We start from the raw sequence: 70680 nt of genomic DNA on the forward strand, positions 1-70680 counted from the left end.
AAGTTGCTTAAGGAGATTAACTACACTGATTTGGTTATGCTGCCTAAAAGTAATCGACATAGCTTTGTACTGACTTTAGACCAATTGCATGTTGCAATGTGGTTTATAAAGTTATCACAAAGTTGCTTTTTTAAAGCTTAATTAAGAAGATCTTGCCCAGCATCATTTTTGACAATCTGTCAGGTTTTGTTCAATGGAGGAAGATATGTCATTTTATCTGTGTTGTGTGCTGGATCTAATTGGAAGGTATAAAAGGAAAAGTGTGTGCCTTCTGGTTGTATGTTCAAGGTGGATATTAAAAAGGCTTATGATTATGTGAACTTGAACTTTTTGAGTAACATGTTAAAAGCTCTGCACTTCTCTGATCATTTTGTGCATTTGATCATGGAATGTGTGACAACTCATAGCTTATCTCTTGTGATTAATAATGAGGTGCAAGGTTTTTTACCTAGCAAAAAAGGGTTGAGACAAGGAGATCCTTTGTCTCCTCTCTTGTTTGTCATTTGTATGGAGTACCTTACAAGAATTCTTCATAGAATTAGGGAACATAGAGACTTCAAGTTTCATCCAATATGTAAGGGAGTGAAGCTGAATCTCTTAGTTTTTGCAAATGATTTGATTAACAAGAATAGTGGGGATAAAAAAGTTAATTGCCTGAGAGGTTTAGCTACATTTGCTACTACTTCTGGCTTAGTGTCTAATGGATGAAAGTCAAATGTGTATATATTTTTGAAATACAAGAGATAGAGGAGGTAAAGATGTCTATCATCAAAAACTCTAGATTTCAAAAAGGTGATGAGCTTCCTTTTAGACACTTGGGAATGAATGTGAATGCTATGAAGTTTTCATATGATGATTGACAAGTGCTGATTGATAAAATTGGGGCAAGAATCAGAATTTGGGGAGGTAGAACCATGTCTTATACAACATAGAATAATTTTTGCTAACTCTGTTCTTATGTCCTTGCACACATATTGGGCTACTTTTTCTTTTTACCTAATACTGGAAGGGGTGATGGCTATATGCAGGAACTTTATCTGGGATGGTAAATCTATTTACAGTAGATATTCCCTATTGCTTGGGACATAGTATGTAGACTTAAGAAGCAGGAAGGTTTAGCTATTCAAGATTGTATTACTTGGAATATTGCAGCTATGGGGAAGTATGTTTGGGATATAACTAACAAGAATAATAACCTTTGGTTAAGGTGGGTTAATCATCATCATATTAAAGGTAGGTACTGGAAAAGGTTGGGTTGCCGTTCTCAAGCAAGCTGGCAATAAAACGTATTGGAAGTTGAAGGAAAAAGTCAAACATGGTTTCACTATAAATAGTTGGAATCATCATCATGTTGGGTCTACAATTGCTAGTGCTTATAGGTGGCTTCGGATTAGTCACTCTAATGTTTCTTGGTACAATTGGATCTAGAACAAATATAATATTCCTAAGCTTCGCTTTATATTGCTGCTTGGGGAAGGCTCATAACAAACGAAAAGTTGAAGCTATTTGGTTGGTGACTGATGATAAATGTCCTTTATGCTCTGAAGTTATTAAGGGTCTATTCTCTTCAGCTTAATTTCAGTCAGCTCAGTTTAGTTCCAATCAGTACAGTTTAGCTCAACTCTAATCAGTTCAGTTCCTAATTACCTTCGCTCATAAACAATTCATTTCAGCTCTTCAGTTAAGCTTCTAATCAATTCAGTTTAGTTCATTTTAGTAAATTAGAACAGGCCCTAAAATTAATCAGCACTTGCTGTTTGAGTGTGATTACAGTCCGAGATTAATCAATTTGTTGCAAATTAAGCTGGGTTGTGTGATGGATTTTATGAACATGCAGTCTTGTAATGCCTGGTCGTGGGATGCTTGGAACATGTTTCAGAAGATGGCTTATCAAAGCTTGTGCTTTGCTCGCTCTAGCTTATACTACATGGCAACAATTAAAGGAATTCTGCAATTTGGGATATAAATGCAAAAATCCATAGATCGACATGAAATAGTTGTAAATAGGATTTGGTTGGATGTATATGATAGAATTACTAGTATAGCTTGTAAGAAGTTAAGGCTAGAGAGCTTAGTTGGTTAAAAGGCATTTGCCTAGAGCTTTAATAGCCTTTGTGATTAGTAATTTTTTTGCCTTTTCGTGCTAATTTGTGTATTAAATTTCACAATTTCATTTTTCTTATGTGGAAATTGATTTTTTTAATTCTAAAATAAAATATGAATATCTTCTTTCATTGGTTAAACTAATGTCTGTGCTTATGTAGCGCTCCATATGCTCTCGAAAAAAGTCTCATTTATTTATATATTAGATTGTGCAAGTGGAGTAATTAAATGATTAGTTTATGTCGATAATAAAAAATCTATGTGAACCATAAAAGAGATATTATGTAATACTCCTCATGATTGCTTTAAATGGATTTAACATACTACTCCTCATATCAATAAGATGCATCTTCCTTTTAGGGAGCTCATATGCTAAGATACTCCATAGTTAAGCGTGCTTGGATGGGAGTAGTCTAAGGATGTGTGACCTCCTGGGTAGTTTTCCGCGGTGCGCATGAGTGAGGACAAAATACGTCGAAAGGACTTGTGTTGGTATGTGAGGACAGTTGTTGGCCCTTGATGCTCATTTTGTGACAATAGGCCCGTCCCTAATTTGTTTGGGGTCAGGGTGTTACAAATAGTATCAGAGCAACCTTGCGACCGCGCGCGTGCTGATCATGGATAATTAATCCTATGTCAGTCGCCTAGCGGGGGAGAATTCTGGGGTTATTTGGCCATAACCAGACTGGATGTAACACTTTGGCTACCCGGTTGTCATTAGGCGTAATGCTGGAGTCCCTAGCTTTCCATGCGCAATGAGAGTGTTGTCGTTCTCAAGTGGGGATGTATGTAATACCCCTCGTGATTGCTTTAGATAGATTTGATATACTATTCATATAAACAAGATGCATCTTTCTTTTAGGGATCTCATATGCTAAGATCTCGATTAAGTGTAGTGCTTGGCTGGGAGTAGTCTTGAGATGGATGACCTCTTGAGAAGTTTTCCCAGCTGGGTGCGCAAGAGTGAGAAAAATTACGTTGGGAGGACTTGAGTTGGTCTGTGGGGACCGTTGTTGGCCCTTGATGCGCATTTTGTGACAATAGGCCCCTCCCTAATTTGTTTGGAATCGAGGTATTACATATTATGTGAGACAAAGTAATTTTAATTTTTTAAAATCATTTTAGGGAGGAACATGAAAGAAAGAAAGAAAAATGATAAAAATTTTTGAGTGGGATTTCAGAGAAGCGAGAGAAATAATAAAATATTTTATAAATTTACCAAATATAGAAGTGATGCATATCAAAAATAAAATAACCAAATAAGATAACTAGACAAGTGATGCATTTGAAATAACGGAGGTAATACCGTAATAATATGACTTGAATAAACATGGGTGTTGTTAAACGTCGCTCCCCTTTTACTAGGCATCGCTCGCATTTTTTTTAGGATTTTCCATTTTTACCCCTATCAAATAAATACCCACGACTCACTCCACGACATTCACAACTCTCATACTAATATACAAAGATTACAATAATAATATGCAAAGATTACTAATATACAAAGATTACAATAATAATATACAGAGATTCTAATAATATACAAAGATTACAATAATAATATACAAAGATTCTAATAATATACAAAGATTACAATAATAATATACAAAGATTAATAATATACAAAGATTACTAATAGACATAGATTACAATAATAATAATATTAAAAAAAAAAAAAAAACCAAGACATCCGCCCAAAATTTTAGGATCCACCTAGGTGGATCCTAATTTTTTAAGTGGATCCACCTTGGTAGATCCACTTAAAGGTGGATCCACTTAAAATTCCCGGATCCACCAAGGAAGATCCGGAAATTTTAGGCGGATCTCCCACATCCGCCTAAAATTTCCGGATCATCCTTGGTGGATCCAGAAATTTTAAGTGGATCCACCTTGGTGGATCTTAATTTTTTAGGCGGATGTTTTATTTCAAATTTTTTTGAAAAAAAAGTACGACTTATAGAATCCTCCGACAAAGCTTCCGGTATCTGAACGTTGTTGTCATCCATCGTCGTATACCCGTCGCTAATGCTTAATAATTTTTTTTTTGTAAAAAAAAAACTCCGATTTTTAGTGGTAGATCGAATGTGGTGGAGTCGGATGTGGTGGGCCGGGGTCGGATGTGGTAGTGTCGGGATTTTTTTTACCACGTAGTAGTAAGTAGAGGGGTCGGGAATGATATTATACCATTATACACTACAACTTACACAAAGGGCAATATCGTCCTTCCATGTCAAAAAGGGAGCGTTAATATGTAAAATGGGAGCGACGTTTAGCAGTTCACATGATGTTACAAAGGAGGATGCCCTCATTTATCACCAATTTATTTATCAAGTGACAAGATGGTAAGTATCAACAAATTAAAGTGTAATATAATCATCACATCAATTTCGTAATTATATTCAATAATTGTGAGACCCATTATTAATTAAAAAAAAAAAAAGTAATTGATTTATTTATACTTTTGTCATTTTATTATGTGTTTATCAAGGTGATAAACCCTTTTTTTTTTTTTTTTTTTTTTTTTTGCACAAAGGACCGAACATGTGACCTTTTGAAGTGAAAAATAGGAGGTTAATCATTAAATTAATATGCATCATTGTTTAACACTCCGCTCTCCAATTTTTTTAATTGTCAATTTGGAATCTTAAGAGAGTACAATGTAAATGGAATATGATATCTTATGGATAGACAAATTTATACTTTCTAAACACTATTCTTTATATACAAGTAAAAGTGTTTTAATTTTTAAAAGGTATCATATTCTTTATTATTCAAATATGTTGATTACAAAGGAAGTCTAAGCTTGACAACAACATACATTAGGAAAACTACATTGTGAATTTTTAGTGTCTGGCCCACAATATGCCTGACAATCTTGATCTGTACATCCGTCTTTATTAAAGCAAGTCGGCCCTCTTTCGATTCCAATATTTTGAGGAGACCTTGAGCTTGTAGCATTAATCCCTGTAATTATAAATAAAAGAGATAAAAATTGTATTAAACCTGATTTATTTTTTTCTTTTTTGCAATACTCTATCTAACAAATTGATATGGTATATGATTAAAATTTTCACTACATGATTTTTTTTTTTACAAGAATAAGGATTTCATTAATGAAAGATAGCCAAACGGTACTTACAAACAATTCCGAGGATTTCATTAATTTGCTTGTTATTATTGAATTGAGATACTAAACAAAAAATAATAATTGGATTTTTTTATTAGAGCTCCATTTGGTTTTACATAATATGTTTTCATAATAAAGGATTTTAGAAATTTTTCCAATTTCTCTTTGTTTGTTTGGTGAAGGGCCGAAGGGGTAGGTAGAAAACAATTTTACCCCGTGTTGAAAAATTGCATTCTTACTGATGGAAAGTGTTTTTTTTTTTTTAAAATAAAGGAAGCCACATTTTCCTCCAACAACCAAATATAAAAGATCTAATTTGCAATTAAGGTTCTCATTGAAAACATGTTTTCCATGAAATCTAATTTTTCAATAACAATGATATTTTATTTAGGATAACAAATAAATTTGCCACTTACCACAAGACAAGATAACTAGCAACACTACAATGAGAGACATAAATGATGTGTTTCCCGCCATGATTAACTTATATAGTTTTTTTTTTATAAAAAATTAATTAAGAATACAGAGGATGTATATATCAAGAATTATAGAGATGTGAGCAAACTATTTAAACTTTTGGCTCTTTATATACTAGTAAATTATTGTTTATTATTTGTGAATCTCACAAGATCTATAATATCTTAATAGATTTGTTTTATATCATATCATATCATATCTCATGTGATCTATTTAGATATCAATTCATTCCTAATTACCTATTATATCTCATGTGATTTATTTAGATATGAATTCATGCCTATATCTCATGTGATCTACTTAGATATGATAGATCATAAGAGATTCACAAATAATAAACAACAATTAGCAAGTATATAAAGAGTAAAAAACTTAAACAATTTGCTCACATCTCTATAATATATACTTGCATTGATATATAAATCCTCCATATTCTTAAATTTTTATAAAAAGAAACTACATTAGTTATCCATGGCTGGAAACACATCATTTATGTCTCTCATTCTAGTGTTGCTAGTTATCTTGTCTTGTGGTAAGTGGAACATTTATTCCATATCCTAGATTATATATCATTTTTTAAACTTGAAAATTTCTATTTAGGCTATATTGTTTTTGATATAAACCATTTTTATTGAAAATTAGTTTTCATGGAAAACATGTTTTCAAGGAAAGGAGAATCTTAATTGCAATTTTTTTTTTTTTTTTGAAAGAACCTTATTGCAAATTAGTTTTCTTTTGTTTGGTTGAAGGAGGAAAATGTGGCTTCTTTTACTTTGAAAAAAAAACGTTTACCATCAGTAAGGATGTAATCTTTCATCACTGGTTTTCAACCCTTCACAAATTAAACAAAGAAAGTGGGAAAAATCACTTTCTATGAAAGTATATTACAACAAACCAAATGAAGTGCTAATAAAAAATTCCAATTATTATTTTTGTTTAGTATCTCAATTGAATAATAACAAGCAATTTATATTTTTAAGTGTTACTAATAATTTACATAACACAAATGCACACCATTACATATGTAGTGGAAATTTTTTATCATTTATACTAGATCAATTGATTTAATAGAGTATTGCAATAAAAAAAAAATTAATTAATTATAGTACTTTTTTTTTTCTCTCTATTAATTTAATTCATCTATAATTACAGGAATTAATGCTACAAGCTCAAGGTCTCCTCAAATATTGGAATCGAAAGAGGGCCGACTTGCTTTAATAAAGACGGATGTACATATCAAGATTGTCAGGCTTATTGTGGACCAAACGCTAAAAATTCACAGTTTTCCTAATGTATGTTGTTGTCAAGCATAGACTTCCTTTGTAATCAACATATTTACATATAAAGAATAATACTCCGTGTGATGCACGGTTATTATACTCCCTTCGTTTAAAAATTATTTAATTTGTCTACTTAACATTGAAATCAACATATTTTAAAAACTAAAACATTATTACTTGCATATTATTGCATTAGATAAAACCCCCGTGTGATGCACGATTTTAATACTCCCATCGTTTTTTATTTTCCATTTGCATTGAAATCTTAGACGGCTCTAATGCAAATCGAATTTTAAGCTTGGATGCCTTTTCTATTTTTTTTTGTTCCATTTGGGGTATACAATTTTTAATTTTATTATTTATTTTTACGAGAATGTATACAATTATATTTTACGTACTTCCTATAGAATAATACGAAATACTAAGAATTAGTTTTTCGGTAGATTACATTGTTTGGAATATAATTTGTCTATTAGTTGCTTGGTATTTTTCACAATGAGGTAATCATGCTATTATTATAATCAAATACCTCCAATCAAGTTCATGAATCTAAAGATTAACGTCGTACTTAAACTGCCATATTAGACTAATTAGTCCACTAATCACCTCTCATCTAAGTTTGACAAACATATATTAATCTTCTTTCTTATCTAAATTGGTTGTTCTTGGGTGCAACAAAAGCCACCAACTAATTGAATATAAACATTCTTTCTTTTGTTCAACCACTTCTAGTACTAGTATATACTTTATATAGTTATATAAATGTTTCATTAATTAAGCTCTTAGTTCTGTTATATGACCATATCTTATAATGATATGATCATGCAAAGTCCGGGAAATCGAGAGATTATAGAGTTGAATTTGCTCGAAAACTATGAATTCTTCGAAGAAACCGATGTATGGCAGATCGTAATTCATCCTATGAATGAGAAGTATGGAAATCGATCGTGCAAAGATCCCGAGTTTTGGCATGCACGGCAAGCATTTCTTAGCAGCTATCATTTCTCTGAAGGAGAAGATGATGATACTACAAGGTATAAGCTTAGAAGATCCGTAACAAAGATAAATGGGGTTGTTAAAGAGGTTATCTTGGGAATTTATCGTCGAAAAATAATGCAATTGAAGAAATTGAGGGCTAAGACTTATCGAGCTAGTTTGGTTCGTCCATCTATATTGTTTATAAGATGTTTTATACCATGGAGGAGTAACAAGGAATGAATAGATGTTATTGTATAATATATCATGCATCCTACTTAATTATGATGCCTTGTTTACTCTAAGTGGTTCACCACTTTTAATTTTTTTTTTCTTTATTATACTTTCCCAAACCGTACCCCTGCCCTCTATTTTCCTCAGGGGTTGTGAGAGGGTGCAATTGTTATACATAACATAAAATATTCGACTTGTATACCTTTTCTTTGATCACCATTTCCATTTCGAATGTGATCGTTGCAAAGAAGGTATTCAAATTTGTGACCTATATATGTATTTACTCCACTTTTCAGCTCTTGCTTTCTCATCCTTTTCTTTGTATGATGTATTTTTCTTTCCATTGATCATCTTTTTTTTTTTTGGTTCATTTTATTGATTATTTCTTGTGTGTCATTACTAACGTCCTTTTGTGATCAAACAAAAATCAATCACTTGTTATCTTTTAATCACACAAGAACCATTGTTTTATTACTGATGATCAAAACTTCAATCACTAACTAATTAATCCTGAAAAAGTTCTCTGTGCATTAAGATCATAAATTTAGATTTGATTTTCTAGTATATGAAAGTTAATTATTAATCTACAAAAATGGATTAAGAAAAAAAAAAAAAAAAAACAAAAAGGCGGCGAAGATTGAGTGACCCAACTAAACTATTGAAACCCAAATTCAAATACTTAAACCTTGACATGCTTCGAGTTGAGCTCAAGCCTCAACATATATTGGATGGTACTGGACTACTGGTACACTATAAATTATTAAATTGTAGTAAGCTCAAATTCTATATATATAGGCTGTTTTTACTAAGCAATTACTCTCGAATATATTACAAGTTTTCTAATCATTCCCACCTTATTCAATCCTTAAATAAGACATGACAAAAATCTCCTTTAACTTCCAAACAACCATACAGTTGTTCTATGTTATCATTTGACCACATACATGCTAATTTCTATTATTAGTCATATCTGCTCATATCATTGTATGATTGATTATTCATATATTTCCCATTCTAAAGGAAATGATTTCTAAGTCAATATCTTTGGTGACTTGAAAGAAATTGGCATCAAGTCAATAACATGTATAGAAAATATTATCAATCAAATTACACACAAAATATTGCACCCCAAAAAATTTTTTAAAAAAATAAAAAATTAAAAACTCTTACACGACAAAAGAAAAGGAACACTACTACACTAGAAGTTTAACAAAGAATTAAGTATATTAAGTTAAATAATAAGTAAATTTTTTAGGCATATGGACTAGTAACCGAGGAAGAGCTCACTTGAACCTCACCATCTTCCTAATTTCATTTTGATTATCTACAAGGGAAGAACCAGAATATTACTTTTGGGGGACCAAGATCATCCTTTGACTTTATAAGGAAATGTTGAAGTATATCCCACCAAGTAACACATGTAAGAGTCCCACATTGGTTGAAGAAGAAAGAGTTAAACACTTTATAAGGCTAAGGGGCTACTCCTCCTATTGTCATATGGTTTTGGGATGGAACCTCCTTTGATCTTGTGAAGTGAATTCTCTTTCTTAGTTTGCGGGTGCGGCCCAGACCCGCGTTTATCAGGGAAAGTGAAAATTTTGACCTATTTTCAATTAAATTTAAACATTTTAACCTTAATTTTATTTAAAAATTCAAAAATAGGGGGTGTCAAAGCTTCCACCGGTCCCCCTATTCCATTTGATTATATGAGTATGTGTCTATGCCTTTCATCCAACATAGGGATGTCAGTGGGGCGGGTCAAGTAGGAGACCCGCCCCATCCCCGCCCCAGTGGGGCGGGGATGGGTCTCGGTTTGGCGGGTGGTGGGGCGGGGATGGGGATGAAAACGATACCCGCCATGGGTGATGAGGCGGGGGTGGATTTTAAGTTGTACCCGCCCTATCCCCGCCCATCCCCACCTCATACCCACATCTATATACTTTTATATTATTTTATAAAATAATTACGTGAAATAAATATTAATTATAATATTTTGTACTACACTTATCTTATAAACAAAAATGTGTGTAATATTAAGAATTTTTTTAATATTATAATCCGTATTAATTATGTAGGATTGTGTATTTGAGACACAGAAATTTCGTGGGTCTTAGGTGGGGATTAGGCGGGTAATTGGTGGGGATTAGGCGAGGATGGATATCCAAGTGGGGGGTGGGGCGGGGATGGTTTTGGAGTTGTACCCGCCGGGGCGGGGATGGGGATGAATATTAGACCCGCCGCGGGGATGGGGATGGGGATGGGGATGAAAATGATAGGTGGGGATGGGGAGGGAAGGCCAACATCAGCCCCGCCCCGCCCCATTGACATCCCTAATCCAACATGATGATTCAAGTTATGTCTAGCTGGTTTACTTTCCTTATCAAAATAATAAACTAATAACGTGTTACTTTAAAATGTATTTAGGGCGTGTTTGGCAAAATATAGCTATAGAGGTAGCTGTTAGCTGTGATTGTGGATGTTAGCTGTATGTGTAGCTATTAGCTGTCAACTAGCTGATAGCTGTAAAAATTAATAACTCAGTATGAGTGTTTGGTAAACTAGCTGTTAGCTGTAAAATTCTAAAGAAAATAGAAGAAAATTCAATAGCTACCTAGCTTTTTACAAAAGTTAATAATGTTAACTTTTCATAAAAGCTACTTCAACCACTAAACTCTACCCCCACCACTACATTTCCAAACACTCATAATTTTTTCTATGTAGTGATTTGAATAAGTCAAACCACTAAAAGCTACTCAAAAGCTAGTGCCGAACACGCCCTTAGTATACGCGTTATTTTATTTCAAAAGAAAAAATTGAAATAGAACATTAATTGAAAGCCTATCCATAACCATTAACCATCCTTTCGAAGTGGAACCCTAGCTCTAAAAAGAAATTCATGAGGGAGAGGAAGGACAAAGATTGCTAAAGGCAAGGTCCAAGTGAAATTAGCTGCTTCAAGATGGATTATATTTCTCTACCAAAACACCTCAAATGCCATCTAACCAAAGAACGAACCCTAGTCTCTTAATTATGGTTTTGTGATTTGCCAAAGTGGTTATCAAACTAAGTTGGAGCTGCAGAAAACCTAATGTTCTTGAGGAACACCCCAAGGCTGCTGATGATGGAGGCCGGCCACCAGGCGTGTCCAAACCACATGTTCAATCTGAGGTCAATCACGACGAAAAAGGGTTATGAATGCAGCATCAACTTTGAAACATGCCAATTGCATGAACTAATTGTTGGTTAGCATGTTGTCTCTCAAGGTCATTAGCGATTCATGATGCATGTATGGCTATTTAAGTTAATTAACGACTTTCTCCGTTTCACTAAAATTGTAGCACAATAATCTTGCAAACAAATTCAACGAATCATAATCATAATTTAATGTACTTAATGTGAAGCTTTTAAAGGGTATCCCTAGCTAAAATTGTGCAATGAGAAATGCTTATAATAAATCGTGATTATGTTTCCATCTGGCTATAACTAATTGACTTGTTTTGTTCTTCTTAATTATGTTGATTGCGATATTGAAGGCCATGTATCCAATCCATGGGTCGTAGTAGCTTATGTATATTACTATCTTCAACATCTACACAAGGTGATGATGATGCCATAATAACTACGATTAAATGTTTGAGCAACTTTCACTTGGTCCGTAACCACATAGAAAGTAAAGATGATACGTTTTGCGGTATACACTTATAGAGAATCATTAAATACTAATCGCTTTAGCGTATATTAGGAGGAAAATAGTTTCCCTCAAAAAAAAAAAAAAAAAAAGAGTATAGTTATTACAAGTTTACAATTACCACTAAGGGCCTGTTCTCATACATTTATTTTTAGTTCAGTCCAGTTCAGCTCTAATAAGTTAAGCTCCTAATTTCCTTCTCTTATAAAATATTCAGTTCAGTTTAGTTCAGTTCAACTCAGCTCTAATAAGTTAAGTTAAGTTCAGTTCAGTTTAATTCAGTTGAGTTCAGTCAATGAGAACAAGCCCTAAATTAAACATGATGTTTATAGTTCTATACAACTTCATAATTCTCAAACTATTTGACTTCAATAGAAACAAGTTTGACACAACTAATTGTACCACATACTAATTAATGATTATAAATCACAATCTCAATCCATTTAATTTGATCATAATTAACTACGCTCTTATAAATAAAAGTCGTAACCACCCAAATCACTCAACTCCTCACATGCATGTACCGTACCCTAAAACTTATATATTAACTCTCAATCCATCAAGAACACAGGATCAATTTCTTAAATAAGTAACAATTTACTTACATTGCATGACATGACAAGATTTTCAAAGTCCTTAATCTATGAACTATTTCTATCCGTACAAGCAATGTTGTTTCCAAATACCAAAAGATCTTTTCTATAGCTAAGCAATGAGGTCATACTTACACTCAATTAGTCAATTATAGATAACAAAATAAAGGAAAAAGAAAATAAATATCACAACTTGATCTTTGACAAATGACAATTGAAAACCACGCAAACACATATATTCACAAACAAGTGTGTATGGCATTTTGGTAGTTTGCAATCACATAAAAACATTATTAGTTGCACTTGTCCAAACTTTATAATTTCTTGCAAATTAGATGGCATCACATTCACATAAAAACTTTAAAATAAAAGTTTTTCAACAATAACATCTAACCAACTCATCAACATATAATTTAATTCCCTAAAAATTTTATGACCACAAAATTTGCACACTTTTGTTAATGTCCACATATAAGTGTACCCTACTAAGATGTGTTGGACTAATTTGTGCCCTTAATTTGATCGTGTAAAAATCTTGAATCCTTATCTTTTAATTCAGACAATCCAACATCAATTTCTCCACCATTCAAGTTTGTTTCTCTCTCCTATAATTATTTGTATGATTTATACTCCAATTTCATTCACATTTATATTTCCTCTTCTTTTCTTTCTTATCTCTAAGAAAGAATATACATAGAGTTAAGCTTAAATTATAATTATTTTTTCATCTTTTTGATTAAAATAAATTCTGGGTTTTGTTAAATTGCTGGAATTTTCATCTGGGTGTATCTTAATTTTTGAAAATATTGCAATTTGAGTGAGAAATTTGGGTTTTTGTAGAGAAAAAAAACAGAGTAGAAACAGGGGAATTGAAAAACAGAGTAAAAAAAAAGTTGATAAAAATGAAAATTCAGTGTGATGTTTGTGAGAGAAATCCAGCAACAGTAATTTGTTGTGCAGATGAAGCTGCGCTTTGTGCAAAATGTGATACAGAAGTTCATGCAGCAAATAAGCTTGCCAGTAAGCATCAAAGACTTCAGCTTAATTGTCTTTCTAGCAAACTTCCTACTTGTGATATTTGTCAGGTAATTTCTCTTGAAACCATTTTTTATTTGATAAATATAGATCTTGAAGGTTAGTTCTCGTACGATACACGGTTTTTTTTTTTGATAAAATTTAGGGATTAAGATGACTTTGGTTCATAAATACTTTAAACATGTTGATTAAAATTTTTTGACTAAAACTAAATAGACAAGTTAACTATTTTTGTATGATTAAGGGTCTATAAGGAATAAGGTGTTGCCCTATATTATTATTTGAAGTGAATATTTATATGTAAGTGATGTAATTACATCACCAAAAAGGTCCACTTTGTTAACTATATCTTAGGGGCCTAAACTTCATACTATATGAAAAGATCTAATGATTTGTCCAAGATTATCTACTTAATTTTAGGAATTTTTTGGGATGTGAAAAAGTAATAAGTTGGGGATTGACAATTTTTTCAAATCTACTTGGGAATTGGATTATTGGAACAATATTAGTTAGCTGTTTAACAAGTGTTCCCTCCATGGGTCATTCACTCATCCACTATAGAAGCTATCTGTGCTATGTTACCTGGATTTGGGTATTCGTATCTGCCCGAGGACTTGAGGCTAAATTAAGAATCCGAGTAACATGGCCTTGGTACTGCTAGAAAGGTTCAATTTTATGGATGAGATGAATAGGTAACGCTATTAATTTCAAAACTCGATATGAGTTCATTGAGATTTATACTTGGACCTCTTTATGTGAAACTGCCTACTTAAAGGCAGGGTTCCTAAATAAACAAATCTGTATTATGTCTGTATGATAATTTATGTCCTATATAGGAGAATTATATTATCAGCTACTCTACTAGTTGCAAAGAAGAATTATTGCTGATCTTTGCAATTTTTTTTGTTACAGGAAAAAACTGCATTTATCTTCTGTGTAGAAGACAGAGCCCTTTTCTGTCAGGATTGCGATGAATCGATTCATGCAGCTGCAACTCGCGCTGCAAACCACCAGAGATACTTAGCCACTGGTATACGGGTTGCCCTGGGATGTCTCTCCAAGTGCAGAAATGAAACTGAAAAGAATTGCACAGAACCATCTAACCAAAATGCACCACAAGTCGCCGTAAAACAACCAGTGCAACAGCCTCCCAACTTTTCTCCTCCCTCGTCTTGGGCTGTTGATGATCTCTTGGAGTTCACTGATTTCAATACTGATAATAAGGTGAGGAACATTTTCTGCATCTAAGTGATTTATCTCAGTAGTCAGTAGTATGCCTTGTCTCGATTACTTGAATATATAGCAGATTAGCAGTAGAAATCTTATTGATGAATTGTTCATTATGTAATGTGCAGAAAGGACAGCTTGAGCTTGGAGAGTTCGATTGGTGGTCAGAAATGAGTCTATTCGGCGAGCAAATTCCTCATGAAGCCTTAGCAGCAGCAGAAGTTCCACAGCTTCCGATGTCAATACCAAGCAACCATACAATGCAGTACAGACCTACCAAGACGAGCATGCCCAACAAAAAGCCTCGGATTGAGATTGCTCATGATGACGATGATGAGTACTCAATCGTTCCTGATCTTGGTTGATGTAGCAGTCTGTTATATGGCCTCTTGCCAACAACAAAGTTTTCAGTAACATGATTGCAATGGTGCATAATGATATTAGTACGCATGTGTAAATGTTGCAAATGTGAGAGCTGTAAATTGAATGATATGCTACTATGAGGTTTGTAAATTGTTCATAAATCTCTGGTTTGAGGGTATGAACATCTTCAGATAGACTTATTGGACAGTAATATCAGGATCATGCATGAAAGACTTATTGTTCAATCGTTCTTACTGCTGGTACAATCTTCCCTCAAGTACGCGCTTATCAGTATGTTTTCATTAGAATTTCGAGCATGGTGGGGTGTTTTAAAACCCGCGATCTCATACAAATCAAGACATAATAGCCCTATACTGCCCCAAAAGAGGCATTCCGTGTTTCACTCCAAGTTTCTTGTATGTGGTCATGTCTCTGTCTCTCCAATTAAAGCTCTAAGCCTCTAATAAGCTTAGTCTGTTCTAACTACTGAAACAATGTACGTAGTACAATATTAAAAATTCCTAACAACACAATGCAATCAAATTCGTTCCGTGACACTATATATGATTAACACATTATATAACACTTACATGGTGATAGTTTGAACCTTGATATTGGTTAATAATTCTAAAATATAATGTACTAGTATTGCGGAGTAGTAGTTTATTTTAAAAACAACTTTTCAGTACGAATCTAATGATACGAAGTAACAATTAAAACACAAAGTCTTATATGTGGCTGGCCACACCGTGTGGCAGGGGTTACTTTATTAGTGTAATACGGGTTACTTGATCAGTGTTAAAGGGGTTACTGCGTCAGTGCTATAGAGTTACTCAGTTAGTGTTATAGGGGTTACTGATCAATTAGTATTACAGGGGTTACTTGGTCATTTTTATATGGGTTACTTTGTTATTTTATAAGTGGTCACACAGTGTGGCTAGCCACACACAAGACGGGTTGCAATTAAAAATTTAAGATGTAAGTATATCAAGTGCTAGTAATTTGATAAAAACCAAATTCTATTACTATCTTTAATTCTTTACCATCTTATTAATAATTTATATTTTTTTGATTGATTATTAATAATTTATATACTTACATGCTTCCATGATAATTTAGATAATATGAAGTAAAATTTTTAAAACACGCCAGAAATCATAAGTTCATGATAATTCGATTAATTTGTGTTCAAGATTTATGTTTTGGTTCATATGCACTCTGTATCAAACTTCATTTTAAGTTCAAGTTCAAACTTTGTATTTTCTATCAATTCTTTACATTCATCCCTTTGAAAAATAAAATTACCGAGTAGGAATATTTCAAAAGAAAATTTTAATCAATATCAATATCAATCAATCAATCAATATATATATTAAAACTCATGGCAAGACATGATGTTTTGCCATGTGTCAACAATTTTGCCATTTGGCATATGATGTGTTGTCGCCAAATCATATCATAGCATTAATTATTGAAAAACTCTATGCATTAACTTTCATGTATTAATGTTAAGTTTAATTGATAAACTCTTCATATGCATGACAATTTCCCTTGGACTGTAACTCCTTAATAATTACATAATAATAAAGTTAGTAAGAAATTAAACATTACTCCAGTTTTATTTTGTGCATTAACTCATAAAATTGTAATCATAGAGTAAAAGATTTTTGTGCATTATGGAGTAGTATATATTTTGACATCAAATTTATAAAGATTTGATTTATCATATTTTTATGATTTTAATGTAAAAAAATTATTCTTATAATCAAACCAACTCATACAAGCAACAAGCTACCCTAAGCTATTATATTAAATAAATAAAAACCACCACTTAAGTTCTCAATGACAAACAAGCCAAAATATATATATTTGATTAAAGTAATAAATTTATATTGACCCGGGGCATCGCCCGGGCTAATAACTAGTTATAAATTATTCATTGATAAATAGAACAGAACATAATAACACCATCTTTCTGCTGATTATATTCATTAAGTAGAAGTTTCCAGAAATTTAAAGCACATTTACCGACCAACTATGGACCTATGATACACCTAGACATGATGATTAAAGAAACCAATAACAATTTCATTCAAAGAAAGAAAGAATAAAACATATAATTTAACAAAGAAGTTTAGGTTGATCTGACCTCTTCCATTGATGCCTTAATTTATTCCAAACTGCCAAAACAAATGATTCACCATCTTCTTAAGCTTATAAATTATTTATTATCACACTTGATAATATTAACAGGATCTTGATATGAAGTATTACATGTTACTTTCTTTTTCTCCCTCTTTAACTTCGACTTTTCGATATATAAACAGCATCTCACTGTCACAAACTTCATCAATTCAAGCACATTTATTATAACACAAAACATTTGTATACCAATGGAAACCAAAGAGCATCAGAAAATGTCCTTTTACTTCATCACAATGGTCATTCTTGCCATTTTCAGATCGATGTCAGTCCACTCGACTACCTTAAGCTCAGAGATTGATGTCCTTCGAGCCTTAAAGGAAGGCATTGATCCCAACTCGATTCCAAGCAATTCATTTATCAGCACCTGGGATTTTGCACTTGACCCTTGTGAGAGCACAGGGGCTCACTTCCTTGGGATCCTCTGCTCGATTCCTGAGGACAACTCTAGCAGTCGTATCACGATACTTGACCTGGATGGTGTTGGGTATGATGGATTCCTCACTAGTGACATTGGGAACCTGACTGAGCTCACCATCCTTAACTTGAGCAGAAACAAGTTTCGAGGACCAATTCCCGATAGTGTTACCAAGCTCAGCAAGTTAACTGCACTTGTTATGTCTGACAATTTCTTTACTGGCAGCTTACCACTAGGACTAAGAAGGCTGAAAAGGATTCAAGAGCTAGATGTCTCGCGTAACAAACTTACCGGCTTGATACCTACTTGGCTCACCAACTTTAGGAGCCTCGAGTCCTTAAAAATGGCAAGCAATGGATTTTCTGGGCGTATCCCTAACTTGGCAGGATTATGGCAACTCCACTCATTAGACCTCAGCAGCAACCAACTATTTGGGATCCTCCCTCAGCTTCCTACAAGTTTAAGAACATTGTCTCTGAGCCACAATGTACTTTCAGGTAGTATTCACTCGATATACGAGCTCCAAAACCTCAGATTGTTGGACCTGAGTGACAACAGATTCAGTGGCAGAATCAGAGGAATTGTCAGCTTACCCGAGGTTGTTAGTCTGAATTTGTCAGTCAACTGGTTCACAGAGCTGCAGGTTCCCAAATTTGCGGGTGAATCTACGCATCTTGAAGTGCTAGATGTGCAAGAAAACCGGCTAACAGGCCACCTGCCAGCAAATTTAGCCACAATGGAGAGGTTGACAGCAATTTACCTGAGTCACAACCAGCTTTCTGGACCAATCCCAAGGAGCTTTGGGGTGAGGCTTGGTGCTCCTTGGAGACATGTGTTCCTCAATCACAACTTTTTGGTGGGAGGTGTACCCCCAGAATTCGGCGTCCAAAAGGCAAAAGTGACAGGGAGCCTAGCTCACAATTGTCTCAAGTGTCCGAAAAATGTAACCATGTGTGAAGGAGGACAACGCCCAGCTCCAGAATGTGCAGGGCAAAGTGTTGAATTTTTACAATAGGAGGAAGCAGCAGCTAGCAAGCAGAAGTAATTATAATGTCTTTCGTTTAGTCATAACCGTTTGTAATGAGATAAAAGCAGACGAGAATAACTGTGTATTGATACCAAATTATTTTAAGTAAATAAAGCTGATTACTTCATAAACTGATAATGTCATGTATGTTACTTGCTTGCACTATGCCATCAAATACTTCATAATCACCACGTCACATCATAGCAAGTGAGGAAGTCTTAATAAAGAATGAAATTACAACCCTAACCAAATTAGCTATATCAGAGCCAGGCCGTCTCCCTACCCTCGAGTTGTTTCTCATCTCTTGATATCTCAAACCAATTACAGTGTGAAAATCTAGAAAATTTTAGTACATTTTCTCTCCATCCATTTTTTTCAAGTGCTACAATAACAGGTAGAGAAAAATTAGGTTAAACACTAACAGCTTGTTTCCTAATTTCCACAAGAACCTGGGTAAAGGCAGCCAAGAAGACATACGTAACAAATACCACTAATGGGATATGCAAATCTAGTTCATTGATGTCATACATTGGAGGAGGTCTATAGGAAACATTGAAGAGCCATCCAAGACATTAAGGGCCTGTTCTCATGCGTTGAAATTCAGTTCAGCTCAGTCAGTCAGTCAGTCAATGAGAACAGGCCCTAAGAGCGCTAAATTTAACCAACATTGTACTTACATTGATTTGTACATACTCGGAACAGGAACCCAGAAAAATATCCCCATTTTCACCCAAACCACCTCAGATATATCCAGAACCGGCTGCAGAGAACGCAGCTCCAAATGCAATGAGCTAGGAATTAGCAGGTGATCTTGGCATACCAGGCTGAGATCCCACAGTATGACAGTGCTATACATCTCTGCAACAAATGTTACAAAAACAAGCCAGGTTCAGAACTAGTAATTCAGAAAGAAAATGAGTTTAATGATTTTGATTATATTCTCATTAACTCACATAGTAATGTTACAGAAATATACCCGCTACTCCGTATTATTTAGCCCCCTTGCACAATTAATAAAAAATTCTGAAGACACCCTGATTTGTAGAGTTTAACATCCTAAATCTCAGATTTCAGAATTAGGTACCTAGATGTCATCCATACGCTACCATGGTCATACAAAGATGGCATTGTGCATCTCATAGAAATATAACACTAAGCCGAAATGGGTTTAAACTAAATTAAGTACGAATATATCTTAAATGGGATCACAAAATTGGTTTGTAACTTTGATCCAATTGCTCAAAGAGTCAAGACATACTTTCTACCAATAAAAAAGGCTAAGCTTTAGTGAGGTAAAAAACATGCAGATTGTAGGCAACTTCATACTCCCAACTCTTTCATGCTTAATTATGTAGTCATAGATACCCTAGTTTGCTTAGCAAAATTGGTCAAGACGTGCAAATCCAGGTCCTTTTATTGCATTCTATTGATCTAGACTTTGGATGTCCTAACTTCTTAAATGAGATTATTATGGTACAATCTTATGCACAACTAAATTTAAAGAATCAAAAGAGATAATCTACATTTCTACTATCCTTGCTCAACCTCAAACTAACTCAAAACCCGGAAATAGGTGATTAGATTTTATCATATTCATCCCAATTCTAAAAATGACACCATTCTAATATACAAATTGTAAAATAAGACCGTCTTATCATTATAAGACCTAGGAAGCACGGAAACTTTTGAGACCGAGGTTTTCCTGGGACGAAACACCGAATCTTTCCAAAACCCCACCATTTACATGCAACATAGCCCAAGACAAACAAATAACCTCACACACCACCACATCATCCCCATCCCCCAACCGCACAATTTTTTTATTTTTATTTTTATTTTATTTTTTTCAGATAATTACATTGTGAAATATCCACAAGAAAGAATTATAACAATGGTCATGATTTCTTACAAATCCTTGCTTAACATGCATTGCAAGATGAAATTTAACCAAATTTCTATACCTCCGTTACATATTATTTGCAATGATTTGACATAAAGTAAAGAGAAAAAATGTTTAATCGTTGTAAATAATATGAAACGGAGGCGGTATAAAGGACATTACAATGTACAAGAATTTAAAACAGAAATTACACGATGAAATACCTGATTTCTTGGAAATCTGATGATATGAATTAGAGCTACTGATCTACTGAAGTAACTGAACGAAGTAATATGATAGATTAGTGATATATTAGTGCCTATTCCGTATGTGAATTGTGAAACAATTAAACAAATGAGGAGTTCAGAGTTAGCGAATGATTGTATAAAAATAGCAATTAGGGGATGGGACGTTAATCCTAATTAAATTTTAGCAAGGATAATTGAAGCAATACAAAATTAATATTCCTTAAAAAAAAAAAAAAAAAAGAAAAAAACACGTTACTTAATATGATCATCGATCATACGGAGTAGACAAAGTATAGGTGATAGCGGCAAAAATGACATCTTTAAGGCAAAAATGGGATCCCTTTACATCTTTTTCATAATAATTGTAACACTTCTTTAGTTGACAAAGATCCATTATTATTTTATTAACCTACTAAGGTGTCGTTTGGTTGCTATGGGAATTTACTTCTCATAGGAATTTGTATTTCATGGAAATTAAATTCCTACTCACTCCGTGTTTTTTTTAAGTGATACATATTGACCGGCACATAGTTTTAGGCAATTTAATTGACTTAAATAAAATAAGAAGTAAGTGAGGTAGTGGAGTATTAAAAAATTGTTAAAGAAAGATAGTGGGGTTAATAGTTTATTGAAAAGTAGTGAATGTGAGAGGAAAAATATAATAAAAAAGTAGTAGTGGGTTTCGGTGGGGACCATGAGAGGAGAGAGATATAATATTTTAATGTATTGTTTTGCTAAAAAAGGAAATGTATCACTTAAAAAAACACGGCCGGAAATGGAAAATGTATCACTTAAAAAAACACGGAGGGAGTACATCAAAATCATGGGAATTGTATAAAGTTGTTTGGTTGGCATGAGGGAAGTTGCAAATCATGGGAAATTTGACTTACCTAGGGAGGTTAGGTAATTAACTTCCCATGTTTTGTGAGAAGTTACAATTCCCATTAATTTGCAATTCCTTCATATACACTTTTTATTGTCAACCAAACAACTTATGTATTTTCAAATTCTCATGATTTTCCACTTCCCCCGTTTCATTTGTGTAACCACTAACCAAACAACCCTTAAGTGTTGGGGTTATGAATCTGTGGAGTATAAACAAGTCATGTTGACTTGTTGAGTAGCTTGGATTTTCTCCACTTCTATCTTGACAAAAAAAAAAAATATATATCATCGTAAGTCCAATTGAATCCTTATTAAGGTAGTCGGAGCAATTGTAGCCTGATCAATCGATCATGGACCGCGCGCAAATGGAAGAAACATTGAGGGTCTTAAATAAGGGTCTTTCTCAAATCAAATGGCGCCTTAAATCTTCATCAAAGCTTCGTCTTGAGATTGGTTTGTTCCCCATACTTCAATTTCATTTCTGGGTTTCTGGGATATTTACATTATCCTATCAATTTGATGTTTACTTTGCATATTTTGTTCAATTTAAAGCATACCCACTTCTGGGTTAAATCCCATTTCAGTTTCAGTTATTTTATATGTGAATTATTCATGATAATTTCAGGCTTTTATGAAATAGAATTTTGCTGTATGCTCTAAAATTCTGTCTTTTTAGGGAAAATTTTGATTTTTTTATGTGCATTGATTGTGTTTTTGTTAATTTGCATAATAAAATGATTGTATTAGAGAAAAAGAAACAAAATTGATGTAAAATCAGTGACTTGTTACATTTGGTGTTGTAGATGTTTTGGCATTATGCTCAGGGATGAGGCCTCTTGTGATGGTTGACTATGGTGGAAAGATGCCTGAGCTGCAAGAGCATTTGTGTTCCCTTATTGACCTTATTCACAAGGTTTTTGCTTCAAAACTTCTACTTTTGTTTGGATCTTTAATTTTCTGAACTCACACTCTAACATGGGTATGGACACTAGACACTTAATTTAGAAAATTTTCATATTATGGCTGAATTTGACATTTGAACTCGTAATTGTGTTTGACTCTAGTGTAATTAACCTACGTAGTAGGTAACAATGTAGCATTAGATATGAGAAACTATACAAATTGTAACGCCAAATTGGAATTGGAGTTATCAGTTGATCTACTTTACCTATTAGAGAGAATAGAGATTATGTGACTAATAGGGGAGTGGTGGTGACGGAAATGCTAGAAAGCAAGAAAACATTTTTGTGACTATTGAGTCATTAATCTCTACATAGTAAGGGCTATCTCTAATTTCAATTATTTTTGCACTTTCTTTTGCAATATTTATGTTTGCTATCTCAAAGTTTGTACTATAATGCAATGATGGTAGAAAGTAATAGCCAAACTTCATGAGTTGCATCATTGTTTTGTAGAAGAGGAAGTGATTTCAAAAACTGTTTCAATCAATTTCTAACATTAACGAGAAATTTCATGTATTGTATGGTATAATTTTGTGTTAGCAACATCCTTCTTCATAAATCTTGAGTGACTTAGCAGTTAAGAGTAATGGTTAAATGTCAGGGAATTTGCTGAATATGTTACCTGGAGTTTAAGCTTGGATGCAAAACAGTATTTTGTGGACCTTGAGCAGGATCCTCCGAAGGTAGCTGTAGAGAATAGCAATGTTTAAGCTGTTTGCATGTTTCTTAAAATTTTTCGCCTTTGACCTCCTTAGCTTGTGTCTTTCAGATGATATCAGCAGCTGTTGGGAGCTCAGCTATCGGGAGTTGGTGTCTGTTCAAAATCTGTTCTCATCGGTGTTTACTTCTGATGGTGTTAATAGTGATGCTTTGCCAGGACAAAGTAAAGACCACCAAAACTATGCTAATTCTTCTTCTAATCTTTGTCAATCCTTGGAAGTTCTTGATTTCAGTAGCTGCATGCAAGACTATCAAATCACAATACCGACTCTAAACGGGTGATTCCCAACCCTCTCAATTTTTCATTACTGTAGTTATGGTCATGTTTCAAACACTTGCAATTGTAGAAATGGGGACCTAGAAGTATGCTCTTCCCAGTGAATTCTATCTTGATTGTTATCCAGTAAGGGATGATAGTCATGGCTCTTTACAAATTAGGGTGACTTATGCAGGCCTTGCCCAGACACTTACCAATTATCCAACCAACGTATATTGAAAAATTTATATATTTCTGATGGATTGTAATAATGCAACACTTTGGAAAGATCTGCTGCAACTGTCATGCATGTTTTGGATATCATTGTCTATATGTCAATCACAATGCTAATTGTTTATGGACATTTATTTATAAATGACGACAAAAATTTTAGGAAAATTTGTCAGAAAAAACCTATTATAACACTCTTTTGGTCAGAAAAAACCTTTTAAAAAAATTTTGGCCAAAAAATTTTTAAAAGGTTTTTTCTGACAAAAAGAGGGTTATAATAGGTTTTTTATGACAAATTTTCCAAAATTTTATAATTTTTTTAAAAAACAGTCTGAGGTAAAAGAAAGAACAACTCCAATTGATCACTTACTCTTTTTCTATACTTGTTTTCACATTGGTTCGGTACTTCGTTGCCCTAAATCTGGTTCTATAAACATGAGGAAAAGGTTTGATAGATTAACTTATGGAAGGGCATTATTGGTAGTCTAGTAGTATTAGGTTAGAACCTTTAGCCTTAGTATTAATAGAGAGGGAAGGGAAGGAAATAGGTAGGCAGAATTTTGGAGTATTTCATTCGGAGAGTTGTGACCTCAAGTCACTCATTAGAGAGTTAGCTAAACTCACTATAGAGATTGATAGGCTAAACCTATCAATTGTGTTAACCGTTATTTTAGTTAATCAAAGCCTCAATCTTCTATTTTACCATTCTATAGCTTTCTTCTCTGTTATTGGTTGTGTTTGGTCAGTCCATTACAAAAGGCCACTTGAAAACATGTACAATACATTTTTCTTTCTCTACTCCCAACATCTGTGCCTCTACATCTTTTTATTTAAGAATTTTGTTTCTTGAAGCATAAAATTCATATCTCAGGCTTATCATGTAACATATATTTTTATTTAAGATTTTGTGCACTGAAGAAATTTCTAATGCTGGTTGATTTTCTTTTTATTTAGATATTTTTTTGGATAATATAAGCATTGCTTTTAAGTGTAGCTCTTAATTGTATTCAGATGGCTTCTTGGATATCCCGTGGTGTACCTGTTTGACAAGGACCATATTTCAGATGCTATCTATAATCTCTCAACCAAGCCTCTTCGCCTTTACAAAGTTCTAGTCCACAGGTCTGCTGCCTTTGAGCCTCAATATGTTGTTTCTGTTCTGTTTTTCTCAATGCTTTCTTCCGTATTTAGCTGAAACTGGGAGTTGACTGCTGCAAATGATCCTATGAGACTCTAAACATGAAGGGTACTGGATTGACTATAGGTCTAGAGTGACTTTAGACTGATTAGAGGTGTAGAGACTAGAGAGTCTTGGTTACTTAGAGATGTAGCTTACTGATGTAAAATAACATGAACTGAATAGTTAGAGAAAGGATGTTCTCATAGTTTAAAAAATATTGAGTAAATTTTCACCTTTGAAACTGGCCTTCGTCTTAATACACTGAATTATATGATATGCTCCCAGAGTTTATAAAGTATGATGAGATATCTGTTGAAAAATGTGGATTTGGAGCAAATATATATAGGAGGCGGTTTCATATTAATGACCACAATAGTGTGCAAAAAGTCAAGGTCTAGTAAGTTTTCATCAACATTTCACACTTTTCATTCTCATGACTAAGAAAGCTCAATTCTTTGGTACTCTTTGATTTTCCATTCTCAGAATTATGCCTTCATTTCTTCTCCTATTTCTGCAGCCTATGCCTTGATTTTCTAATACCTGAATGTTCTTTTTAAGCTGGTATTTGAACAGAGCACGTCCATTAAATTTTCATAACTAACAGAAGTTTCTCTTGCTCATCCTTCTGAACACGTGAAGTTAGCTGGAAACTAAGGAATGAAACAGTGATTTCTTGATTTTGGACTTACCGTATTTTCCGAAGTTTCTAAAATGGATGCTACCTTGTTGCACTTGTATGAGTTGTATCATCAGAAATCTCTGATTATTATTATCAGTTACAACTTGAAGAGCGTGCATCGAAATTCTTAAGTCATCTTTAACTATTGTCTATCTAGCTCTGCAGATCAGTAGCTGGCATTGTATTGATATAAACATGCCTAATGCCTTTCACATGTTTGCTTATCATATAATGATGTTTCTGGTGATAGATTTAGAGCATAGTGAGTGACTTTTCCTCTTGTATCCTGCAGAAGTACCTCGTTTAGCAATACCTTACCAACAGAGGAGCTAATGAGGTAAGCCCGAATTTTGAATATTATCTTTCTCACGCATGTTTACCCCTGCCTAGTGCCAAACTTACATTATTTCACCAATTTGCCTAGTGCCAACTTTTTCTACCGGTTCTAAATCAATTGTGGTTATCTCTTTCCCAAAAGGAGGGAGTATGCATACTTCATGCTGAGTGCAAACTTTATTTTCTACTAATAACTTAGCTTTAGCATACTTTGGCAGTATGTATTTATGTTAACCAGTGGAACTTATTGCTGTTTTATCTTTACTGGTTAAAATTTGGACATGCACATTCTGACTTGAAATACTCAACTTTCATGCTTTTTTTTTACATGAGCTGATGGCTTAAACTGGCACTTTCTTCTTGCTTTATTTTGCCATTGTCCAAACATTGATAATAATCAGCATTGGTCTTTGTTGAATTGGTGATTACTTAGTCTAGCTCAGATAATATTGAATAGAGAATTATTAGCATAGAATGCTCGGTTTTTCTGTCTGCTGCTAATAGAAGTCGGATTGGCTAAATGAAGACTTGTAAATCCATCAATTTAAGTCATGACCTTAAATTAAGTGGTACCAATGAATAATTTTTCTGGTGCATTATAAAGTTATTGCAAGATATGTAGGACGTCCCAATGTGTTCTAAGCATGTGAACTTGATGTTGCAGTGGCAAATACCATTTAATCATGTTCCATATTCTGGCAGAGTCATCTAAAATGTGTCATGTTATAAACAATCTACATAACAATCTTTTTTTTTCAGAATTCTTTTTAAAAAGTTCTGCATCACAAATTCTGGAATATGTTTTCTAACATTAATATGGTTACAGTTTTTCAGTGCCGTACGACTTGAGTATGGAAGGTCGCAACGAACCGTGGGCAAATGCGTTTTGGGTTCAGGTGCAAGCGAAACATGAAAAATGTAAACAAGTTTGGAGGTCCTTGCAAATGGAGGTCAGTGAATGCTATCCACAAGCAATTGCATTGTAGTAGCTGGTATCACCTTATCGTGGTTGTTAAAAGTCCAATGGTTATATTGTGATGCCAATTGTAAATTGTAATTCGAACATTTTGTTTGGTAAACAAATTGCAAACATTTTTTTGTAGGACTCTATTTTGGTTTTAGAGCATTTTAAAATGAATATTAAGTGTCCATCTTAAACTGTAAAATTACACCTTTTGCTCCCCTTATAGGCACACGAGGAAGAATGTGAGTGGGTGTAAAATTTCACGTGTATAGGATGGAATTAGTGAAATGCCTGAAATCATCATCAATTTGACACAGAGTAGTTGACGTAGACAGCAATTTGGCCTTTTTTCTCCTTTTAAGTGTGAAAATTCTCAACACACGAAGTAGTAGGGAAACTGATTTTGGCACATGTGTGATTGATTTTGGCACACCTTTTTGTGAAATGCGTAAAGAAAACTATGTTCTAATGAATACAACAAATTTTAATTTTAAGCCAATATTAAATGCATAATCTGTTGTTAAAAATGCTTAACTTACCCTCATTCTCTATATTGAAGATAACATCAATTAGATTTATTTTTTAAAAATTTTTGGTATAAAATACTTTTCTTATAGCACTTTCTTCCAGTATTCTTGAACTTCAATTTCCTTTATGAATTAATTGAAAGAGGACTAAAGTAGTATAAATCTCATAGAGAGTAAAAACAAAATTAACTCGAAAGAGGACTAAAGTAGTATAAATCTCATAGAGAGTAAAAACAAAATTAACTCTTTTAGTCTAACTCTTGTCTGATCAATAGCAGTGTACCTTAACAAAGAACTTTAATTAGACAGTTTTAGACAAATATACATTTCAGAAGTTGCTTCTAAATTAGACATAAAAAGGTGGTTGCTAACAATGTTCTTATGCATAAGAAGAAAACTTGAGTATTTATTTTCTAAAACGAGCAAGTTAAAGACTTGTTTTTGAAGTTAGACCCACATAATAATCATTCAACCATAATGTTTCAAAATTAGAAAGGTAAAGAGTAAAGCACGCCATTGACATCTACAACTACAATTGCCTCTTTGAATTGCAAAACGACGCATAATTCAAAATATTTATTTATCGATACTTATTTAAAAGACTTGTTTATCATTACACAGTGGAGAAAATTTTAGAGTTGAATTTTCCCCGCAGAACTTCCTAATTCTCTTCAATTCACTAATCAAATCCCGAAAAAACCAAGCAAACCAAGAGATCTAACACACAAATGAATTAACAGTATGAAATCAATGAGAAGCCTTCTTGATGAGCTCAAAGGCTTCGGCTTCTGTAGGAAGAGCTGGGATTGCACCCTTCTTGGTGGTTGTAATGGCTCCACATGCGTTGGCGAATTTCAAAGCTTCCTTCAATCGTGGTTCATCCTGAAAATTTCATGAGATATACAGTTAGAAGGCCATACTTTTACTAGGAAAACAGAACTTAGATTTATAACTGAGGTGTGAAAAACAAATAATAAGCGAGGAAATTAGAATTTACCTCGATAATAGAGTGATCATCGACGATTTTGCCTAACAAGGCACCAACAAAGGAGTCACCAGCACCGGTTGTGTCAATAGCAGTCACCTTGAATGCCTCCACACTTCCCTTGAAGTTCTGTAACACAAAAAATATCATAATTTAGTAACGGCTTTGATTAAGACATATTGGCCTTGCACCTAATAACTGAACATCCTATTAATTATAATTTTCCCACAAGATTATAGATGATTAAATTATACATATCATGATTCATGCACAAAATTTGAAAATTGCTTGTCAATTTCATCTTGTCCTGTTCTTGCTAGATATATAAAAGTATCTAGTAATCTGTCTTTATTGACTAGAAGACCCAACAATAACATCCCAACAACCCTTCTACATGTCTTCTAATAATTTTGATTACTTAGATTCGACACACCATCACAACTCAGTAGTATCGTTTATTGAGGGGTGCTCTGGGTTCTTAGTATATTAAGAGTTGTTCGGGCGTAGACTAACTTGATACATGCCCATTGAAAAAAACAAAAACAAAAACAAAAACCACGAGAAAGGATATATGACCTAATTTGGGTGGCAAGCCAAAAGTTCCATACCACATAAGTATAATAAGGTTTACACTGAAATGTTGCATGAAGCATGGAAAAGGACATCACACTTTATTGAAGACTTAATGTCAACGAAACTCATAGAGATGACTTCATCTATAATTAGATTTAAATGTCGTTCTCACATGCAATGTCATTGTCGTAGTTGTTGTGGTCCATGCCATGGGATATTCTATGTAACATGTGTACATTTGTACTTGTATATTACACTAGTCATGCCTCAACACCAAGCTAAATTAATGATATACAGAGTACAAGTGTAATTCAGTAATAATCATGCTGCTTGATATATACTGCATAACAATTATTTATAGAATATGGTGACTAATGCTGAAATCATACGATTGTTAACTAATCAATTTTATAGACAATTAGAAGCAAATCACAAACACCAATTATACAATGTCATAATGTGGACTTAAGGAAAGAGTTATGTACCTTGGTGTAGTATCTGCAACCATGATCACCAAGAGTGACCAAGAGAAGCTTCAAATTAGAGTGCCACAATGACATTGCAGTAGCATCATCGACGGTGTTTTTTTCTGTGAGGAACTCAAGCTCGTTGTCACTGATCTTGATCACCTCGGCCTTATCCCAGATGCTCAAGATCTGCTCACGAGCCTCCTTTGCGGAAGGCCACAAAGGTAGCCTAAGGTTGGGATCATATGAGAGCAAAGCTCCAGCCTTTTTGGCTTCCTCCATTGCTTTCAAATGGGCTGACCTACATGGCTCGACGATCAAACTAATAGAACCATAATGAAACACCTTAGCCTGCAATTTGAAGCAAAAAAATACCCATTAGACTTTTATCAATCATATGATAATTCAATTTCAAACTAACAAGCAAAATTCAAACATTGATTATCCAATTTCATAAATTGAGGCTGTGAATCATTAAACTCAAACCGTCTAATACAAGAATTTGCGCGATAAAATCGTTACAATTTCAAACAATGTACGCAAACAAACTGCTAAATTATTCCAAAGTGATCTAGTCACACAAAGTTACTATAAATATTAAAAATTAACAACTTGACTCCTTAATTATTTGATTACACAAGCAATTAGTCATTTTGCATGCAATGCCTTTACAACTTGTCCAAATTAAATTATATTGCAAGTCCACTTGATTACATATCAACCTAACATTATTATCCATTAATTATTTATTATTGAATAATAATACTAAAGGCAAATGGGACGGCGTCAAATAAAAAGAAAAAAAGCGTCAAAAAAATAGGGCATTAATATAAAGAATACTTTGTTTTCTGACCCTTTAAGTTAACGTAGGACCAACATACAAGGTGAGAATTGATTATGAGGTGGGTCCCTTGTTTTCTGGTAAATTGTCATCGTATTTAACGATGAACCAATAAGCTTAATCTTGTTGCTTTTTTTAATAAATCACGGGCTAATGTTTTTAGGACTGTTATACCAAATCTTTGAAGAACTACTCAAATTGGTTATCCTATACATAATGCATTAGTGATTCTGGTACTTAAAGAAGTTACGGTGTACAAGCAAGAAATGCACAACCTTTACGGGTACATGGGTTTGTTTAGCCGATTAGTATATGTAACTATTATTTCCGTGTCTAAATCGAAAAGGGTATATCAGAATATATTCTTAAACAAAGGGCAGAAAGAAAAGCTGGATTAATTAAATATTCGGAATAAGTCAGGCTACTACTTGTCATAATTTCCTATTGAATTTAAAGAATTAGATTCTTTTAGACCAACCTCTTATAAAATTATACACATTTTCATACACATAATAAACCAAGAAAATGTTCATGCAATCGATTAATTAATGTGTATATTTATGGCTGAAAATAATGTTCTTGATTTTATGAATTATTTTTAAAGTCAAAGGATTCCATATTTCCATATTGTTATTACTGATTTGGAGGTGGAGCCCATGTGATATACTCCTACACATCTGCAAACAATGGGTCCCACTCTAGCGCGTGATATCACGTGACACCTAACAATATTTTCTCCACTTAAAAAAAAAAATAAATAAAAAAAATCATAACAGCAAAATCATAGTCCTTTGTAGTTGTACACCCAACAGACAAAAGATCTACCACACTCGTAACTCGTAAGATTACCTCCCAAAAAACCCACCTTAGTACAACTTATACAAGTTCGTAACGAATTAATAACACTAATCGACACGTGATGTTTAAATAAGATAGACATATGATAAAACAATGAATTCAATTTTTTTTTCTTAATTTCTTGTTTAGATCTCGTGGTATGAAGTTCTAGACAAGTCTTAGTACATCGAACATGATCAAATTAAAATTATTTACGCAACATATGTACTAAAGTCAGTTGATCAAGACGTATATCTACAACCACGTCAACTTTTAAAATTTTAATAATTTTATACAAACGTTCATATCTACTGAAATTAATTAGATCTCCCGTTTATTAATACTCAAGAAAACAAACACATACTACTACTACCGTCAAATATATTTTTATAAACACGACTTCAAAAATTATAAAAATTACGCATTGATCAGTGTAATTAATGTTTCAAAAGAAAAGAAAGATTACCGATCGAATAAGGTCGAGGTTAAGCTCATCGGGAGTAAGAAGCATATCAGCACTCGGATTCCGGTAAAACATGAATTCTCTTTCACCATCAGCTTTCAGCGTAACGAAAGCGAGAGCAGTTCTCGCACCTTGATCGAACGTCAAACCCTCGCCGGAAACACCGTTTTTCTTGAGAATTCCGGCGAGCATGAGACCGAACTCATCATCGCCGAGTTTTCCGACGAAGGCGGCTTTACCGCCGAGCCTCGCGACGGCGATCGCAACGTTCGCCGGAGCGCCGCCGGGAGCTTTAAGGAATCCCGGCGCTTCGGCGAGAGAAACGCCGGAAACTGTCGGAACGAAGTCGATCAACATCTCGCCGAAACTGACGACTAGGCCTTTGGAATCGGCGCCATTGATTGAGAGTCCGCCATTGTTGGTGGTGGTTTCTGCCATTGTTGAGAGAGGAAGAAAGTAGAGAGAGAAAGTTGAATGTTTAGAGAGAGAAAGTTGAAATTTGGGAGAGAAGAAGGTGATTGGAAGGGGGTATTTAAAGAGGAGGGTGGGATTTTTAAGGACTATTTTTGGTTGGATTTTATTAAGGGGAAAATAAAAATTGGGATTTATTAGGAAAAAGATTATTATTAGGAGTTTTAATTTCGGAAGGATTAGTGGGATTAATAGTGAAAATTAGTGGGTAGGATTAGGTTGGATATAATTATGATAAATATAATGATGATGTTTTATTAATTTATTTTTTATTATTGGTTTTTTTTTTTTCCTTTTGTTGACTTGGAACTTACGAAAGTTAAAGTCATTTGGAGTGGGACCATATTTTGTGTTGATCCAATTGGGATTAATGCTCCTAATAAAAAGATGAATTAGATCAGAAATTTCCAATTAATTTTGGATAAAAATAAATAAAGAATTATTTTAATGTAATTAAAACTTATATTGTGGATAGAATATGAGAACATGTTGGTTTCGGATTATATGTATCAAACTTTTTAGGAAGGATTATGTATTTATTAAGAATTTTAAGATTTGGATAAAGGGAAGCATATAAAAATATCCTTTTAATTTGGCAATAATCTTATCAATTATTAAGGATCGATGATTTTGTTTTCGGATTAAATATCTATGATTTTTAGAAATAAAATAAAAATTTTCATTATCTTGTACTTTGTAGAAAAAGAATTTAAAGTTACCCTTTATATTACAAAAGTTATTATTTTTCTTATAATAAATTTTATCTTACAAAAAACTAGATTAATATATGTATCATGAATCTATAAAAAATTATAAATTAAAATAAAAAATTCAAACTAATGGCAAATTAGTAATTACTGTGTAAGGTTTCAAAAAAAAAAAAATAATTAATATGTAAGGGGTTAAAGTTATCAAAAAAATAGTTAGGGTCTGTTCTGATTGGCTGAATTGAACTAAACTGAATTTATTATAAGAGAAGGAAATTATGAACTGAACTGAAATTAACTTATTGGAACTGAACTGAAAATAATCCGAAGAGAACAAGCCCTTAAAGTTACCCTCAAATTGACCGTCTTACACAAGACTTATAGCTTTTTTTTTTAAAATTTATTTTTAATTTTTTTTTACTATTACATGCATTATTATCACCTTAATTAAATTTAGGATTGATTTATGTTTTCGGCTTGTGGGTTTGGCGGATCGGATTTATTTTATACATTTCTAATTGATATATTTTTGGATAACATTGGATTTAATTACTGTCCATATATGACCATTATTTCTTACATTTATCTGAAATTTTTTTAACTATTATTAATATACTATGGTTGGTCCACACTAGAAAAGTTTTAATTTTTTGAATAATACTCCACATTAATCTATGGTTCTACAAGGCTATGTTACTTCACCTGAATTGTCCCAATTTATCTTCCTGTGATCATGATAAACAAAAATTGTTTATCTAGTGGCATTTCGTTAAATAAATCAATAAATATACTAGCAACATGATTTTAAACATGGATTAACTATCATTATAACGATTTTTCATAAATAAAGATTTATCAGAGTGAGGGAGCTAAGGTGGTTTCATTTCCGATTTCAAGATATCCTGAGATTGATTCTCATCACTCGCCCTTGTAGCTCTCTAAAGACAAAAAATAGATAAAAGATTTATTATTATAATAATAAAGATTTTTTCATGGTTTTGGAATTACGTATATATGTTCTCTTATAAGAAAAAATGTACTTCATATACATCTTTAATAGTATGCCCAATTTTACTTTGTATTTTGTAGAAATGCTCAAGCACGGTACGTTTTGGCTATTCTATGTATTGAATTTAAAATTTAACATCAAATAAAATTCTTCGTATTCAAATCATCATTGAAAATTTTAAAAAAAATTCTCAATGAAAAATTATCGCTTAAGTTCCATTTTCCTCCACATTCAGCATTTCAGCTGTTCCCATTCAGTTTTTTTTTTCATCCTTTCATGTGTTGTGAACTTGTGACAACTTTATTACATATGTTGTTATGTGGGCAAGGGCAACGCATACATCTATTGTACGTGTATCGTCTTCCATTGAGACGCCTTCTTGATGAGCTCCAAGGCGTCGGCTTCCGTGGGAAGAGCTGGGATTGCACCCTTCTTGGTGGTTGTAATGGCTCCGCATGCATTGGCGAATTTTAAAGCTTCCTTCAATCGTGGTTCATCCTGAATTAATCCATGAGATTTATAGTCAAAATATGATTATGTTTACTTAAAAAAAGAAAATTTTATTAAGGGAACTAGATTAAATCCCGAAATTTAAGCCCGTATAATACACAATTGTTTTTATTTATTTATTTATTTATTTTAATACAGTGATTATAAAATTATGAAGTAATGACTCAACTCAATTATAAATATTAAAAAAAAAAATACAATACTAAAAAATTAAAAATACAAATATGCAAAATGAAAATATATAAACAACATATAATAATTGAAATGGGCAATTCCTACCATTCTACCAACTATTCTTAGAAGTTTAGTTTAGATTTTAGGTTGAAAATCATATATTCATATGTTAGCCATACACACAATCATTTTGAATAAACATGACGAATTTTTTTAAGTGAGAATATTATAGTGTCTACTTTAGTATTTTTTTTTTCTTTTTAGTTGACACATTTTAATTTTTGACATTTTACAAATTTTTTTTGACTAAGTTTTACAATTTATAGCTACGATTAAATATAGTCATGTGAGATCTTATTTAAATTGGGTGTGTTCTATTCGCCTAGTTTTCACTGATACGAACTTATCTGAACTCATATGAATTTATTAAAACTTATTTTAGTTATAATTTGTACTTAGGTAATCCTTATCAAAACTTATTAAACCTGATCTGAACTTAACTGAACTTATTACACCTGAAATAAGTGAAAACAAGGTGAATAGAACTAACCCTTAGTATATATGTAGATAAGAATTTACCTCGATAATAGAATGATCATCAACGATTTTGCCTAATAAGGCACCAACAAAGGAGTCACCAGCACCGGTTGTGTCAACTGCATTCACCTTGAATGCGTCCACACTTCCCTTGAACTTCTGTAGCACAAAAAAAATAGAATTATTTAATGACTACTTTGACTTAGACTTGCACATACAAAAAAAATTCTATATTATCATTTTTAATTTTCCACTTGGCATGATTTTAGATGATTAAAATATACATAATCATGATTCATGTACAAATTTGTAAAATTGTAATCCATATATTTGGCTGTCTTGTTCTTGCTAGGATTTATTCGAGTATCTAGTAGTCGCCTTATAAACTAGACATCCTAACAACCCTTCTACATGCCCTCTTAATAATTTGGGTTACATAAACTCGATATATCGTCACTAGTCACTACGTATACCCATGTCTAAATCAAAACCTTGTATATAGAGTACCAATGCAATATGGTGTATAGGTAACCAACAAAAGTGTTGGCTCATTACTTGATAAGATTCTAAATCCTACCAAGTGAGGGTATTTGGGATTCTCTTAACCCCCCCCCCCCCCCCCTCAAGTACTTGATCCGTAAATAATGAATCAAAAAAATCGTGAGGGTTGAGGTATGATATGAGTCATTCTTACCCAATTAAAAAAAAGGATGAAAAAAAAAAACTTTTACAACTAATGTATAGAGACATAGAGTGATAAAAATGAAAATTTTCTCTATTAAAAAAAAAGTAGGAAGATAAAAAAAGAAAAGAATAACGTTTAATTATTTTCTCTACCTTGGTGTAGTATCTACAACCATGATCACCAAGAGTGACCAAGAGAAGCTTCAAATTAGGATGCCACAACGACAACGCCGTAGCATCATCGACGGTGTTGCTTTTGGTGAGAAATTCGAGCTCGTTATCGCTGATCTTGATCACGTCGGCCTTGTCCCAAATGCTGAAGATCTTCTCACGAGCCTCCTTCTCGGAAGGCCACAAAGGCAGCCTAAGGTTGGGATCGTATGAGAGCAATGCTCCGGCCTTTTTGGCTTCCTCCATTGCTTTTAGATGGGCTGATCTACATGGCTCGACGATTAAACTTATTGAACCATAATAAAATACCTTGGCCTACATATGAAGCAACGAACATAAAAGTGGTTAATAGACTTTTATCCAATTTCATAAACACTAAAGTCGTAATTTAATAAAATCAAACCGTCTAATTCTAAATTTTGCTCGAATTGTAACGATTATTACATCGTCCTCAATTTCTTAAAATGTAGGCAAACAAATTTAGGTGTACAAAATGATCCCAAAGTTATCTAGTCACGTAAAGTTACATTTATAATTACTATTACTACTTACAAAATTATTATTACCGAGTAAGGATAAAAAAAAAAAACAACTTTTTATATATTGTATACCAAATTGAAGTATGTGTAGTGTATTTTTAAAAATGAGACTTTCATTCTTAAGCAGTTAATCCTACTAAATAATGTAACGTATGTATTGATTGGTGTTATTAATGTTTTGAATGATAGTAAAAATTACCGAACGGATGAGGTTGAGGTTAAGCTCATTAGGAGTAAGGAGCATGTCAGCACTGGGGTTCCTATAAAACATGAATTCCCTTTCACCATCAGCTCTCAACGTAACGAAAGCGAGGGCAGTTCTCGCACCTTGATCGAACCTCAACCCATCACCGGGAACATTGTTTTTCTTGAGAACTCCAGCGAGCATATGACCGAACTCATCATCGCCGAGCTTTCCAATGAAGGCGGCTTTACCACCGAGCCTCGAAACCGCGATGGCAACATTCGCGGGAGCGCCACCGGGTGCCTTAAGAAATGCCGGTGCTTCGGCTAGGGAAACGCCGGAGATTGTTGGAACGAAGTCGATCAGCATCTCTCCGAAGCACACTACTAAGTTTTTGGTGTTTGAAGGTCCGCCATTTTTGTTGGTTTTTGCCATTGTTGAGAGATATAGAAAAGGTGGGAACTAAAGAGAAAAGAAAAAGTTCATGAATATTGGAAAGGAAAGGGTGATTGAAGGAGGTAATTTAAAGAGGATTGGTAGGATATTTTTAAGGAAAAAATGGTTTCAAATTAATTAATTAATACGGTAATTAATAAGACTTGGCCCTGTTCACTTCACCTTAAAAATAAATAATTTCACTTCAGTAAAAATAAGTTCAGTTCAGTATAATTAATTTCACTTTAGTAAAAATAAGTTTAGTTCGGTAAAATTCTGTTTTCTTAAAGAAGAATTATTATAATAGAAAAATCAGTAAAAATAATTTTATTTCAGCAAAAATAATTTCATTTTAGTAAAAATTATTTAAGTTCAGCAAATATATATTTGTTTTAGTAAGAATAATTTCAGTTCAGCAAAAATAAGGTGAAGTGAACAGGGCCTCGTATTCTAGCACGACCCTATCGCTTATGGCCTAAAAAGTCTCTCTCGGCCCAAGGTATTGTTTGGTTCATCTCATTATGTTTGAAATTATAGTACAAGTATCTAAATTTATCGATTGAGCTGATATTATTTTATTTGAACTTATAATATGTTGTGTGAATTATATCGAATTTAAATTATCCAGACTTTTAAAATTTTTTGAAATAATTTATACAAAGTATTTGCTTAAGATAAACTTATTTTATTTGAAATTAAAAACTTGCATTGTTTTGTCAAAATTGTTTGAAAATTAATTGACATAGTTTTCCTCTTAAGTATAGTAGCTTCTTTTGTTATGCGAACATAACCAAAATTATTTTAATATAATATGAACAAACAGATTGTTCACTTTACCGAGCTTAACCCGGAGTATATTAGATAAGGTAGGTAAAGACGTAAAGTAATATTATTTTGGATAGTTAAAGATGAGGGTAAAGATAATTTTGATTGAGTATTTACTGTGAATCTTAAGTACTATTTAAATACGAAGTAATTAATATAAATCAAAATTTCTAATCTTGGTATGAATATATATCAACTCCTTTGGGAATCAAATCATATTAAATTAGTGCATCAAGTATCAAATTGGAATAGAATAATTATCTTGTTTAGGATACTTAATCAAATGGAGTATAAGGTAACCCTAATTAGTAATTAGGAGTGTTTTTCCAAAACAACCCTTAATATTTTCTATTTTTGAATTCATCTAATTACAACAAACTTAAAGTAATAAAATATCCCCTATATACTCACACATTTAATTCTTCCTCTACATTTAAACGTCAGCTTAAAATTCTGGTACAAGTAAATGTGAACATAAAATGAGACAAAAAGAGTTTATGAGTTTTGTAATCAGACTAATTTTTACCATATTCCAATTTGGTTTAGTTTATCTCAAACTTTGGACTTTGTAGTCTGTGGATCCGAGATTTCACAACATGTACACGTTAGGGTAGGGGCAAGTTGTAAGCCTTGTAGTTGTAGTAGCATGTAACCACCTCAACTGTCAAAACAAGCTTAATTTTTTTTTCTAAAATCTTTTTTTTTTTTTTTTTTTTTTTTTTTTTTTTTTTTTTTTTTTTTTTTTTTGTGGAAGCATCCTAAAATTACAAGTATTATTTTATAGACCTATATATATGCTTCTTTATATTGATGATAAGCTGATGGATGGTATTTTTTATATCATATTTGTAGAATTTTGTAAGTACTAAAATCTAAAATACGAGATTTGAACAACCACGTGAAACAGAATTAATTTATTTAAAAGTACATGCATTAAACCAAACAAAGGCCATTATTCAATACTTTATATATGCAACTAATTTCTTCTTATTCTTTTCTCTGGGCGATCCGGTGGGACGTCAAAGTTAAACTCAATGCCCAGTTGCCCACGGTTTTAATCACATGAGCCCCTGTCGCACGATGTTCAGTTGCAAAACGAGGAATTGGACCCCTACAAGTTGCGAAATTAAATGTGTTACTCGTTCCAAAGTTATTCATGTCATCACGTGTGAGTTGAGACTTATTTCTGTACTCTAGAATTTTTTTTTTTAAAAAAACGACCAATGAATAAAAGTGGTGGCATACTAATATATAATTAATTGGTTATGATAAAACTTTTTTAGACTTATTAAGTAGACTAAACTTTCTTCTTCCAACATTTCCATTGTATAGAAAACCCTTTCTTGAAAATGATTTCTTAAGATAGTGGAATTTAGTCAAGCTCCTACTCTCTACGAAGCATATTTTTGAGCTATTTTCTATTTACAATTGAGCTTCCTTGCCATGGCTTGTTTGCAAATTACTACGTACAGATAGAACTTTGATTATTGTTTAAAGGTCGATTTCAAACATAAAATGGATAGATATAACATATGCTTATTATAATGTTAACAAATTAGACCTGCATAAAAATTACTTCGTATGTAACATATAACATGTTAAAAAATTTAATGGAACTGTTCACGAACTTAAACGAGCCAAAAAGTTTATTCAAGCTTTTTTTTTTTTTAACATGCAACACCAATAAATAGTGAGATCAAACTGAAACTCAAGCAAGGAATTTCTTGCTTATATGATCATGCATCTAATGATGGTTGAACAAATTATGTTCTTGATAATTATTCCTTTTGGAGGATTTGATGGTAAATTTAATACTTTATTAGATATTCATTGCTTCTATAATTAGCCTGGCCTTTAGATTATTAAAGTTTTTGAATATAAGGTCTTTCTCAAATATTCCCAAAACAAACAAAAAATAAACCGTTGTCTTTAGATGCATTATTGCATGTTGATCTCTACAACCTTCTCATAAATCTAAAACAAAAATTTTATCTTTATCAAAAACTCCAAATTAAAGTGTATGATTAGAAACAATGGGACAAATTGAAGTGGAAAAGTATAAAAGAAAATCCTTCCTACACAAGGCAGGAGCTTGAACAAAAAAAAAAAAAAAAAAAAGGATCATGGGTGAAAAGCTGACAATGAACATACTATAATATCTATAATATGACAATGATATATGAAAATAATGGTCCTATTATTCAGTGGTGGGCAATCACATTCATAAACATTTGTCAAAGAATTTTAGAATTACACAACAAAATATTTGTCCAAAAATAGAAGGAAAAAAGAGTAACAAATGGCAAAAAGAAAATGGTTTAACGAACTAGCCATGTTGCATGAAAAAAAAAATAGTTTTGAAAGAAGACTGTCTTAACATTTACTTCGTATATATATTTATTTTTTAAAGAAAATGTATGGGAAAAAAGGGCTGAAGGGAGAAGACACATATTTTCTTTTCACCCTTTTATAACAAGGTTTTGGAGAAAATTACGTGGCGATAAAAAAAAAATTTAAAATAGTAGATAATCTAAAATGATTTTTATGTTTTGCAAAATTCATAAATATCACATTATGAGCTTTTATTTTTTTGTTGATTAATTTTCTTAAATTTATCTTTTTTAAACTTACATATTACATTAGCCATAATATAAAATCATCTAAACTTGTTCATCATGTTCTATTACATAGAGTACTAGATAAAGCCCGTGCGATGCACGGGTCGATCTATTTTTTTTTTTAAAAAAATATTTTTCATATATATGTGATTACATGCGTTATTTTATTAGTTGTACGTAATATATCATTTTCTCCGTATTTGTTTTAAAATATTAGATAAAATTCCTAATCTCAAATGATAATATTTCGTATTTAATTAATGTAACTATTAAAATCTCATTGGTCAATTATGCTTATGTGGCACTTGAATTATTTATTGGATATAACTATAATTTATAATCCTACGTGGCACGTTAACTAATCTTAGGTGGCATACTCCTATTGTAGCGTTTTAAAAATATTAATCCTATGTGACGCTCTAATAATTTTTAAAAAGTAAAAATCCTACATGGCTCTCTAAAAAGTCGGGAAAAAACTCCCCTTTATATATATATATATATATATATTAGATTATTTTTTATCCTTATTTTTTTTTTGTGAAAATTAAGTTTTGTTCCCTCTTTTTTATATAGAATTACTCTTTCTATTTTCAATTAACCAGAATATATTCAAAGCTTAATACTTAAACAGATGTCAAACACTTGACAAAGAAAACAATGGGAATTAGCCTAGTAGTGATAATTAGATTCCTTAAAACAAGTTAATTAATGTGGCAAAGCATGTCCGTCCACCAAAAGCCTAACTTGTCGTGTCTTCAAACAGAATAAAGGCCTGGCTTTATGGACTAGATTCTAGAGTCTAGACATAAAGTGGTGTTACAGCTCATGCCATAATTACATAGCTTTAATAAGCATACATTAATAGTTAATACACGTATTATTAGTACAGTATTCCGTACTATTTACTCCCTTCATCGCAAAACCTAGATTAAAAAAACCGTGAGCGTTGGGGTTTGATCAGCTTCCTCCTAATTTCTTACCTTAAAATTTGATAAAATCTCACATGAGGAGCTTTTTGAAAGAGCTTTTATCTTGTTGTTTTATACACTAAAACAACTAATAATTTACAATCATTTATCAAAAAAATTTATACAATTAGCAAGCCACAAGCCCACAACTGATAATGCAAACAACTAAAAGCTAATTGTCAAGTAGGGCCTAAATCACAAAGTTAGTCAAAATAAAACTTATAAATAGTGTAAAAAGTTAAAACAAGTCAATTAAAAAAGTACACGAAAAGTATTATTGACTTAAACAACGCCAGATCAAAGATAAAAGAATAAAGCTAGCCTTGAATTTTAGGGTATGAATCCTCTTAAAAAGTGAGGTTTGCAAATTAGTAAGGAATAATAAAGTTTAAGGTGTTTCAAAAAAAAAAAAAAAAAAAAAAAAAAAAAAAAAAAAAAAAAAAAAAAAAAAAAAAAAAAAAAAAAAGAGTTTAAGGGCCTCCATACAAAGGTGTTCAAATCAGAAATCGATTTTAAATCATCTCTCCCATAATCTCTTTTCAATTTCAACTGTAATTGTCTCACAAAAATTTGAAGATGAAAAACTTTCAGAAACAGGTATTTTTTTTTTTTTTTTTTTATAAAAATTTTAGAAATAGGTATAATAATTAATATTCTATTTTTCTAAAAACAACTCAAATTTTTTTATTATTTGTTTACTAAGGGGCACCTTAAATCATTTACATTAAGCAACTAATTTATACTTTGTATTTATTTTTCAAGAAATAATAGGAGTCAAAATCATAAAAGAATATAACAAAGAATACAATACAGTTTAGTGAATAGTAATAGATGCATATTTTACATTTTTGGGAGTGATTATTGATTGTTTGTTAGGAAAAGTATCACTACACAATGTCAGTCATACGTTAATAAGATGGCAAGAGTATTTCATAATTAGCATCAAGGTCCAAATCATTCTGGTCCAAAGGACCAATTACGAAAACTAACAAAGAAATTTGAACAATTGTATCATATCTTTCCAAGAGTTTGTTGAGCCAACTTCCTTCGATATTAACTGACAAATGACGATACACCTGAAGATGTTATCTTTATAGGCCATGTCGCCATGTATAGTTCACCTTAATGATACGAAGTATATACCACATGTTTGATTAGTTCAAATTGGATCCGATTAGTTGATTACATAAGAACGGATCAGATCAAATTAGATTAGACACAAGGTTTCAAAATCTAAAACCGTTAAAGTTCTGCTTTTGAGGTCTGTTACAAACCTTCCATAAAGGCCAAATTCATATACACGTTGAGAGGATCAAATATAATTAATAGAAATTAACTGCAAAAGAAAATTTACACTGAAATATGAAGTGACAATATACCCAAACAAAACAGAGATAATTGCAATTCTGCTTGTATGCAAAACCAGCTAAAAGAAAATGAGAGAAGCATTTTGTGATTATATATCGTACATTAATTTTATTAATAAATCAAAATAATTGCTGTCACAAAATACAAAGTACAGTGAGATTTCCAGGAACTGTATTGGTCTGAATTACTAGATTAATCCAGATGTAATAGCGCCATTTCAACAAGAGAACATGTCTGACAAATGCGGAAATAATAGTGAACAATTCCAAGAAACACTTTGCTCTAGGTGTATATATACAGAGTATTTACCTTAGCAGGAATCCATAAATATGAGATGATGACCTGACCAGGAGGAAGCATAATCAGGGTTGAATAACTTGCAGAATAACAACTTGCAACATTGCGATTAAAGCTGGATCCTGAATGCAATCATGCACTATGTCCTCTTGCATTTTGGAAAAGATTATCTCTTTGCAGAATCCAGATCATCATCAGACATGCAGTCATCATCTTGCTCTGTCTCACTGGAAGACACATTTCCGGTACCATTCAATTCTTGGTCCGAGAAATCATTTTCTATTTGAGGATTGCATACAGAATCGAGGGATGACTCAAGAGTCTCGCTTTTAGTGAAATGAAGATTTACAGTATCATTTGCATCCTCTAATGAATTTTGAGCAATTGTACTGTTGTTCTGCTTGTCTGAATTACCATACAGTGCTATATGCCTGTAATAGAGCTCCAATTCCTTTTCAGCAACAGCAATGTAGTGTCTCACAGTTTCCAGTGACTGCTCATATTTGGATTTCTCCAAGGCCTGGCAACAGAAAATTTAAGAAATATTGAACCACCAATTTAATATGAAAGCCTACTTCTAAGGTTCCAAACAAATGTATAATAGTACCAGATCATCTTCCATATCTCATGAGTCATAAGGCATACATCTATTTAATTTTAGTCTTCTCAAGATTCCATGTTATAGAATGTAGCAAACTTTTTAACCTAATCAGAGTGAGAAGATCTGCGGCTGAAATCCTTGATACCTATTCTAGTCAAATTTCCAAATAATGATATAAAGGCTGGGATCAGAAGATATATACTACTCCCCATGATAACCAAAAAAAAAGCTTAAAGAATGCATCAAAATATGTTCGTTGTGGAAACACACCCTTTTCTTGGACAATGTATCAATGGGTGACATGACCTCCGGCTGCACATAGTTCTTTCCTCTATAGAATATAGCTGTATCATCTCCAATTATTTGTATTCCTATCCCACCACTCAATCTCTCTATTTCTTGCACATATTCATGAATTTGGCCTGGTTTACAAGGCTTAAAAAAGACTTTCACTGTTTCATGTTTCTTCCAATGCATATGCATGTTAAGAATGACACCACCAAAAACACCTCTTCTACCAACTGGCACATAATTAGACCTTTTCTGAGCCATCTTCTTAAAATAAAACTTCTCCTCGCCATTAAGCTTATGTGGTTGAACAACAGGACCCTGAACCTTTGGCACTTCGTACTTTTTGAGGCGTTCAATCAATAAAGACTCTTTAATTTTTGCCTGCAAGGGATTAAAGAAAGGAAAGTATATGTCAATGCCAAATGATGTTAGACAATGAATAAGCTAATCCTGCCCAAACATGAAATTTCAAAGATTTTAGATGAAATAGAGGTGGGAGACCAGAGGAATCAAAGGCATTATGCTACTCCACAAGATTTGAGGGAAGGGAGGACTGGGGGAGGGGTAGATAAAGCGAGAACAAAGAAAGGGCGTCCAGTCAGAAAATGAACCTAGGGTGTGCAAATAAAGTGCAAGATAACGAAGATACATTTCAGCCAGGTCAAAGAAACAAAGAACCACAAAAACCTTTATGACTCTTAAGATTAAGTAATACTCCATAGTGCATACAACTATTATAGGATATGTCTCAAAATGAAGTTCACTCTCTTTATGAAGTAGAGGTACATGCATTCTCAAATATGTCCTAATGTCCCATTAGTAATTGGTTGGGTATTGCATGCTTATAATCTGGGTATAACGGGAAACTATTCTCATTTGGGCACTCTAATTATCCACGTCAAAGAGGAAGAGGAACTTAATGTTGGGGTAGAGGAATTAGTAAATAATGTATAATCTTTATATGGCAACCTTGCACAGTGAAAGAGGAAATAGGCAAAGATAAATTGAAGGAAACAGTCATCTCTGTAAATCATTCCATGAAATAATGCTAAAGGAGTCAGCAAAAAATTCACAATCACAAAAATAATAAATCGTAAATTTCCAAAGCATCTGTACCACTCTGAATGAAATGGCTCTGGCTCACTGGTAGATTTTTTAATTTGAGATGTATTCTCCAGTTCTCTGGCTACTTCTTTTAATAGTTAATTTTTTAATTTGACATTTTGAATTGATGATACACGATATGGTAGGGCATTAGTTTGCAGTTAAAATTACAAATCTATGCAGAGTAACAATTGATTATTCAATTTTCAACACCAATCTCCAGGTAGAAGTCCATGCCACTCAAATGACAAAGAAGCAAACAAGTAAAAGAAAAACCAATAAGCAGGGAAGTTCATTTGCAGTAAAAAATATGCATCAAAAGAAACATGAAATGGGAGCTACATCATCATTTAGAGTACATTATCATAAGCCATTTAGCACATACTAAATGTACTACAGATACCTTTGCCAGCCAATTTGTTATCCGTTATTGTGAACCATACTACTTACAGTTTAATGGTTCTTCTGAAGTTCTGAGGGATTTTACAGAACTCAAATCACTATAAAGTTCTATTTCCTTGAAAAATCCTACATGCTTTTCTCTAAAACTTCAGAATGTTATACCCACACCCACACAGCACTACAGAAGATACCAAAAGGACAAATAAATCAGAGAAGACATGAAATACCCTGTGCAAAAGATGCACATACCAGACAACAAGATTCAACAAAAAAGGAACAAGAAAGACATTTGCAGAACTTAAAACGCAATACTCGATGCTAATAAGGATACCTTTTCCAGTTTATCTTTGATCCTATCCTCAACGTTAGCAAACTTTTGCTTCTTTCTCTTAACAGTGAGACGCCGTGGATCCCTCCTATTAGCTGCTTTCCTCTCTTTTTTCTCTCTCAACCTCTGCATCTTGAGCCTCTTCTTCGTCTTCCACTTATCTTTCTTTGGAGGATCTACTTCTTGTACTTCAAATTTAGGTTTTCCTTGAGATATAACCAAATTCACTGTACCATAACTGAGATTTCGAGAAACTAAAAAGTGATTTGATGGGTTTGGAAAACACAATGGTTTACAAACTCTCCACATTAGTCGAGGGTTATGCACTGTCAACCTGGATGGAGAAGAAAGTGGCAAGGAAGTAAGGAAAGTAGTGAGTGATGCGTTTTGGAGAATGAGGGTTGAGAAGGAGAAAGTACCTAGGAGAAAGATATTCCAATTGAGAAGAATTTAATAGTGACACAGAGAACATAGCAGCCCGTCTGAGGCAGTGAAAGCAAGAACTTGCCATGTGAGACATGGAAAAATGGACAAGTTTTAATCAAATAATCTTCCCATCCTCAAAACTGTACCAGCCATCTAAATTTGGATCGAAAATGACAGATATCAGCAACTGCAGTATAGTGCAGTCACTTGTTAAAAAACCAAAGTATGAGTTTCATAATGAAAATAAAACCTTAATTTGGATCGAGAATGACAGATTGATCAATTATTCAATACACAAACTGAATACAACAATGAAACACCAGAAATTCCCATGTTTCCATTTCATAAGATGTGAAGCATTTAGCATTATATAAACAAATTTATCTACTATGATTACAAAATGCTCCAACTATTGTACCGATTAAGATATTTGAAGTAGCCAGTACCCTTCAATATTTGATCAAGAACATAAGTCTGCTCAGTCCCATCTTTGAGGCAGGCAGGGCAACCGCCTTGGCCTGAGATAAAAGTCCCCATTTCAAGGTTTTCATCCTAACATAAAATGGTGTAAAGGGTTTGATGGCATTGAGGTCTTAACTGGGAACAACAGGTTCGGGTCAAGTTCAACCGGAATTCGGCTGGGACTCAGGCTCAGGCTCAAAGCTCAATTGGCCTCAAAACCCAAGCTCGGGTCAGGCTCCAATAACATCAAGAAGATTCGGCTTGTGAATTCGATTGTGTGTACAAAAAATGCAGCATATTAACAACTAAATTCAACGCAATTATCAAATTTGGCTATAAAAATCACAAATTATTCTTCTTGATTAAGAATATCAATGTATATTGCACAAAAGAAAATGTTAAAACAAATTCGTTCGTTATAGTCTTTCATAACTTCAGTAATTATGACCTAAAGTTCAATAATCTTCCACATTTAACCATACGGACAATTAAATAAACGATAGTGTGAAACTAAACCCTAGACTGTAAAATTGACATTCGATTAATAAAAATAAAAAATAAAAAAAATCTTACCTCTATTGGAAATGAGAAAGTTTACATTCTGGAGTATTACAAAAGAGAGCTCGGTGTTCAATGGAGGATATGAAGCAGAGTGGTCCAATGGAAGAGAAAGCTCAGAAGCCGCTACAATGAAGAAGAGAGAGGTGTACCGTAAATAAATTTGAGAAACTCCGGCAACGGTAAAAAAAATAAAAAAATAAAAAAAATAAATAAAAAATAAAAAAAAGGAAAAAAAAAAGAAAAAATTGAGGATGTGAGGTAGGGGTGAGCAAAAATTCCGGGTACCCGGAATTGGAATCGGAACCGGTTAGGAACCGGCGGGTCCGGAACCGAGATTGGACCCGGTGGTTCCAATTCCGGGTAATAAATTAAGGACCCGGTTATAACCAATTCCAATTCTCAATTTTTTGGAACCGGAACCGATTGGGTACCCGATTACCCAATATATCCTAAACTAAATAAATTTTAAATAATAAAAATAAATTAAATGTATCTAAATTGTAAAATAAAAAAGTATTATTAATACCTAACATGAATACAAATAGCTTAATGTATATATAAATATAAGTATTAAACGCTAATAATGATACTAATTATAATAAGAATTATAATCTGTATTATATTTTAACAATTACATACATAAGTGGGTACCCGAAACCGGAACCGGTACCCGGTGGTTCCAATTCCAATTCCTAAATTTTAGGACCCGGTCAAACCAATTCCAATTCCAGTTCCAAATTTTAGGACCCGGTTCCAACCAATTCCAAGTCCGGGTCCTAAAATTTTGACCGGGTACCCGGTTTGTTCACCCCGAATGTGAGGTTATTTTATTTTATTTTTTTTTATTTTTATTTTTATTTTTAATGGCAATGGTAAAAGGAGTTAAACCAAATACACTATTTTGATTCATGTGATTTAAGCTATCAAAGAATTTTACAAAAATTATTACGGAGTATCTTAAAACGGATATATAACTTGATGAGTCAAATAGAATAGTCGAGAAAGGCAACATATTCTACTACCTCAATTTCCTTCCCGATAATATGTCTTGCCTGAAAGCTTGAGAGAGAATCCGAAATAGCCTTGATTTCCGTCATAAAAAGATGAATTTTCCATACACATCTGAAATAACCCTACAAAATATTAATAACTATTAGGTTATCACCTTCAATAAAAAAAAAAAAAAAAAATTTAGTCCCTAGCAAGAAGAAGCCCATTGTGTAGGGAATAGATTCTGCAAGGAAGGCTAGACAAGATCCTAAACTATAAGTACGGCTGGCTACATGATTACCCATGGTGTCTCGAATAATCACACTTGTAGTAACAAAATTCGGATTGGCTGAACCATCAAATTAAGTTTACAATAACCTAATGAAGGAGGAGCCACTTAACGAAATCCATTAATAGTCCGCTATTTATAATTTTTTTTCCTCATATTGCGTGCCGAAAAATATTCAGTTAAAGTTTTGGAGGTCCAAATTGACATGCAAAATGAGACGTTTAAGTTATCTTTTTCCAAAATTTGAGTTTACTTTAGTTCCTTAAGGACTAAATGAACCAACCCCCAATGTAGCTAAAGAAAATTAATGGCACTGAAATTGATACATGTTATGACATGCAAAACAAGGCACTTGCGCCATTATTTTTTGCCAATTTGGAGCCTAAAGAATTAGAATGACCTTCAAAACCTTAACGGAACTTTTTCAGCTCGCAAAACAAGTAAAAAAAAAAAACTACCTCCAATTATTTTTATCTGCAACATTGAAATATTTTATAGGTAATGTTGTTAACAGCTACCATTTAAATGACCACTACTTTTGAAAAAGACTACCATTTATTATTATTATTTTTTTTGAAAAAACTACCACAAAAACTTTGAATATAATCGCACTACCACATGTTGTTTTTCTGGCAAGAATCTCTATTTGGGGGTGTATTTTATTAAATATCCCTAAAAAAAACCTAAATTAAGTGACAATAATGGTCTAAATTAATCCTAAATCAGGTAATACACATCAATCACCTCAAATTCCCCAATTTTACAAAACCCTAAATTCAATTTTTCCCCTATGAACCCTAATTTTAATATTTAATTGAGAAATTATATCAATTACAATGTGAAATTAAAGATAATTTACATGTAATTGTGTTTGGCTACCGAATTTTCTTGTTTTCTCCCCCGCAATTAATTGAAATCTTATAAATTAGGTTGTGTTCTATTCACCTAATTTTTACTTATCTGAACTTATCTGATCCTATTTGAACTTATTTTAGTTATAAATTAAACTTGATAGCCCTGATTAACCCTTATCACAACTTATTGAATTTATCTGAACTTATTTTTCCTGAACTTATCTTATCTGAACTTTTATAAACTTATTAACCTTGCAATAAGTGGAAATAAGGTGAACAGAATAGGGCCATAAGCTCATTCAACCGGAGATTTTTGGCGGAAAATTAAATGTGGCATTGCTACTCAAAGTTTTTTGTGTTTTTGTGGTAGTTTTTTCAAAAAAACTAAAAAAAAAAACTAAAAAATCTCAAATGGTAGTTGTTATCAAAAGTGAGCATTTAAATGGTAGTTATTGACAAAATTTTCTATTTTATATCAAACAAATAATACTCAAATAGTCAAATGTTGCAAATAAAAATAATTGGATGTAGTAAATTAGTGACCACTAACGAAAGGTAACTTTTAGAATTTGATAGCTTGGTAGTAAAATAAAGATAAATTTTAGAAAAGTATCAAAATAAAGGTAGGGTCATTTAGTAGTACCAAAGTCAAATTATCCAAAATTATATAGCACTTCAAAACTCAATCACCGAGGAAGTACTAAGGGCCTGTTCACATTTACTTAATTTCAGTTCAGTTTAGCTCTAATCAGTTCAATTCAGTTCAGTTCAATTCAGCTTCAATCACTTCAGTTCAGCTCCTAATTTCCCTTTCTCATAAAATATTCATTTCAGCTCAGTTCAGTTCAATCAGTTCAGCTCCAATCAGTGCAGTTCAGTTTAGCTCCAATCAGTTCAGTTCAGTTCAGTTTAGCTTCAATCAGTTCAGTTCAGCTCCTAATTTCCCTTTTCTCATAAAATATTCATTTCAGCTCCAAATCAGTTCAGTTCAATTCAGTTCATTACAGGCCCTAAAGCATAACGGTTATGTTTTTTTTTTTTTGAAAGCAATGTAAGAAAAAATTTATAACGAAGGGTAATTCAGACTTTTTGCAAATCATAAATACCTAAAGTATTTCTGTAAGTCAAATTAGTACCGTTGTAGTCTACAATACTAGTATTTTAACTTTTAAGCCTAAGTAATACAAATTTGTTATCCAATAATACTAAGTTATTTCTCAATTAGCTAGTCTTTTCGGCGATAATATGCGTGGGTTGTTCATTGAAAATTGCATTGAAATATAAGTGAGGAAATAATAGTGAAATACCAATAAGTCACTATTGAGCGTAATGTGTAATTGAAAACATGATCAAAGAAATTAAATTTTTGGGACTTTAATTCCAAATAAGGGTTGAAAAAAAGAAAGTGGATGGACTAATATTAAGGAGAGAAAAGGAAAATGTTGAATTAAAGAGGGAGATAAAAGATGGAATGGTTAATGAAAGAGTTAAAGATGGTGTAATAAAAATAAAAAAATATAAGACGACATGTGATATATTGGATTGGAAAAGAAGATAGAAAAGCATAGTAACATAGAATGGGGACATGTGGCTTCCCTGATTTGAATTTTTAAATACTACTTGTAACTAGGGATGGCAATCCAATCCAATTCCGACCCTACTCCGTCCAATTCCGCTCCGAGTCCGAGGTAAAAGTAATATGAGTTTGACTCCGATAAAATAATCTGACTCCGAGTCGGATCCTACAAAAAATCCGAGAAAATAATTTGACTCCGACAAATGTGTGACTCTGACGGATTATCTGACTTCGACTCCGATAGATTGTGGATTTTGGTGTGGGTCATGATGACATTAGGCGTGGGTTGTAAAGGCCCAAATAGCCCAATTTCTCAAAGTATATTGAATAACGAAAAAAAACTTGGAGTCGGGTCGGATCGGAGTCGGAGTCGAAGGTCGGTTATTAAAGTCGGAGTCGGAGTCGGAGTCGGATTTAGCCTCCGACTTCCTGAAGTGTCGGAGTTGGATTTAGCATAATCCGTTCCGAGTTCGACTGGTTGCCATCTCTACTTGTAGCTAAGTATAGATAGATTAAAAATACGACAATTATTATACACTCTTTCTCACATTCAATCATAGAAGTAAAGAAACTATGGAGTAATAAAGATTATAAGCCTAAAAGGCGATACCCATGTTAAAGAAATTGAACCAAGTCTAGTGGTAAGGATTGTCACCTACCAACCTTAAGGTTGACGGTTCAATCCTCACTAGTGACACTTTAAGGGTGAGGAACTGAAAATGTCTTAACCTTCCCCAGTTCCCCCTCACTCTCAAAAGTGTTTTCCCATACCATGTGGACCAATTATGTAAGTTATGAATCTTATGATCCACAGACCCATCACAAATACTTACACATCTTATTTGCTCCAGGCCTACATGGCCTGCTGCAAGGCCCATTGATTCTTCACGTAGGCTGAAATTACTTGCTGGCCCACAATAACATACTCTTATAATGTGTGTTAACAGTCTTAACACTGCAGAATACTTGGATATAATTACAAATTTACTGTAGTTGTTATCAGTCTTATACTCTCACATAAGATGGCAGAATAAAACTACCAGCTATACAGTAAATGATGCCTGTTCCAATGGAGCATGATCTTTGAAAAAAAAAAAATTTATGATTAAGTTGCCTCCTCATGATTGACTACTTACAAAGAAGAAGGCCATAAAGGTAAAGGATTGTCTTTTTCAGTTCAATATTGCCTTAAATCTACCACAAAACTATATCTTATAATATCAGCTTGAATACAACTTATACAGAATTTCTAAACACGAATCAGGTTCCCCAGTCACTATTAGTCCCTTGAAATTGCACTTCCGTCTGTGCATTGATTGATGTTTCACCCGAAACTATAAGCCTAGATGCCTATATGTACACCAATCAATCAAAAACTCGGTTACAAATCAACAAAGTGAGCCAAAATTCGTAGCTTACAAGCTAAGTTGAAGAACTCGTTTCCTCCAGCTAGCTAAGATAACATACTTCGTATACTAGTGTGAATGTATCCAAGGCAAGATAATTAACCTGCAACAGAACAAAAGTCATTAAGGATGTTAAGAATTTGAAGAAACGTTCTTGACATATTAACGGAGGTAATATTAGAGTTTGTAGCCAATGAAAGACAAATATTGAGAATCACATTGATAGGCAACGAACTACTGTACTAGTGTTTATTGGTGATAAAAATGGGTTTGCAACCACTGGAATAAACTGATGAAAAGCTACCCATTTTATTTGAAAGTTAACTCATTGAATAGTATTAACTAAAATCATTAGTTAAGTGATTCAAACCAACAATAAAGTAAGATGATACGAAGTATTTAAAGAGTCAAGTCAAATATTTTAAAATGTTCAAGCAAAATGTTTTCGCCATCAAAAAGACATTTAAATTTAGGTTATATAGTAGCATAACAAGTCACATCCTTATTGCGCATCACTACTGTCAGGTAAGTTACACCATGAAAATACTCCGATGGCAGCAAACTTAGCCATGCCATGTTGTCTACAGTAACTTTCTGTAACTTGGAAGATTCATCGTCTCTTTTCATATGTATTATTTGCAACCCTTGGTTGAATTTCTCTAAAGATAGGACTTCTAAACCAGGACATGAAGGAAGACATGTCAACTCCGGGCAATTTCTTATACGCATTGTCTGCAGTTGGGAAAGGCAAGGTAGTAATTGCTGTGATTGGAGGTTGTTGCCATTGTTGATGTCTTCTACCCAGCCTACAACCCCTCTCTTCCATCCTTTCAACTTTGGCATATCTCGTAACGTAACGTGTTTAAGAGAGGGAAAGACAGATAGTTCCTCGCCGCCACAACTTCCCATCCCAGACATAGGCATCGTGGAACTAGAATTAGTCCATGGATGATCATCTACTTCTATGTACTCCAGCTTTACTAAGCCTTGAAGTTGAATGAGATTCAGATGACACAAGTTTCCCAGGTATGGCAGGTACTCCAACTCCTCAAAATAATAAAGCTCAAGACAAACTATATTTTGAAGAAGGGTTAACCAACCAGGCATTTTTACACCATTGTAATTCCGTACAGTTAAATGCTTCAAATTAGAATGTGGCTGCAAATCTTCCATCAAACTTAACTCTTCATCCTTTCCTCCATCATCCCCCTCCTCATGTTCGAAAGTAAGAATTAATTCATTGAGATATTCTTTATTCTTCATGTATAATCCTTCTCTCATATCATCATCTTCCTTAACAATATTCCTATCCTTTTTGGGCCACCTGATACAAATATCTAGCCTACCTTTGACTTTATTAAGAGCCTTTAGGTCTTCCACGCTATTAAACCACTCTTTCCAACTTGAACTACTCCCTCCTCCACCCACCATATAATTACTAAGCCAATGAAGGCTAGTCAACCTACCCATGCCCTTAGGCATGTATGTAAGATCATTACAACCTGTTACATCCAAGAACCTGAGCTTAACTAGTCTACTCAAATCTTTTGGCAACTCTCTCAAACTCTCGCACCACCTTAAATTTAAGGTTTGTAGATTACAGAGTTTTGTAAATGACTTGGGAAGCACTTGCAGATTTATGTTATTTGAGAGATCTAAATACCTCAAATGCAACAGTTCACCTATATAGCTTGGCAAACTACTTTGGATAAGTAACGAATGCAAATCTAATGCTCTTAGACACCTACAATTTGCCACTAATGCGTCCAATGAAGATTGGGTTTCTTCTTCAAATTTAAAAACAACGTGAAGAAGAGAACGAATATGAGTCTTACCAAATAAAGAGTAATTGCCATGTTCCCTCGATAAATGACGAACTTTTTTATCCAGGTAGCCTCTAATGGTATGTGTTGCATAGAAGATCTCCTTCCCTGAGACATCTAGAGCAATATCATGCATAAGATCGTGCATCTTACACGAGTCGATCTCACCAAATTCATCTTTCTCGACATCTTGGAAAAAGCATCTCCTCAACAAAATTGAAAAATATTCCTCACAAGCATCTTCTACACTCTGACCTTTATCTAATGGAACAACATAACCTTGTGCCATCCAAAGGCTTTTCAACATCTCTTTGTCAATCTTAAAATCCTTCGGAAACATTGCGCAATAAGCAAAGCAACTCTTTAATGGAGGTTCAAGATGATGGAAGCTCAACTTCAATATGGGCAGAATACCATTTTCGCTCCCCCTAATGTTGGCTAATCCAATCTCTTGAACTGACCTCCACTTGCCCCTGTCTTGACCATACAAAAGACTTCCTGCCACTTTTATAGCAAGCGGAACTCTGGCACATTCGTCAACAATCTTTCGGCCAATCTCGACCAGCTCGTTGGGTGGGTTTACTGACTGATCTGGTGTTAAAGCTGTTCGTTCAAACAAGTGCCATGAATTTTCCTCGGACAAGCCTTGCAGTTCATACATTTGACCTCCTACAATAGTTGCTGTTTTTTGTGAACGTGTAGTCACTATGATCCAACTTCCCCTCTGACCTCCAACTAAGTATTCAGCCAAATCGCACCATTGATTACGATTCTCAGTCCATACATCATCCAAAACAAGCAAATATCTCTGTCTTGCTAGCTGTTCCCGAACTGTGGTTTGCACCTGTTCCATGTAAGATTCTTCATGATTCTGGCCTAGAATCTTGCAAAGAACTTGTTTCTCATCCAACTGTTTCTGATCTTGATCAGCGACACAAGTCCACCCCCTCCATGAAAATGTACTTGTAACCCTTGGATCGTTGAACACAAGTTGAGCAAGAGCAGTTTTTCCCAAGCCTCCAATACCCACAATTGAAAGGCTCCTCGATCAAATGTCTTTCTTGATGGGACAGGAGCTCCTGCTTGATCTCAGCAGCATCACGGATGACAGAATTGATGGTTTCGACAGTGCGTCGGAGGTCATCAAGTTGGGATTTGTAGTCACTCATTGAGCGGATCTCTTTCAGCTCCTGACATTCCAGCGCAGCTAAAATAGTTTGAACAGCAGAAAGAGTAGTACCTGCAATCTCCATTTTTTCTTTTTTTTGGGTCTGAATATGGTATTGCAACTATTTGTGTTTCAGTGTTTGTGTGAGAGTATAATGGAGAGTGATAAAGGGTATTTACAAGTCGCATGTAACGGGTATCAACAAATTCAAGAAAACTTCACGTTCATTGGATAGGTATCGAGAAATTCAAGAAATTCTCACGCGCATTTGAATGGGTATCAAGTTATCAACAAATTCAAGGAAACCTCACATGCAATGGGAACAAACACAGACTACTAGATGCCAAAATGATTTTGTCAACAAAAACTACATAAGTTAAAAAATAACTTTCCTAAAAAAAAAAAAAAAAAAAAAAGGTTTAAAAATAACTTTCCCCAAACAAAAAAGCAAAATATAACTACATAAGTTAAAATTAATACTACTCCGTAATAGTTAGTAGACATGCTAATAATGCATCCATTAAGTATTAATTGTAACTTTGGGCCATTTAAGGATTTTAAGGTATTATTGGTAAGATATAAGATATTCTAATACTAGGTGATGCACCTACACGTGCGAATGTGTGATGCATGCCCGGTTTTTTTTTTTTTTTTTTTTTTTTTTTTTTTTTTTTTTGTGTTCCACCCGATTCACCCTTTGGGCTAATCCGGATTCGAGGATCATTTCTAGGTGATTAGGTTCTGGTCCCCTCCCAATTGTTGTTACGGGGGATCGAACACGGGTCCTCCCTACCAAATGTAGTCCTGAAATTTTAACTTAGGGTCTGTTTATATTTACTGAACTGAGCTGAATGAGTTGAAGTGAATTGAAATTAAGTAAATGCGAACAGACCCTTAATACATCTATTTTAAAAACATTGTTTATACTATTATAGAAACAAGTTGTACGTTGGCAACATTTTTTTTTTAATTATTTGATAAATTTTAGTTGCCTTGAAATTTTTTCATATTTGATAGATATTATACTTATGATAATATTTGTATATATTTTGTATCTTTGTCGTACTAGGATTACGAGTTTTCCCGAAATCTAACACAATATTATATTGTTTGTATGCATTAGAGAAAGAAGATTAAAGATATACGAAGATAATAAGAAACAATAACCTAAGACTAATTAATTACCTAAGGGTCTATTCAAATTTACTAAAGTGAGCTGAACTAGACTGAACTAGTTGGAGCTGAATTAAACTGAAATGAACTAAACTGAACTGATTGGAGCTGAACTGAACTAAACTGAACTGAATAAAGCTGAAATGAATATTTTAGGAGAGAAGGAAATTAGGAGTTGAACTGAAATAAACTGATTGGAATCGAACTGAACTGAACTGAACTGAACTGTAATTAAGCTGAAGTGAACAGGCCTAAGTCTTCATATTGCAATTCCTAATATTAAACGTCTCTTTCTTCTCTTCCTTCATTGATTTGCCCCTTCCTTTCTCTTTCTTAATACCCACATTTGTTTTTTGTTTTGTCTTTTGACTAAAATTACAAAATTGACACATTATTTAGGAAAATTTGTGTAAAACTACCCTAAAGATGACTTGTAGATTACAGAGTTTTGTAAATGACTTGGGAAGCACTTGCAGATTTATGTTATTTGAGAGATCTAAATACCTCAAATGCAACAGTTCACCTATATAGCTTGGCAAAGATAAGGTCATTGTGAACAACTACCCATTTTTTTTTTATTTGTTTAGAACTACCCGTAAGTTTGGAAACGTTTAGGTAGCACTACCCACTAACGTTCTCCGTCCAATTAAAATGTTATGTTGGCCCAATTTTTCACTTTTATCAATTACAATGGCCAATTAATGCTAAAATAAGCAAAAAAACCCCAATTCAATTAAACCCCCAAACCTTAGAAATCAAAATCCCCAAATAATTTTACACTCATGAACCCTAAAATTAATTCTAATTCAAACCCTAATTAGGTTAATTAAGGTGAATTAAAACCTTTAAACAAACTCGGAGAGTTAATTGGGTGGCAAAAGTGAAAAAAGTAGGCTCCGATAACGTCTTAATTGGACAGAAAATGTTCATGGGTAGTGCTACCCAAACGTTTTCAAACTTGTGGGTAGTTCTAAACAAATAAAAAAAATGGGTAGTTGTTTACAAATGACCCTATTTTTAGGGTAGTTCTACACAAAATTTCCATTATTTATAGTTGTATTACTTTGTATACCTATGGGCTATGGCGCAAGTGTACCACAATGAGAAATTATCATATGCTGCATTTTTTTTGGTGGATAGATTATTTCTTTCCAGAAATGGAAATTGTAGATGCACACCAAGTGTTTGATAAAAGTCAGAGTGACCTTTTAGACATTTTTAAATAATATCAGAATCTTGCATAATTGAGAGTGAGGGATAGCTCAAGTGGTTAGAGCTTCCCTCCCGATTCCAGGATCCTAGGATCGATTCTCACCCCCGCCTTTGTGGCTCTCTAAACACCAAAAAAAAAAAAAAAAAAAAAACTTGCATATATATGATTTTCTTTATATATGCATCCAATTTGAAAATGATATTACATCTTTTTTAAAAAAAAATGATATAGTGCATGTAATTATTTGTCATGTAATTGAAATATGAAGAAGAGAAATAAGCCCGGGGCATTGCCCGGGTCACCAACTAGTTGGACAATTAAGTGCTTAGATCACTAAATAAGATATTCTAACTTAGATTAAAGTCTTGATCTTTAAGTTTAAACTAACTTTGATGTCGTTGAAGATGCATGAATATTTGTTAGGAAGAATTTTTTTTCTAAATTAATCACACAGATTAAGTATCATGAAGTGTCTTGTATCATAAATCGGGGACATATTTTATTAGGAAAACTCTCCGTTGACTAAGGATCTGTTCTCATTTATTGAGCTAAAATGAACGGAATATTTTATAAGACAATGAAATTAGAAATTAAGTTGAAGATAATGAACCCTAATTGAAGAATAGCAAAATACCGTTATTATACCTCTTCAATTTATTTTGATATTTTCCACCCACCCCAAAAAAATACCAATATCTAAGCTTCACTCAAATGATTGAATCACATACGGAGTACTTGAACTCTGAAAATGTTTGATCCACCTGCTAGTTCACTGGGTAAGCTGCGACATTATCATATGCTGCAATTCTTTTTTTTTGTGGATAGATTATTTCTTTCCAGATATGGAAATTATAGATGCACACCAAGTGTTTGATAAAAAGTCAGAGTGACCTTTAGATATTTAAATAATATTCACAATCTTACATAACTTTGAACCAATCTATGTATTGAACTCTTCTTTTTCTATTTGCATTTCTAATCACCTGATCAAATATTCAAACTTGTGTTTTAATTGTAGAGCATTGGAAGCTTTGGGGGATCTAATTGCTTCATAAATTCAAAGGATTGCAGGTTTATTAAATAACCCATTTGTTGTTTTTGTATTATCTTTCTTTCCCATCTTTCCAAATCTTGTATATGTTGAGAAATTGGCTGTTAAACTATTGGAAATTCTGATATTGATCACAATGATAATAGAGCCCATAGAGGAATTGAATTCGAATCGAACCACTTTTGAGGATATCCCATCTTCAATTATGTGTGATATACTGTCTAGACTCCCAACTAAGGCTTGCCTGAATTGTAAGCTTGTTTGCAAAGATTGGTATAAGATCATTACTGGTTCTGAGTTTGCTTGTTTTCGTTCTTCTTGTTCGTATTTCTTTGTCTTGCTATATGGTAAGTTGGATAACAAGAGGAAAGATTTTCTGCTGCTTGACTTAGACAAATCCTCGAAGGTTGATGAGATGGGAAATCTTAGTGTTAGTGGTGATTCTTTGATTAGGTTCAAATCTATAGTAAACACACCCCATGATGACTTGTATGTTGTTAATGAATGCAATGGGGTTATCTGTTTAAAGTCTTGGGGGCAATGGAGTCCTTACATTGTATGTAATCTCTTAACTAGCCAACAGGTGATTGTTGAGCAATTTCGTGAGCCATCTTGTTCAGTTGAGGTTTATGGGTTGGGCTGCTGCCCTGTGTCGAACCAATTCAAAGTTGTTAGAATCCTTAAGACAGTGGAGAGCTATAGGTGTCTAGCTGAGATACAGACACTCGGCACTAATAAATGGAGAACTGTTGGTGATGCTCCAACATTTCAGCTCAGGAAGAGTGGGGCTTTCCTTCATGGTTCGCTTCATAGGTACTCTTATAGGGACAATTGTTTATGGTCCTTCCATTTTGGAACTGAAAAATTTTCGCTTGTTCCAGTACCAGATGATATGAAGAGAGAGCTCTACACCGAAGTGAGTGTCTTTAATTCTTGCCTTTCTTTCAGTTCTATGTCTGAAAATTGTAGTCAATGTGAAATTTGGCTAATGAAGGAATATGGTGTGAAAGATTCTTGGGTGAAGCAATATGTCTTCCAGGTTGACTCTCATCGTATGCCTCTACTTCAATTGGATACCGGGGAAACACTGGTTTCTTATAGAAATGGCGTTCGTCTTGGAGTATGTGATGGTGAATCTGGTAAATGTAAAAGAGTGCAGGTTCTTGGACTATCTTCTTACAAAGTGGTGGCATGTGCAAACAAATTTTGCAAGCTTTGAGGGTGCTTTTAACCTTTGCTAGAATGGAATCGAAGTTCATTAAAAGGTTAATGAGCTGTATTACATAGACCATGAACTAAGAAGTTATCCATGTACATACATTCATAACATTTCTAACTTGCTGTACATTTTACTCTGAAATCAATGGTTTTTGACTGATTCATCAGTTTATGCAGCATGAGGCATCCCTTACTTATATGTTGTGCATGGACGCATGGTAGTCCTGATCTTTGCTCAGTTTGTTAACAGGAAGATCAGTTTGCTTGCTTTGAGATTTTTAAAAATGGCATCATCCTCGGCTTTTAGCATCTTCAACAAGCTAACACATCCAGAATGCACATATATCTGTCATAAAGCCCAGCACCAGCAGAATGAAGTTGCAATTGGAATAAAGCACACACAATCAGTATGGCCTGATAGTTTTGTGATCTAGTTATTGCAGTTTTCTCCTAACATCATTGGTTTCCTTTTTGAATTCTTCTGTTTAACAGGACATTATTGAGCTGGAAGAACCATTAGATGATTCAGATCTAGCTGCATTTGTCTAATCTTAATCCAAAGTTCTGGTCTTGTAACATATTCTTTACCTCTGTTTCATAAAATAACTGCTGTGCTGTCAGCAAACATTTGTAGGATGATGTATATTGCACAAATTTCATGTATTACATTCTTTGATTTGTTATATAATAGATATATACTTGGTTTTCTGCTTGGTATACTTGTTTACTAGGAAAAGATTGGTATGCAAAAGTTGGAATTGTGCTAAAAATTGTATGAATCACGAGTTCTTAAAAAGTTCAACAGAAAACTCTGAAGTCTGAACACATTCGATTTCACAATTAAATGCTCTATGAATCTACGATTCAGCTAAATTAGTTGGGCGATTTCAATGTAATAATCTGAAGCTTTGTTAGTTCTACATAGGACCAGTTTCTGAAATCCTTATAATCTGAACCTCTGTTAGTTCATATACATGGACCAGTGTCTTCAATCCTCATACAACCCCAAGAAGGTGAGGATGCCATTTACTGAATTGGTAGAAAATTTATAGGATTGTATACAAAATATAAGATTAAATTTCAACTACATAAGTTCTTTCTAATGATAATCGTTACTGTTAAAAAAAGTTTACTCGCATATACTTGTATATTTATGAACAATTGATTATCAAATTGGATAAAATCAAGTACCCACCACGTTTTGTGGAAGTATGAAAATCTATCATCGAATTTATAATGAATTAGATTGCAACTGATGTTGGAACTTGGATGCTTACGTTACATCAATTCTTTATGTCTCTTCATAGACAATCTTATTAGTAAGATCATTATAACGTTAATACATCTTTGCTAACTATTCTGTAATAATAACTCCTCCATTTGTTTTTTTAGAATAAAACCATTCCAATTATGCGTTCTTGAGTTAGCGTGTTTTTTATATGGCTGGCTACACCGTGTGGTCGTCTGACACACAAATAACCCATGACCAAATAACCTAGCCAATGTAACTAGCTACATACGAAACTTTGTATTCTTCGTTAGTTTTTTTTTTTTTTTTTTTTTTTAAAAGAAACAAATACAAAAATCAACACATTTATGATTGGCTTCCACGTGTCAAAAAATTAGTACCTTTCAATCATAATTTATTTATTTTCCCTTTTATTTTAAAACCCACATTATCGTATAACTTGCACGGCTGCTGGAGTGCTGGCTGCTCCAATCATCACGTGATCTATCACGTGCTATTCAGAACCAAACATCCCCTGTTTTCTCTCTCATCACCTCCTCTCTTTCTCTCTCTAAACCAACATTCATCCAACGTCTTCCCTTCAAAACCAACCAATTTTTGAATTAATTTCATTGAATTCGTTGACTCACGCAATTTTCAATCTTTTCTTCGCCCTTTTTCTTCACAGAATTAAGTAAGTAATTCATAATTTGTTGCAAATTTTTGGGAATTTTGTTTTATTTTAGGGTTAATTTCTTTATTTTAATTCTGTATTTTATTTGAATTTACTGCTCATACTACGATAAATATAGTTTTTTTGGGTAAATTTGGTCCATGTTATGTTTAATTATTGTTAACTTTGTACATTTTTTTGTTTGATCAATTTATTCTGTAATGAGAATTCATGGGTTTTGCAATTTATTGATTATGAGTATCATTGATATAAAGTATTTTTTCCTGTAAAAAAAAAAAAAAGTATATAAAGTATTTGTTATTTTGGTATCTGGGTTATTTGTAGATTGCTGGAATTTATTTATTCATTTTTCCATTAATTGGTTAATATGATTTGTTATTGATGAAGATGTTTGGGTATGATAATTTTGTGGTGGAGTTAAAAAATTGTCTTCTTTGTTGGAAGATGGTAACTAATTATGTGGAAGTGTGATTGAGGGTTTGTGTATAGAAAGCCTGTGTCTTGTCATTATGTTCGGTGTTATTTTATACTCTCTTCGTTTCTTAATGTTGTCCGGGTTTGCTTTTAGCATAATAGCTGTTGTACATATTTAAAGATCAATATATTGCATTATATAAAATTATGAAAAGCTAATATTTTGAAACCAAATTTCGTGACAAATCTAACAGATCCCACGTGATGACGTGAGTATATTATTATGTAAAAGTTGATGAATACTCATCGCCAAAGTTACTCTCTTCTAATGGAAAGTATGAAGAACATTTATAAACGGAGGAAGTACTATGAAGAGATGCTAATAAAATTGTGATCTAGTACTTTTCCCCATCTAAATTTAAGAATTGTTTGTACGGAGTAGGGATATCTTGGTAAACTTTGTCATATTTCTTGAAAATTGTATTGATTTAATTCAGAGGAATTTGCATTGTAGGCTTCCTAATATGTTGTTAGTTGTTACCTTAATGGGAGTGACAAGACTGGAAATGGCTCAACTATCATAAAGTGTCATTGAGTAAATTCATGCTATATTGTTAGAAATTTAACATTAGGACAATATATACTTGTAATAATTATATTCGGATGGAAGGAGTGTATATCATAGAGAACCACCTACCTCCTGTTTTAGATTTGTAGTTGGATGGTTTCTATGAATACGCGTAAATCTTTAGATGAAATTAGATTTAACTTGAATATTTATAGAGTGTGCTATGATTGTCGCTTCTACATCATGTGTGGTCTAGATTTTGTTATTTATTAATTTAGAGATTTGATTGTGATGCAGTGGATTTTGGGGTCGATGGAGATGTTGATGGTGAAGTGGTGGGAAGTTCCGCGGATACAGAGGGCAGGGTTGGTGATGAAAATGATATGGGAGGAAGTTCTGTTGAAGGGGGACAAAGCCAAGATGATAAAATGAATGAGGAGTTATCTGAAAAGGAAGTTATCCCAGTCGGGGAACCAATAAATGAGCCTTTTGTGGGGCAAGAGTTTGAATCAGAGGCGGCTGCTCATGCATTTTACAACACATATGCTACACATGTGGGATTTGTAATACGAGTTAGCAAGTTATCTCGGTCAAGACGTGATGGTACTGCTATTGGCAGAGCCTTGGTTTGTAATAAAGAGGGTTATCGGATGCCTGACAAACGTGAAAAGGTTGTGAGGCAAAGAGCTGAAACTAGGGTTGGATGTAGGGCAATGATTTTGGTGAGGAAAATGAGTTCTGGTAAATGGGTGATCACAAAGTGTGTAAAAGAACACACTCATCCTCTAACGCCAGGAAAGGGGCGGAAAGATCTCATCTTTGAGCAATACCCGGTAAGTTCTTTGCTTCTCGCCTCATTTATTTAATTTTATTAACATTGCCATTACTTTTTGATTAGCTTATTTTGGTAGCATATGATGTAAGAACACCCTAATTAATTCATGCAAGATACATTATTATAGGGCTATCTAGATTTCTTATCTACTGCGTGTCATCCATCATCTGTAAGTAGCAATAGTATTATTATCTGTAAGAAACATTATTATGAGGCTATCTCGATTACCTTCACTTTGTGCTGGATTTAGTCCAGATGATATTTTGTTTATTAATAGCTTTGTCTAGAGTGAGTTAATGTTTGGATGAGAATTGAGCTTGTTCTAACTGCAACGTTGATAATCTAGCTGGAAGGAGTAGTTGTTCCGTCCCTTATTTGATTTTTCAGAATTGCCTTTAGCAGTCTTGTTTAGAGGGTTTTTTTTTTTTTTTTTTTTTTTTTTTTTTTTTTTTTTTTTTTTTGACAAGATTGTTTTGAGAATCTTGAAAGTTGAATGTTATTTGGAATTTGAGGGAGATCAGTATATGTGGTGCATATGAGATGATGTGGGCAAAATATTTGAAATGGCATGAAATCAGGAGACAGAACTTCTGATTCTGATTTGGTGGAAGCGTGGAACTAAGAGCAGCATGATAAGTTATAGCATATTCGTCGATAATGGAGTTTGAGATGCCATTCTCGAAGTTGATTGTTTGAAGGTTTCTGCAGCACTGAAGTAGGCTAGAATTGATTGGTCAATATTTGGGAAGTTAGCCATGAAGTTGTGGGACTTTGCTAGAAGTTTCAATTTCTTTAAACTGGCTTATGTAAAGAAAATATTTCACCCTATCTTGGAGAATGAGTGGGAAGTTTATTGGTAACTGGTGAGGAAATATGGTGAGTAATGAGATTCTTGAAGATATTTAATATGAATGGATTTACTTTTCTTCTGTCACATAAGTGATGAAACTCCATTACTTTTTGTCTGGTGGTGAGATGCATTAGCTAGCATAATTGAAGCCTGTCTTGTTGCTGTAAATGGTAGGTTCTTAATTGTATCTGATTTTGGACGGCCTTTCTGGGATAATGATTTTGGAGATAGAGAATTGCTTGTGTGAAGTAATAGTTTATTACTTGTGCAACAAAGAACTATATTGGAGCCATGTTATTTTCTGCAGCAATTTCGAGTCTTATATGTGGAAACCAATTGAAACTGGCACAAGATTTTTCAGATGCCTAGATCAATGTTAGACCACCAGTGTCCATGGGTTTATGCCATGTCATTGCCAATAAATCTGTGACAGATGCTGGGCTTCTTTGTTTGGAAGTGTAATTTTGGTAATAAAACACGATGGAAAGATCTGATGAGGTTTGGACCACAGATTTAATATGCTTGGAACTGAAATGATTGTGTTTTATCTGAAGGCCAGAGTAAGTGTTTTTCATATGGTCATTTCGCTTATTCCTGTTTGCTTGTGTGGTGTGTTACTGGGAATTGCTTAAATCACTGAACATATGGTGATCATACGGCATCAACTGGATAAGTGTTTATTAATACCTCGACCATCCAATGTAAAGGAGAGAAAAAGGATGGTAAGAGATGGAAAGTGAAAAAAAGCAGGTTTAGCATGAATTAGGATTACCTTCATGAACTTTGTTATGTAGACAACAGAATCTCATAGGTCTTGGCGTGAAACTTGGGAAATCATATGATTTCTGGATTACTCTTGATATCTATTTAATTGGCAGCAGACATTAGTTGGATGAGTTAGAATAAATAAAACAAGTATGTCAAACTGCTACTACTGTACAATGTTGCATTCATTTTGGTTGTCTGAACAAAAGTAATGCCCCCGAGAAAAGGGGGAAAGGGGGGAAAGGGAGGGATATTAGAGTTGTATTTATGGGAGGTGCATTGCTATAATCATATGCAATATTGGGGTTGAGGAGTAATGTATTTTTCAATTTATGCCAGTTTGCTATTTGGAAATTATTTTGTCCCCTGCACATGTAGTGCAAGTAATATAGCTATGACAGGTTATCTTTTACCTATGCTAATTAGCACAAGAATTTAATGGCCCGATTGTTTCATATCTGCCATTGCCCATAGGTTTCTAGATTTCTACTTGCTACTGGGAAGCATAGGCTGCCAGATAAAAAATGGGTTGTTGCTTTTGATCAATTGGCCAAGTTAGCTTACATAGGATGTTGGATTTAGAGCTTAGAACATGGGCAATAAAGATGGGTGTTGAATAGTACAAATTAAGCTTTGAGTCTGCCGGGATTTTGATCTTTTTGCCAGTTTTTGGCTTGGATAGGCTAAGGGTTTTGAGTTGGAAGAAAGGGTGGAATGGGATATTTTGGTTAAAATAGTTCTTTTCTATCTGACAGTTGGTTGTAGTGTTTGATAATCTAACTTAGTTGGGTTTAGTATATATGATGTCTATATGATCTTTCAGAGGCCTCATGACAATAACAATATTATTGGATGAAATGATTATATACGGAGTCTTCTAATATTATTTGTCTTTGGTAGACCAATCTTTTTTCTTTTTGCCTGCCTTCGTGAGGTGTGGACTGAGTGAAAGTAACAAAAAGGACCCATTAGTTAAACTCTGATTCGTGTTCGTCTTTTGATGGGTTCGTGTGTTTTAAATATTGTTTCATTTCAAATGTCGTGCTTTAAGCTTATGAGCAAAATCTTAAGAACAGTTGGGTCTATGTAGGAATAGTTGTCTCAGTTTCTAAAGAAAGAAAAAAACAAAGAGAGGATTGTGTTGCAGTTTTTCTTTGTCTGACCATTGTGGTGCTGTTTTGCAGAATGAGCATGATAAAATTCGGGAATTGTCCCAACAGTTAGCTGTTGAGAAAAAGCGAGCTGCCACATACAAAAGGCATCTCGAGATGGTGTTTGAGCACATCGAGGAACATAACCAGAGTCTTTCAAAGAAGATCCAAGATATTGTAGGCAGTGTTAGAGAGTTTGAGTCGAGAGAGAAAGAGAATTGTAGATAGTATTTGTTGCTCTCGTACTTTTACATTGTAGGTGATATCCAAAGATTAAACACTTTGGAAATTTGTGTGCAGATATTCTGTGAAATGAGGCTATAATTGTGAAGCTTTTTTTTTTTCCAAGACAACATTGTTTTTTAGAACAGCTGTGTTGATTCTTAAGCTAACAATCATTTTTACAGCATGGATAGCTTGGAACACTTCTGCATCATTATAACTGGTGATTATTGTAAGACTGAGCTCCTCATGCTCCCCTGTTCGATAAAGAATTCATTTCTGTATATTGTGTATACTGTGTACTTATCGGCCCTTGAATCGTCTGTGAAACTCGAGATCAAATAGAAAAGCCACATTCCTCAAGTTTTTTTCTAAGCATACTTTCACTCTATTCACCAAATCCTTTGGTAATTTACTGAGCTAGCTATCTCAGTGCAACATGCATGATATCTGAAATAGTGTGGATCAAACATCTTAATAACCTTAATTGGTCTATTTCTCATTATTTCTCAGGTTCCCTTTGGATTATTTGATTGCTTTATGTTTTTTTTAAAAAGAGTAATCAAACGTTTCGATAAAACATGATGATCAATTTTAAGGGACCAAAAAAAATATATATATATTAAAAAAAAAAGAAGCTTTTGACAAATTTCTACAATGATTTTTTAAAAAAATTCTTAACAAAACATATTGATTGAAATAAAATAGTTTGTAATTTCTATAAAAACCAGTTTTTTTAATTTTGTAATTATTGATTGATTCGGGTTTAGATTTTCAAATTTCTAATTAGGATTTTATAATTTAGGAGAAAGGGAAGAATTTTCTATTAAAGGTTTTTCCAATTTTGTGTTTTATGTTTAAGAAAACATGAATTAGACGCATTTAATAAATATTTAATCAATTAAACAATCAATTGTCATAAGAAAGATCAAATTAAACATTACTCCGCATGATTTTCCTATCGAGTTTTACTCTACCTATACATCACATATAACATAATTAAGGATTGCAAAATTTTCATTTGTAGAATAAAAGTAATTTCAAATCGAGTTGAGTTGAGTTGAAAGTGCAATTTTTTTATGCATATTAATAGAAGGAATAATAAAAATCTGATGCTCGCATATACACACCGTGATGGATCAATCATTTTTTTTTTAAAAAAAACATAATATCAAGCGGATTTCTAATTTTCTGTTAATATTTAATTCCCATATGAATCATACAAGTTGTAAAAAATAATAAAATAAAAAAATTAAAAAAAAAAACTCATAGTCCACCTTTGACTCCTCAGTGAATTTGTTCACTCTTCAGTCTTCAATCAGTGAATTTGTTCTTCCACCTTTACCTCTCTATTTTCTTCCTCGATATCTCTTTTCTGCATTGATACTTCCTGAGAAGCCGAAAGACTTTAAATTTTCATTCGTGTACTAAAGTAAGTTACAAATCTCTTACAATTATGCTTCTAATTACTCCATTAACATCTTTTACCTTATTTAATTTTATCTTCATTGCACATTTATAATACTTTTTTTTTTTTAATGATTCTGCAATGTAGCATAAATTACCTGCTTTATATAGTAACCATGTTTGATTTCCTGCTAATAATTTAATCTACTACATGGGTTTTATAGAATTATTATTACCCAAATCTCGTTAACTTTCAATATTCCAAATTCTGGGTATTATATAGATTAAATAATTTGCAATTTGTGGAATTGGTATATGTAAAAGTAGTTAAATTTGTGCATTATCACCAAAAAATTGCTTGAAAATATAAATATTGAAAATTTAGTTGATGTTCTGTATTTTAGTACCGAACTCATTTGTTAATCCCAGATACTCACAGCTATTTTTCCAATTATTGGTTATTGTTGTGATTTTTTTATTTATTTTTCATTAATTTGTAATCCTATAAATTGTGTTTACTAGTTTTGGCCTTTAGGGTTCTAGTAGCATGGTTGGGTGCAACTCAAATTTCAGCTGACGGTTGATCCTATTTGATTTTCATTTTAATGATTGCTTCATAGTGGAATCCAATGAAGAAGCTGGTGTGTTTGAGACTTCAGGTAGGGAATCATCGGATGTCGGTGAAGGAGATGGCGTCGTGGAGCCATATGAAGGTATGGAGTTTGATTCTGAAGAGGCAGCTAAGGTTTTCTATGATGAGTATGCTAGGAAAGTAGGATTTGTCATGCGAGTGATGTCATGTCGTCGTTCAGAGGTTGATGGGAGGATATTGGCCCGCCGTTTGGGATGTAATAAAGAGGGACATTGTTTAAGCATTCGTGGGAAACTTGGTCAGGTCAGGAAACCAAGGGCTAGCACCCGAGGGGGCTGTAAGGCAATGATTCTTGTGAAATTAGATAAGTCGGGAAAATGGGTTGTCACAAGATTTGTTAGAGTTCACAATCATCCATTGTTGGTTTCTCCAAGGGAAGCTCGGAAAAAAATGGTGAGTTTTGGCAAACGGGTTAACATCTTGTTTACTTGTTAAGTATGGTGGTGAAAATTGTTTGCATGAATGTCTAGAATCATGTACAGTGATGGTTGGCTCAGTTGTTTCTTATTTTTTCTTTGTGATCTGCATTTGAAATTATGAACACTTGTGTCATGTTGCTCTTGGAGATTTAATTTTATTCATTTGGCACATATGGTGTTTTCTAGAAGAGGATATATCTTACAATTAATGCTTTTGTGAATTCTGTTTATGTGGTCTAAATTCTTGTGTGTTGAATTTTCTGAACTTCTGATCACTAAGTGCAAGAGCTAGGTTGAGTCTATGTGATTTGACAATGATTTGGGTTTCCCCGTTTCATTTTAGCCCATCAAATGATATGATGTAATAAACTTGGGATTTGAGGATTTACTGCTAAACAAAGTTTTAATGAAATTAACTGTTGTATTTTTTATTATAACATATTGTGTGATTCTCTTCAGATAATCTATGCTTTCCTTGATTACAATATAGAACAACCATTCTGCACATCATATCCTTCAATCTGTGCTCTTCATTGACTACGATTTCATTGGTTGGCTAAATGTGATCATGCAGTTATGCCGGATGCTATGCTTATTAAAATTTTGATTTTGCTAGTAAATAACAGGGTATCTTATGCTTTTTCTATGGATGCTTGTAGGATGACAAAGATAAGAAGATTCAGGAGTTGACTGCAGAGTTAAGAAATGAAAAACGTTTATGCACCTTGTATCAAGAACAGTTGTTTGCTTTTATGAAAGATGTTGAAGATTACAATGGCCAGATAAGTAAGAAAGTTCAAGCTGTTCTTATCAATCTTAAAGAAATTGAGAATCAAGAACCAAAGCCTTAGCAACTGTGAGCAGTATTAATCTTGAAGATGGTAAGCTATACATGCATCAATCCACTTCTCTTGCCTTTATAGTTTTTATTCTTCCTTTTTGACATTGCATCAAGGTCTTGAAAACTTGTATAGTTGTATACTTCTCTATAGCTCTGTTACTCACACTAGTCATTTTACCTCATTTACCGAATTTGGATCCTCAACACTTGGCTATTGGTATACTCAACATTTCATTTTCATTTTGGAAATTATTATTTTTTTTTCAAAAACTGAAATAGCCAAATACCAAGTTGATTCAAGTGTCTGACAAGTTAAACCAGTACGGTTCAACTCTTTATAAAATTGCCAAATAGAAGATGAAATAGTCTTTCAGATTCACATAATCCAAAAGATCCATTACTGTTGCATATCTGTGTAT

General features: G+C 33.3%; 10 protein-coding genes across 13 annotated transcripts in view; 6 read left to right on the forward strand and 4 right to left on the reverse strand.

Annotated features, from left to right (window-relative positions):
* The first annotated feature begins 13073 nt into the window (after positions 1-13073).
* LOC145606767 (B-box zinc finger protein 25-like) lies at positions 13074-15347 on the forward strand. Its single transcript, XM_081662594.1, has 3 exons — positions 13074-13562; positions 14425-14736; positions 14868-15347. The coding sequence occupies exons 1-3, from the start codon at positions 13380-13382 to the stop codon at positions 15102-15104; spliced, it is 732 nt and encodes a 243-aa protein (XP_081518720.1). The 5' UTR covers positions 13074-13379; the 3' UTR covers positions 15105-15347.
* Positions 15348-17495: 2148 nt separating this feature from the next.
* LOC145607364 (uncharacterized) lies at positions 17496-18737 on the forward strand. Its single transcript, XM_081663038.1, has one exon. It carries the CDS (start codon positions 17496-17498, stop codon positions 18735-18737), a length of 1242 nt encoding a protein of 413 aa, XP_081519164.1.
* Positions 18738-21975: 3238 nt separating this feature from the next.
* Positions 21976-27384, forward strand: LOC145608633 (uncharacterized). Of its 4 annotated transcripts, XM_081664244.1 has the most exons (7): positions 21985-22214; positions 22565-22674; positions 23325-23406; positions 23493-23721; positions 24942-25052; positions 26082-26126; positions 26952-27383. In XM_081664244.1, exons 4-7 carry the CDS (start codon positions 23684-23686, stop codon positions 27109-27111), a joined length of 354 nt encoding a protein of 117 aa, XP_081520370.1. In that variant the 5' UTR covers positions 21985-22214; positions 22565-22674; positions 23325-23406; positions 23493-23683; the 3' UTR covers positions 27112-27383. The 4 variants fall into 4 exon arrangements, 2 of the variants coding, with proteins under 2 accessions (XP_081520370.1, XP_081520371.1); XR_014105854.1 differs by lacking the exon at positions 23325-23406 and having other exon boundaries at positions 21976-22214; positions 26952-27384; XR_014105855.1 differs by having other exon boundaries at positions 21978-22674.
* Positions 27385-28179: 795 nt separating this feature from the next.
* On the reverse strand, positions 28180-32279 carry LOC145606683 (putative fructokinase-4). Its single transcript, XM_081662501.1, has 4 exons — positions 31786-32279; positions 29660-29992; positions 28614-28730; positions 28180-28498 (listed from the first exon to the last, which is right to left on the reverse strand). Exons 1-4 carry the CDS (start codon positions 32218-32220, stop codon positions 28364-28366), a joined length of 1020 nt encoding a protein of 339 aa, XP_081518627.1. The 5' UTR covers positions 32221-32279; the 3' UTR covers positions 28180-28363.
* A 1820-nt stretch (positions 32280-34099) lies between these two features.
* Positions 34100-37203, reverse strand: LOC145607882 (putative fructokinase-4). The gene is made up of 4 exons (XM_081663477.1): positions 36784-37203; positions 36028-36360; positions 35233-35349; positions 34100-34467 (listed from the first exon to the last, which is right to left on the reverse strand). Exons 1-4 carry the CDS (start codon positions 37201-37203, stop codon positions 34312-34314), a joined length of 1026 nt encoding a protein of 341 aa, XP_081519603.1. The 3' UTR covers positions 34100-34311.
* A 5867-nt stretch (positions 37204-43070) lies between these two features.
* LOC145609020 (uncharacterized) lies at positions 43071-47614 on the reverse strand. Its single transcript, XM_081664596.1, has 5 exons — positions 47467-47614; positions 46425-46618; positions 46009-46339; positions 44151-44552; positions 43071-43799 (listed from the first exon to the last, which is right to left on the reverse strand). The coding sequence occupies exons 2-5, from the start codon at positions 46523-46525 to the stop codon at positions 43446-43448; spliced, it is 1188 nt and encodes a 395-aa protein (XP_081520722.1). The 5' UTR covers positions 46526-46618; positions 47467-47614; the 3' UTR covers positions 43071-43445.
* Positions 47615-52423: 4809 nt separating this feature from the next.
* On the reverse strand, positions 52424-55645 carry LOC145607365 (putative disease resistance protein RGA3). The gene is made up of 4 exons (XM_081663039.1): positions 55419-55645; positions 53068-55363; positions 52631-52672; positions 52424-52513 (listed from the first exon to the last, which is right to left on the reverse strand). Exons 1-4 carry the CDS (start codon positions 55643-55645, stop codon positions 52424-52426), a joined length of 2655 nt encoding a protein of 884 aa, XP_081519165.1.
* Positions 55646-58635: 2990 nt separating this feature from the next.
* LOC145609643 (F-box protein At3g07870-like) lies at positions 58636-60227 on the forward strand. The gene is made up of 2 exons (XM_081665093.1): positions 58636-58722; positions 58965-60227. Exon 2 carries the CDS (start codon positions 59134-59136, stop codon positions 60214-60216), a length of 1083 nt encoding a protein of 360 aa, XP_081521219.1. The 5' UTR covers positions 58636-58722; positions 58965-59133; the 3' UTR covers positions 60217-60227.
* A 1690-nt stretch (positions 60228-61917) lies between these two features.
* On the forward strand, positions 61918-67226 carry LOC145608552 (protein FAR1-RELATED SEQUENCE 1-like). The gene is made up of 3 exons (XM_081664165.1): positions 61918-62137; positions 63417-63952; positions 66754-67226. Coding segments are annotated over exons 1-3 (732 nt in total). The 5' UTR covers positions 61918-62136; the 3' UTR covers positions 66949-67226.
* Positions 67227-68267: 1041 nt separating this feature from the next.
* LOC145609268 (protein FAR1-RELATED SEQUENCE 5-like) overlaps positions 68268-70680 on the forward strand; it is a 2994-nt gene continuing 581 nt past the window's right edge. Inside the window, exons 1-3 of the mRNA XM_081664795.1 lie at positions 68268-68374; positions 68970-69394; positions 70080-70301. Coding sequence (XP_081520921.1) covers position 68374; positions 68970-69394; positions 70080-70271 — 618 coding nt within the window. The 5' untranslated portion in view covers positions 68268-68373 and the 3' untranslated portion in view covers positions 70272-70301. The remainder of the gene's footprint in view (positions 68375-68969; positions 69395-70079; positions 70302-70680) is intronic.

The sequence above is a fragment of the Chenopodium album genome, chromosome 23, assembly GCF_948465745.1.
Source record: "Chenopodium album chromosome 23, dcCheAlbu1.1, whole genome shotgun sequence".
Lineage (NCBI taxonomy): Eukaryota > Viridiplantae > Streptophyta > Magnoliopsida > Caryophyllales > Amaranthaceae > Chenopodium > Chenopodium album.

Bases quoted from the DNA above. Each gene is read 5' to 3' on its own strand.
- LOC145609643 (XM_081665093.1), top strand. From the start codon at position 59,134: ATGATAATAGAGCCCATAGAGGAATTGAATTCGAATCGAACCACTTTT.
- LOC145607882 (XM_081663477.1), bottom strand. From the start codon at position 37,203: ATGGCAAAAACCAACAAAAATGGCGGACCTTCAAACACCAAAAACTTA. The intron at 36,361-36,783 runs GTAATTTTTACT...CTTCATATGTAG, and splicing joins ACCTCAACCTCATCCGTTCG to GCCAAGGTATTTTATTATGG. The intron at 34,468-35,232 runs GTAAATTCTTAT...GGATTAATTCAG, and splicing joins ATGATCATTCTATTATCGAG to GATGAACCACGATTGAAGGA.
- LOC145608552 (XM_081664165.1), top strand. The intron at 63,953-66,753 runs GTAAGTTCTTTG...GCTGTTTTGCAG, and splicing joins TCATCTTTGAGCAATACCCG to AATGAGCATGATAAAATTCG.
- LOC145606683 (XM_081662501.1), bottom strand. From the start codon at position 32,220: ATGGCAGAAACCACCACCAACAATGGCGGACTCTCAATCAATGGCGCC. The intron at 29,993-31,785 runs GTAATCTTTCTT...TTCAAATTGCAG, and splicing joins ACCTCGACCTTATTCGATCG to GCTAAGGTGTTTCATTATGG. The intron at 28,499-28,613 runs GTAAATTCTAAT...TGAAATTTTCAG, and splicing joins ATGATCACTCTATTATCGAG to GATGAACCACGATTGAAGGA.
- LOC145609020 (XM_081664596.1), bottom strand. From the start codon at position 46,525: ATGTCTCACATGGCAAGTTCTTGCTTTCACTGCCTCAGACGGGCTGCT. The intron at 46,340-46,424 runs GTACTTTCTCCT...TTCTCCATCCAG, and splicing joins TTGGAATATCTTTCTCCTAG to GTTGACAGTGCATAACCCTC. The intron at 43,800-44,150 runs GTGTGTTTCCAC...TTCTGTTGCCAG, and splicing joins ATACATTGTCCAAGAAAAGG to GCCTTGGAGAAATCCAAATA.
- LOC145607365 (XM_081663039.1), bottom strand. From the start codon at position 55,645: ATGGAGATTGCAGGTACTACTCTTTCTGCTGTTCAAACTATTTTAGCT. The intron at 55,364-55,418 runs GTATTGGAGGCT...CAACGATCCAAG, and splicing joins GAGGAGCCTTTCAATTGTGG to GGTTACAAGTACATTTTCAT. The intron at 52,514-52,630 runs GTATGTTATCTT...GTGTACATATAG, and splicing joins CATTCACACTAGTATACGAA to GCATCTAGGCTTATAGTTTC.
- LOC145606767 (XM_081662594.1), top strand. From the start codon at position 13,380: ATGAAAATTCAGTGTGATGTTTGTGAGAGAAATCCAGCAACAGTAATT. The intron at 13,563-14,424 runs GTAATTTCTCTT...TTTTTGTTACAG, and splicing joins CTACTTGTGATATTTGTCAG to GAAAAAACTGCATTTATCTT. The intron at 14,737-14,867 runs GTGAGGAACATT...TGTAATGTGCAG, and splicing joins ATTTCAATACTGATAATAAG to AAAGGACAGCTTGAGCTTGG.
- LOC145608633 (XM_081664245.1), top strand. From the start codon at position 23,684: ATGCAAGACTATCAAATCACAATACCGACTCTAAACGG. The intron at 23,722-24,941 runs GTGATTCCCAAC...AATTGTATTCAG, and splicing joins ACAATACCGACTCTAAACGG to ATGGCTTCTTGGATATCCCG. The intron at 26,127-26,951 runs GTAAGCCCGAAT...ATATGGTTACAG, and splicing joins CCAACAGAGGAGCTAATGAG to TTTTTCAGTGCCGTACGACT.
- LOC145607364 (XM_081663038.1), top strand. From the start codon at position 17,496: ATGGAAACCAAAGAGCATCAGAAAATGTCCTTTTACTTCATCACAATG.